Here is a 72,089-nt window from a genome sequence, read left to right as displayed (position 1 = left end):
AATAGACTATTAAGGGTATATTTTCTGGTGTTAGTTTATTAGTTGTCTATTACTAAATGTTTAGTTGAGGTTGATTTTAGTTGTTTTTTACAGTAAAAGTCTTAAAATATGAAATCTTGCTGAGTGATCCTTTGCAGTAGCCACTGGGAATTCAAACCTCTTTTTGAAAATTATCGGTCTCTATAGGGATCATAACAGTATTGTGATACATGATTGATAATGTGGAAGCAGGCTAACATCACGCTGTCTACTCGTTTGAATGATTGCTGCATTCAGCCAGTGCCAACTGTGCAGTTTATTGGTTGCACACATTGGAAGGGGGAACTTGCTAGCACCATTAAAGATAGCCTGCTCTTGTTGAAAAAAGGAGACATGTTTGCTGAAGCTTTTCATCCTGTACTCATCAGGACATTTCACAAGAATACAAATCCAAGGGAGACAAAAAATTTATACTGTATGTGAAAAGAGTGCTGATTGGTTGGCAACTGGACTCTGATTGGAAGGGGCGTTGCCATGGAGAATGCACCAGTTGATGGTGACTGACAGTTACTTGCCAAGCATTGTTTGAAATTTAAACCAGGCAGCTTGACTCTGATTGGTCAAGGCATTGTCCTGAAGAAGAACCAGCAAATGGCTGTCACTTATTTTGTTTAGCTGAAAGAGGCAGAAGAGCTGCAACCTGACCAGCCAGTGCAGGAACACTAAGAAGAGAATGATGATAAAGACACAACGCCGTCGCTTGATTTCACGCTCACAAACGCTTACTCAGACACTGACAATGTGCATAGCTTAGAGGGTAGGTTAGAGGTGAAACATGCATGTGGTAAGAAACCAGGCACAAGTGGGCTGCAACCAGGGCAGGCAGTAAGGATAGCGTAAGTGCTAGCTTGCTAGAGGGTAAGGTCACACCTAGGTTCCGCTGCAAAGGACTCATATAATGACTTTGGTGGGGCAGCCTTTCACAGAATTCTGATAGGTATGTAGAACAAAATGTTTGGTGCATTGGCAGACCTGCCAGAAAGCTTGTGTTCAATGTCAAGAGGCATGTAGGAGTCCAGCACTACGTTTGCAAAGGGCTTTGGAAAGAGCCTGGAGCCCACCCCTTACAGCGTGGAAGTGCTGACTAATACCATTCTCATACTCATAGCCTGTACTATGATGCAATATCTGATGACTGATATCAAAGCACTAGCAGCAAGAGCAGCAGTGGAGCTCAAACCATTGCCATGCAGTCTCAGAATGCTGCCATCATGGTTTGTGCTCAAATGGGCATGCAGGTTCTTACAGCAGTGCCTGTCCTCCAACAGATCACTTAGATTTCTGAGGCACCACCTTAGAGGAGTACAAGTAGCTCCATGAAACACAAACCTGCTGTCCTCTCTCAGGATTACAGCAGTCGTCCTCCCACTCCACCACTGCCCTTGCTGTTGCCTGTCAGCAGCCAGCCAAACTGCTGCCATCCATGCCGAGATGGTAGTTTTCAACCTGGCCTTAGGCCCAATGCTGCTTGAGGTAGCCCTCCAAGGCCATCTGCATTCTCCTCCACTGAAAGTCAGCAGCCTTCCACCAGCTATGTTGCAGTTACTAAGTAGCATTGCAATGGAGCACTAAAACAGGCAAAGTCAACTGCACTAAGGGAATGCACAAGGGTGATTAGATGACGTTTGTATGCAATATGGCATGATTTCATTTTTAAATTGGGTTTGAATGTTTATTTTGTGGTGGATTTAACTTTTGCCTTATGGATATGGTTAGTGACAGAGGGGAGGTAAAGTGTAGGGAATGAGTGGGGATTGGGGTTGCAGTTACTAGTATCATACTTGGATGAGTTTCGCATGGAGAGCCTGGGAAGGATGGAGTTGTAGGTTGCATAGAACATAGAAACATAGGAAATAGAAGCAGGAGTAGGTCATTCAGCCCATCAAGCCTGCTCTGTCATTCAATATGATCATGGCTGATCCTCTATCTCAACGCCATACTCTCATTCTCTCCCCATACCCTTGACGCCTTTAGAGTCTAGAAATCTATCTACTCCCTTCTTAAATATATTCAGAACATCCTTAATATCCTAACATCCTCCTCAATATTTACATTCCCACCTAGTTTTGTATCATCAGAAAAATTGGAAATATTACATTTGCTCCCTCATCCAAATCATAAATACACTGTGAATAACTGGGGCCCAAGCACTGATCTTTGTGGTACCCCACTAGTTACCACCCATTTGAAAAAGATCCATTTATTCTTACTTTCTGTTTCCTGTCTGCTAACCAATTTTCAATCCATATTACCCTCAATCCCATGTGCTTTAATTTTGCACACTAATCTCTTATTGGGACCTTATTAAAAGCTTTCTGAAAATCCAAATACATTACATCCACTGGTTCTCCCTTATCTATTCTGCTAGTTACGTCCACAATAAATTCCAGTAGGTTTGTCAAACATGATTTCCCTTTCATAAATCCATGTTGACTTTGTCCAATCCTGTTGATATTGACTTGGTCTAATCCTGTTGATATTTTCTAAGTGTCCGGTTATCACATCTTTTATAACAGACTCTAGCATTTTCCCTACCACTGATGTTAGGCTAAATGGTACTTTTTATTTTTTTCCTCCCTCCTTTTTTAAATAGTGGGGTTACATTTGCCACCCACCAATCTGCTGGGACTGTGCCAGAATTTACAGAATTTTGGAAGATGACAACCAACACATCCATGGCCATCTCCTTTAGTACCCTGGGACATAGGTGATCAGACCCTGGGGATTTATCAGCTTTCAGTCCCATTAATTTCTCCAGCAATATTTTTTAGTAGTACTAATTTCATTCAATCCCCCCTTCTGACTAGACCCCCAATTCCCTAGTATTTCTGAGAAATTATTTGTGTCTTCCTCTGTGGAGACAGGACTAAAGTAATTGTTTAATTGCCCTGCCATTTCCTTGTTCTCTATTATGTATTCTCCTATTTTGGACTATAAGGGACCTATATTTGTCTTCATCAATCTTTCTCTTATTTCATAGCTATAGAAGCTTTTACAGTCCTCTTTTGTGTTCCTTGCAAGTTTAATCCCATACTCTATTTTTCCCCTCTTAATCAACCTCTTGGTCCTCCTTTGCTGAATTCTAAACTGCTCCCAATCCTCAGGCTTGCTACTTTTTCTGGAAACTTTATATGACTCCTCTTTGGATCTGTTAATGTCCTTAATTTCTTTTGTTAGCCATGGTTGGGCTTTTGACCACTCTTCCTGTTGTGTTTTTGCACCAGAAAGGAATACAGAACTGTTGCAATGCATACATTTGTTTCTTAAATATTAGTCATTGCCTATCCACTTTCATGCCTTTTAATGAAGTTGACTAATCTGTCTTAGCCAACTCACGCCTCATACCTTCGTAGTTTCTTTTGTTTAGATTTAGGACCCTTGTTTCAGATTAGACTACTTCACTTTCCAAACTAAGGAAGAATTCTATCACGATATGGTTGCCTCCTCCCTTCCTCTATCTCCTCTTCACCTTCATGCAGTTGTGCCTCAACTGCTCGCTGTTTGGCTAATGGCAAAGGCTGCCCCCTCATGTTGGAGAGGTTATGCAACATACAACAGACAACAACAAAGCTTGTTACCTGCTCTGTTGAATACCGCGGGGCACCTCCAGAGTGCAGAAGACAATCTATATATTGTTTCATCATGAGAATGGTCTGCTCTTTCACATTTCATGTAGCAGCTTGGTTTTCATGTTATGCATGCTGCACACGTGAGTGTGGGCAGTGAACTATCAGACATGCCATCAGCAGACAGCCCTTGTCAGCCAGTAGCCAACCTTTGGCTTGTCTTGGTGGCTCAAATGCAACTGGTACAACTGCAGAATGAAGGCATTGGAACTGCTGCCAGGATGCCGGACATTGACCTGCATGATTCACAGACTATGGTCATACATCAGCAGCAGATGTTGCAAAGATCTCCAGCTCCAACCTGTGAGTAGCCAGACACATAACTGCTCTTGGCCATGGCCACTGGCAATGTGGTCCTTGTCCTACTCTGAACTTGGTGTGGCTGCAGCAGGTGGGAGATTTCAGTGAGGACATCCTACTGAAGTGTAGACACCTCATAACATTGTAGCCCATGGAGGTTCAGGTAAGAATATTACTATCTGAACAACCTGGAGAGATCTGACCTCTAGATCGTGATGAATTAAAAGCCCCTCAAAATGATAAGTGAACAAAAGTCTACAAAATAACTTCAATGTACTTCTTGAAAGGTTCTTTCAAGATTAAATCAGTAGGCGGAATTATCCCCGATTTGCACTAAGTGCGACAGTGGGCGGGTAAAATGCCATTTTACCCACTGGTCGCAATGGAGGCTTTTCACGCTGTACCATCCCAAATCCGCCACACGAATTATGCATTTCCGAAATGCACGCTGTTTCGATGGCGGGTTCACCTGCTATGCCGTCATCTCCGCTTCATCATGCCAGGCACCACATTTAAAGTGCAGCCACACTCAATGCTTCCAGCCCAGGACTGCAGCAAAGAAGACATGGCCCCAAAAAGCAAGAAGACTGCAGCCCTTGAGCAGCTTTTGGACGCCGTGGAGGCTCGCTGTGATGTCCACTACCTTTGTTCTGGCTGCAGGAGGGGCAACTACATTACCACACTGGCTTGGTAGGCAATGGCAGCGGTGATCAGTGCTAATGTTGCACAGGAGAGGGTGTCCATCCAATGCAGATAGAGGATGAATGATCTCACCCGTGAAGCCAGAGTATGGTAACCATCTCATCACTCCAAACTCACACGCTCAAGCCCATCACACATTCACTGGCATCTCACTCACTGCCAGCTAAAGGGACATTACCACCCATTCTCCATCACATGCCCTCACACCTCCATCTGGCCTCATCTCCTCCTCAGCCCTCACCACCTTGAGGCCACTTGCACAGATCAACATGTGCCCCACACACACCCTGGGATACCCTCCTTCCCCACTACAGCCCTCGTCCTGCAGCCTCTTCTCTTGCCTGAGGCCACTTCTCCCCCTTCCCCAAGCAAGACCTTGCCCTGCAGCCACTGACAAGCCACCCACATACGGCTGATCTGGTAGGTAGAGACCTGCCTGTGAGCCCCCCTTAAAGTGATGTGGTTCTGTCTGTGAAGCCTGGCACCGATGATACGAGTGCTGACCAAAGCAAGGTAGGCAAACAAATCTTGAAGTCCCGAGCAAAGTGCAGCCCGCCAAGTGCACGCCTTATATATAATATTGTGAAACACATCAGCATGGGGAGTGGAGGGTGATGAGTCTGGCTGTCTGGCCTTATAATGATGTGCTGATCTATTACATTGAGGTTCCCGATGACCGATGGCAGGGAACGCGGCCCACCATTGGCGGGCAGAGTGGACGATAGCGAAATTGTTTCACAACATCATGAAACCGATTTTTGGCCTTCTCACCGCATTGCGTGCTCACGCACACGACATCGGCGGGTATGGAAAATCCCGGCCAGTATCTGGAATACGACTTGGTAATAACTATAATGGAGAGTATTTTGTCTTTAAATGTAATGAAGTGTAGCAGATTGCATATTAAGCTTGTTCTTCAGTCCTAATAATCCCTGATCTTTTCAAAACAATTTTTAATGCTCCACTTAACAAATCAAGATGTATTAGGCCTATGTGTGTGCAACATTAATTGTAGTTCCTATTACAGAGCAGTTGCTGGATGGGTTATTGGACCTCTAGGAATTTATTTTGGACTGTAAGTCAGTGGCAAGCACCATCATTTGAATTGCAGCTGAGCAAAATAGTACAACCGGGGCTGTTAAATCAATGCTCCCCTTGTCATTCCAAATAATCTATAAATCCAAACTAATATTTCTAGAATTCCATGCACAATGGGTCCCCAATTATGTTCAGACATCAGGTTAATTTATCATCTGAGGTGCTCAATGGATGATTGTACAATGGATGTTATGCAGTTTGTGGAATTTGTGCAGATTTATGGCCTTGTATTGGAAACACAGCAGCCTTTACGAGTTTCATAAGTGACAAACAGCTTGAAATGTTAAGATTTTCTGACTTATTTTATTGATTAGCTTGGCAGCCATCACTCACAGAAACCCATCAACAGTTTTAAAAATCTTCACGACAAGCTGCAGAAAAATCCTTAGAAGAAGAATCTCAACTTGTCCTAATAAGGACTCTCCTCCTTTTGGGAAGCATCCAGCTCGCTTAGACTCAGAGAGTTTAGGCACCAAGCACCCAGACCGAGGCAACCCCTTGTGTGCATAGGAGTACAACAGTGCTTAACTGGGTTAGAAGTATATCTCACCAGCACCGAGCGCTGGTGAGATTCTGCTGTTTGTTCAACCAGGATCACCTGAGCTGTTAGACCTTTGGGTTTTCTGGGCTACCATTATCCAAATAGAAAGAGCTGCATCATTCAATGACTTTCGAGGTCTCATTAATGAGCTGGGCTGGTTCACTGAACATCAGTTGTACTCTGATGTATCGTGAACTTTCCTGACTCAGGTATCAGGTATCCATGTTGTGAATTAGCACTGCTGGCATGGAATGGAATGGAGAATCATGCAGAGCATGAATCCGGTATATTGAATTATACACTAAGTTGCTGATATATGCCACTATTACACAAATCTCTGTGGTAGGAATACTATAGAAAATTATTTTCTCTAAAATTGCTCAGGATAGACTTGGTTCCAAGCTCCTAAAGCCAAGCATATTATCTTGCAGCTAACTTGACATCCAAAAGTTCCTGCTTGCCTCTTCCTTTTTAATGAGGATAGTCAGTTGTTGATCACCATGGAAGCAGTAAAATACAATGTAGCAGAAGAAGATAGCTACAGGAAGGGTTTACAGGAGTGGTGAGAAATGATTATTGGAAACATTAAGATTGCAGTTACGATCAAAATTAAATCAAAATTCAGTCATAGTGGCACAGAGCCAAAAGCTCAGGAAGTGCTCATTCCCAATTTAGTTGAAGGAGAAAAGGATGGTAATGTTGTTCTACACTTCACAACGAACAAATGATATATTTATTCTGTTATGCCTTTACTTGCATTTTCATTATTCCCCTCTGACCAGTTCAGTCATCAAGTCACTGTATTAATTTAGATTGTAGTGAGTCTAGCCATATTTTTGTATTTTTATGTATCAGGTAAAAGCTAAGGCAAAAAGCTAAGGCAGGTGTTGTTCTGAACCAAGCAACCTTAAGACGGCCAAATGATTCCGGATTGTCTGGAAGCTTAACATTGCTCTTTTTGACATCGCAGACTGGTTTGATGCACCAATTCAGTCTGGAGGACCATATTCTAGAACAATACTGTTCTACGCACAATTCACTGTGAAACGAAACATTATGAGTGATACAAAAAAAAATCATTTTACGACAAATCTGCATTTTGATGGCTGCATTGAACTTGCTGATATTTCCAGGAAAACCGAAGAGGAAATGTGACATTTAAGCATCTGGTGGGGGAATTAAGGAAGAGAGAAAACAACACGGAAGAGATATGTGACATGGGATGCTCCTCGGAACTCTTCTGAAAATTAGTATTGGAAGGAAAGACAAAAGACTTTATGTATTCATGGCTCCAAAAGTAGACTTAAAAACTCTGGAAATTCAGAATAATATGTGTAAGAATTGTGTTATTCCATATGCATTTTTAATTTGTGATTTAACAAAAATGAATTTAATACCTTAATTTGGTACCTGAAAAAAGCTCAAGACTCCATGACCTGGAATTACTATAAGTGAAGTAAGATTGCAAGCCTTGCAATGGTTCTCAAACATTTTGGCTGAATTTCATTTTCAGATGGATTAATAATCATACATTTCTAAATTATACTACATAATACTCATAATATGAAAGTAATAATGGAAGTGGCAGCCTTCCATCTGATAAGACGATGGTTTATGCTGTGCTGGTCAACTCTGTTTCAGCATCACCTGGTGTGGCTCCGGAGCCCCACGCTGGCATGGCAAACTCTGCCATATATGCTGGAACGAAAGACAGTGAGCACAGAAGGTGCGTGATTCACTGGCCTCTGTTTTCTCTGGACCCTCTTCTCACCCAATTGAAGGTTTCATTTCTGCTCACCTCTTCCAAAGCCCTTCCAAACAGTCAGCCTCCAGAGTCATAGCCATCAGCGATTATCTCCCAGTTGCCAGTGTCAATATCTGCCATCTTCACATCTCACTTGCAGGTGTCCTTGTAAGCAGAGGTATGGATGTCTAGGAGGTCATGAAAAAGTGGCTAATTCACCAAGGTCTTTGGGCCATGATCACATCGTGAATGTGGCCAAGCCAATGCAGATGTCATTGGCTTAGCAATGAGTGTATGCCAATGGAATTAGCATACTCCAGGACTTTGTCTGCCAAGAGATGCCAAGGATATATCCGAGACAGCAAAGGTGGAAACATGTTCAGCCTTTTCTCCTGCCTAGCATATGTGGTCCAATCTCACCACTGTAGAGGAGTGCGTTGAGGACACAGGCTTGGTAGGCTCACAGTTTGGTGTTTTCGGTCAGCTTGCTGTTGCTCCACACTCTCTCAGCTGGGATATAACATCTGCAGCTTTTGTGATGCATGTGTCGATTTCAACGTCAACTGACAGATTGCTGGTGATTGTGGAGCCTAGATATGTGAGGCTATAGTTATGACCCCTAGCTGAGGTTACCACTGGACAAGCCCGATCCCAGTGTGGAACCCAGATAGATAGATCCTAACTTTTATTTGTTTGTTTAGATAGAGAGGGCTACTGAACAGAGTCACCGAGTCAGCTAATGAACTTTTAATAAAAGCATAAAACATTTATTAAACAAGAAAAGATGAACTATAATCATAATACTCCTTCACCCACAACTATACCTTTTCAGATCTATACAGATTTGTAAGGATAATGCAAGTTACAAAAACTATCTTATACTCTAATGTTCACAGTAAGTACACAGTCCATGCAAACCAATAGGCATCCTGTGGTCAGACACACCAAATTCTGAAACCAAGTGACAGATGCCACCTCAACCAGATGCAATGGATCTCTCCTCACCTCCCCTCCTCCCCCCTTCAGATGCTTGTTACACCATGAGCCAACTGGTCTCACCGAACTCCATCTTTCAAGCGAGGGATTCCAATCTCCACTCTCCAAGGACTCACTTTGGAATCTTCTCCTAAACCGATGCTTTCTCTCAGACACCTTTCACAAAGGATCATCTCCAGGATTTTGAACTCTCTTTCCAATGTTCCTTTCCCCTGGGTCACCATATGCATTCAAACTTTCTTCCACGCACTCTCTCTCACTGTCTCAGATGCCAACAGTACACCATTGCTTTACATACCCATAGCAAAGAGTTACAGATCTTCCGTTGTCTCTTTGGACCTTCTGACTTCTCAAGCCTTTATCTCTTTAAGCTTGAAGCTTTAAACTTGAAACTTGGAGCCTTTCTCTGTCCCTCACTCTTAACTTCACTTAACAGGACTTTTTCCCTGGTTCCTGTCCTTCCTTTGACTAGAAGGCCTGCTTGGGACTTTCCTCTGTTGCACTCCCTTAGATTCAGGAACTTATCTTTAGCTTGGGACTGGCTATCTGCCCCCTTTCCTCCAGTCTTTCCTGGCAGTTACTTTCAAAACCAAGTGAACTCAACAGCTTCCAAATCAAACTGGTGTTTCTAGTTTCTTCTGTGCATATCTGTGGGAGCAACCTGCCTCTCTGGACCCCTGTTGCTAGGCAACAGCCCAATTTCTCTACTCTTATTTGTTTAACTTAAATGCAACCATCGTAAAACTCTCAGAAGAAATACAGGCACCTTGTAAAGTCAAACTAAGACTTAAATTGACCTTTTCTGAACACACAGGTACAGAAATACAAATAAAACTTAAACATTAAAGCTAAAGCTCATTCCTAAGATCCACAAATACCAATATAATTTACTTAAATTATCTCTATTTCCTAATACTATAAACAATCTCCAGCAGCACATTGTCAGTGCTGATAAATAGTGGTATGGCAACATCCTGGACTACAACATTTGGCTTCCTGATATTGATGGTCAAACTAAACTCTTTACAGGCATCAGAAAAGTCTGTCTATTTGCTGCTGAAGGTGTTCCTTGGTATGGAATGCTAGTGCAGCGAGCAACTCTCTAATGAGACTTGGCACACCTTTGCCTTGGATCTCAAGCAAGAAAAGTTGAACAGCTTTCCATCAGTTCTGCTATGTGAGTAGATACCCTCTGTAAATGACCTGAATACTTTTAAGAAAACAAGCATTTACTTGCAGATGGGTGTGCCTGCTTCTCACTACACAGGAGGCAGTACTTAATTTTTTTTTTAAAACCCCCCTCATTTGGACAAGGCTAAACTCACCTGACACCCACAAGCCAGATCTACCTCCCAATCTTTATATTGCTCTCAGCTCTCCTCCATGCCTTCTCTACTCCACAACCCCACCCACCCCCCCAACCTTGGTAAGATAGCCAGCCCACTCTGCATTGCACATGTGGCAGTTGCTTTCCACCTGACCTCTCAGTTCACATCAAGTCAATCTCCAGCCACTGCCCAGTTATTTTGCAGACCCCTGGAAAGTCTCTACGCACCCTGGTTTGGGAACCATTGCCTTAGTAAGCTAAAATCCCTTTGACTCCCAAGAGCATGAGGTTTCCATTGGGGGAGAGACCTAAGGGGATAAGGTTTTGGAACTGCAGAGGATGCAAAGTCTGCTGACAGGGAGCGCAGCAAGCAAAGTGGGCTCATTAAAATAACAAAATGTTCAGCACTCCACACTCCTAAGTAGCAATGAAGAAGGAAAGTGCCCACAAAGATTTAGTAGTCTGTATGGTATCTATTTCCCGTAGTACAATGTCAATTTCATTTGGGTACAAGCTGCAGGAGGTTTCTGGCATCCAGCAACAGGGAAGTCATCAATCAGGCTGAGCAGCCAATCAGACTTAAAAATTCTCATGAACAGCAAATCAGGAATTATAAAGCACAGATTCCAATTCACTTTTTAATAATTTTACAGAAAGCAAAATAAAGATTGGGACATACACATGAGATTAACATAGGAACTTAAATGTCATAAACTAACTTTAAAAATGTTGTCATAGACCATTCATCCACAGCACTTTTGAGCATCCAATTTTTTTCTATTTAAATCAAATTCTATTTGCAGTGAGCAATCTGATGTACATAGCCAGAAACCTTTATTGAAATATGCTTTGTGAGTCTTTATTACTTTAACATATAAGCTTTCAAGTCAAATATGATTAATCTGAATGTGAGTCATATCAGTTAACTGCAAATCATTTTTCACATTGCAATTTGTTCCAAGTAGGACATACTTTGCATGATAGGCTCAAATTTTAGAATCTGCGTGTGTGGGATTTTACCCTTCAGGCAATTGTATGGTTACCTACCAAAATTAGCACACAGTTATCCAATGGTTAAAGAGGGCTTTCTTTAAATATATGAACTAAATTGCTTTTTAACCCTCCAGTGATGGCAAATAATATCATGTGCTTTCATGTCAGCACATGCATTACAGAGTAAATTTTCAACCATATACTTTGACACCTTAATTAATGTGCTCAGATGTGCCTGTGGAATTCCAGACATCAGAATGGAATGAGGAGTTGTTATTGTGTTGGGTTTTTTTTGTATTAGATGTATTCCTCAGACTCAGCACCATAGACCACTCCAGTAAGCAAGCCCCGTTGTCTATGATGTGAAGCATCACTTGAGCATGTCTTTACTTGTTCAATATTCAGGTAAAGGTTTCAAGCCAAGCACAAGCAGAGAATCCTCATTGCAAAAGTCAGAATTATTAGACATGCCATTTGCGCCCACATGGTTTCTTCATCTTGGATAAGTAAAAAATGAACATAATTTTGGCTATAAAGCGCACATCAAATTTATTGAATATTAAACAGACAAATGAGCAATATCAAAGACAAACTGTACATTGCAGACTTTAATTGCTCTTTGAAATATTGCAAACAAAAAAGGCCTTTCTCCTGCATTAGTGCACAATATAAAACTGAACCTTGAAACGTGGTCCTTAATTAGATGTCACAGAGTGTCTGACTTGCCTCTGTCTCTTACAACTACACACTGGCTGCAGATTTGGTATGAGTGAACACAGAGCATAACCACCAAGTTCCTCTTAAAAAAGGAAACAAAAACCGTTAAATAAATTAAGTCCAATTCAAATAGGGTTTCCAATCAAACACAGAATTTATAAAACATATACTTTATCCACATGGTGTCAAATGGAAATGATGCTTACTGGTTCGGTCGACTCCTGTGAAGCATAAACACTGACAATTTGGGCAAAGTGGCTTGACTTTGTCATCACTAGTAATGTCATTTCTGTGCTCTGTATCTTATCATCTATATTACCTGCATCCACTTAAGTTGCTACCTCTATGCTGCTGGAAGGGAGAAATCGAATGTGGATAGGCAGTCGCCAGTATTTGTCTGATTACACATCTCTGAAGAACCTTGGGACATTTTGCTATGTTAACATACATATGAACATACAAATTAGGAGCAGTAGTAGGCCATTTGGCCCCTCGAGCCTTCTCCACCATTCAATAACATGGCTGATCTGATTGTAACCTCAACCCCACATTCCTGCCTACCCCCGACAACCTTTCACCTCCTTGTTAATCAAGAATCTATCTAGGGGCAGAATTTTCCATGCCTGCCAGTGTCGGGTGTGTTCAGCGGCATAAGTGGACAATATGGCGCGATCGGTTTCACAACAACGTGAAAGGGGTTCGCGATTGTCTGCTCAGCCCACCGAGGGCAGGCCACCCGATGTTGGGAACCTCCCTATAATACATCAACATATCATCATCAGGCCAGCCTGCTGGAAGCGTCACTCTCCCCCCCGCACCCCCCACCCCTGCTGGATCGTCTGCCCAAGTCAGCGGGAAAGCACGCCGACATGTTTCACAACAGCACATAAAAGGCAGCATTGGAGGTCAGGGTTAAGGGCAGCCCAGCCATCAAGGTGACTTGTGAGGTGGGGTAGATAAGGGCAGCCTGGCCATTGAGGTGACCTGTGGTTGAGGGGGAAGGGTGGGGGGGGGGGGGGGGGGGGGGGGGGGGGGGGGGGGGGGGGCGCAAGGGCTGCCTTGCAGTTGAATATAGCACATAATCATTCGGGGTTGGGGGTGGACGAGGGAAGTGGCCACACATTCGGGAAACCTGTATAAAGTGACCATTCCTCTGCAACTGAGACAGTTCAGGTGCAGCCACATTGATATGACTGCAGTCAGGCCTCCAGTTTATCTGCCCACTCAAAAAGTGCAGAGGCATCAAAGTGCCACCAAGTGCTCCAAAGCTTTTCATCCAAAGCGCACTAATCTCTGGCCATCCAAGTGGGGGCCAGCACTCTCCGGGAAGCGTTCAGGGGACTACATACTTAACCAGAACAGGTTCTTAGTACACCCATGCTCACCAAGTCTCTCTCTTTCACCTTGCAGGAGGAGCACAACAGGGTCATGGAGCCTGGTGAACTAGCTGTATGCCTGATGGCCTACACAGAGCAAAGACGGCGGAGGAGAGAGTGACTGAGGCTCCTGGCTGTGCAGAGATAGGAGCAGCAAACTCAGGAAGAAGGGCCGGCTGGGGGGGGTCCTACATGCACCACAGAGAACCACCACTGGCCAGTGCCTACTGACACCCAGGATCTATAGATGCCGCCTTTCATTCCTGGAGATGACCGGCAATTAGTGTCGCTAAAGACTGCACATGTCTAGGGAACTGGTTGGTCAAATCTGCCAGCTATTGCATGATTTGGCACCATGGGGACATGGAGGACATCTACTGCTAGTGGCTGTGAAAGTGACTGTGGCACTCAATTTCTACACCAGTGACTCCATTCAGGGCTTCACAGATGACCTCTGTGGGATCTCAAAAGCCTCCACCCACAAATGTAACCATGAGGCCATGGATGCCAGCTTTGCTAGGGCACACAGCTTTGTGCATTTTGCCCTGGATCAGGAGAGCCAGGATGCAAGAGATTGGATTTGCCCAGATCTTAGGTACCCCACAGCTTCAGGGTGCAATGGACTGCACTCACATGGCGCTCAGATCTCCGTCGCAACACATGGTTGTGACTGCAAAGGGTTCCATTCGCTGAATGTGCAGCTGGTATGCGACCACCAGAAATGTATCCTGCAGGTGTGCGCACGGTTTCCAGGGAGTGTGCATGACTCCTACATTCTCAGTTGGTCACAGATCCCTGGAGTCTTCCAGGGCCCACAGAAGCTGCAGGGATGGCTCCTCAGGGACAAGGGTTACCCACAGAGGCAGTGGCCGATGACAGCCATGCGGCGGCCTCAGAGTGATGGTATAATGAGGCTCATGCTGCAGTTCACAACTTGGTGAAGCAGACCATGAGGGTGCTGAAGATGAGGTTCCGGTACCTGGACCGGTCTGGTGGATCCCTGCAATACAGACTGCAGAGGGTGTCACACATCATCGTGGTTGTCTGTAGCGCCCTCTACAACCTGGCACTGCAACGGGGAGAGAAGCTGGCTGAGGAGGAGATGGAGGAGCTGGAGGTCTTACCCGATGAAAATGTTCCTGTCGTGGAGATGCAGAGGAGGCCCTAACGTCGACTGCAGGAGGATGATAACAACATGCAGTGAGGACACTCCTTAGATCTTCACATAGTCTCTGAGAATGTCTGACTCCTGCCTGGCCGAGGGAAGCTCACTTGCGCTCTGTGATCAGGATCATATCATAGAGATGCAGCCATGAAAATTTAAAAGCATCTGATCCTTGGTCCACCTTCAGGAGCACAGCATCACTGGTCACGGATGCTGAAGAAATGGGGGGGCAGCCCCACCTTAAAGGTGCTGAGAGCACACAGAGAGAATGACAGAACTCTGTGACCCCTGCCCATGACATTCTTGCAGCAATGACCAGTACCGTCGAGGTGCAGGCATCAGTAATGAGTCCAGGGAGTGGTAGGCTGGACCATCACTTTGGTCTAAAAGCACAGGGAAGAGGCCCTAGACTCCTACCTTTATCTTGCGTAGGAAAGTTTCACAACTGAGTGACACGAACACTGCTTGTCAGAACAAGGAGCCACAGGCAGGGAGACATTCTTGGGACAAAAACAGAATTACCTGGAAAAACTCAGCAGGTCTGGCAGCATCGGCGGAGAAGAAAAGAGTTGACGTTTCGAGTCCTCATGACCCTTCGACAGAACTGTTCTGTCGAACTGTTCTGTTGAACTGTTCAAGTTCTGTCGAAGGGTCATGAGGATTCAAAATGTCAACTCTTTTCTTCTCCGCCGATGCTGCCAGACCTGCTGAGTTTTTTCAGCTAATTCTGTTTTTGTTTTGGATTTCCAGCATCCGCAGTTTTTTTGTTTTTATAGACATTCTTGGGAGTTTATTGACAATAGTGAACATTATGCACAAGTGATTAACACCCATGCCCAGGCTGTGCAACTACTTCTTCTTAACTGTCCTAACCCTGCCATTACAACTTGGTGCTCCCCGGACATCCATAGTGGAGGTGGAGGCAGCTTGCTGACTGGACGCCCTGTCTGTGATGACCTTGGCGGGCATCAAGGACCAAGACTTGGAGGGCCCCAGCCTGCTTTCGGGATCCTGCTGTGTGGCAGTAGCAACCTCCTCGGCCTGTGGAGCTGGAGCTGCTGAGGTCACAGGAAGAGCGATTTGGATGGGCCGGACACTCTCGGAGCTACCTGGTGGATGGCCCTGGAATGTGCACCTGCTGATCCTCCTTCCTGCCCAAGAGCCCCTGGCTGATTTCTTGAGGAGAAGGGGTAGCTGGAGGGAGGTAGAGCTGCCCTGCACCCTTCTCACATACACACTGTTGGAGGCCGGTTGTTGCATCAGCGATGGAGTTGAGCCCGCACAGCAGTGCAGGAGTGACGTTCTGGACCAAGGTCTCCATGGCGACTGCCATCCTACCAATGTTGACTTCAGTGCATTAGTATGCTGGTGCTATCACCTCAGCCTGAAGACGGACAGACTCCTCCATCATGCCTTGCAATCTGAAGAGTGCAGCTAACATCCCTTCCTGATATTCCCGAGCTTGCTTTTGCAGCTCCAGCAACTGGGACATGACCGAGTCCAGAGGTTCGTTATCTGATTTGGACTCAGCAGATTTCTGGCCTCCAGCAGTGCTCCGAGTGCCGGACACAATGAAGGACCCTGTGGCCGCCTGCTGTGTATCAGACAGTGTGATGTTCTCACCAGATTGTGGTCCTGAGGCTACTCTAAAGCTAGGTCCCAATGAGGTGTGTGTCTCTGCGCTGGTGGAGGGTGTGGGTGAGTGCTGTGACGGGACTTCAGGGAGGGTGCCTTCAGATTCCTCTTCAGAGGTTTCTTCGGGGCTTGATTGGAGGCTTTGGGTCATGGGCTCTCTTGGCTGTTTCCCAGATGTGCCTGCGGAAGCAAGGGAGATAATTAGTGCATGGCAATGGCCTGTGAAACAGGACACATCACTCACAGTAAGGTTGTCTGATGGATGTTGCACTGCTGGACCCTCGCTTGGTCGAGCACTGGCCAGCTGAATGGCTCTGTTTTCAAAGTCCATGAGGACCTTGATTTCAGACTTTCCTCCACCGGTCTGCGACCTCTCCCTCTTGTTGTAGGCCAGCTTGTCCTGCATGAAAAGAGATGTAGAAAGACTAGGCAGGACATCTGGCAGGCCAAATGATAAGTATGCTGGCCTGTGTGGGTGGTGAGTAGTCTCACAGACAGGATAAGGACAATGACATATGAGAGAGTGAATGGTGATGGCCCTTGAACCGGCAGAGAGTGAAGGCCCTCTGAACGTGTGATAGGTTTGTGAGTGTGAACTGAGAGTGATGAGATGTATAACTTACCCAGGTGGAATGGAGGAGGTCACTCAGCCTCTTGCAGCACTGTGTGGCCGACCTCTTTTGAAGGGCATTGGCGCTGACCACCACTGCCACCGAGCCGGGCTAATGCTTTGTTGCTGCCCATCCTGCGGCCAGAGCGGGGACAGAGGACATCCTTGCAGGACTCTATGGCATCCAAAAGGCATTCCAGTGATGCGTTGCTGCACCTGGGGGCTGCAATCTTTTTGCCTTTTGGAGCTTTGCCTTCCCTGCAGCATTTGTGGTCTGGAAGCACGGAGATGCATGCGTGTGGCTAGATTTTAAATATGGCGCCTGCCATTATGAAGTGGCAAAGTGATGGCGGACAGGCGAATGAGAGCTCACCTGGTATCGAAATAGCGTGTTTCCCAGGAATGCACAAACAATGTGAAGCTGTGATACAATTATGCAAACATTCACATACATGTCGCACACTGACTGTAAGAGTGTAGATTCCCATGCATGCTTTCTGAAGTCATAGGGCATTCTAACTGTGCAATGTTTACAGTGCATTGCCACATCAGGGCTTTTTGCCAGGTACGTGAAGGGCAGTTTGTTTAGCATTGGGTCTGGGGGAGACTGTAACTGTGTTCAACTTACTACAAAGTGTTGGTCACTGTAGTTGGGGTCATTCCCCCTTATTGTTAGTGAATGGATTACTCTTCTGGAGAGCATGCAGGCCCAGGGTCCTTGTGTTGAGTAGGTGTCCCTTGCATTTATGGGAGCTGGAGGCCTATTCTACTGCATTCTGCTGTTGTAGCAGAACTTGGAGATGCAAAGATATGCTAGTTCAGGTTGTGAAATAACTGGGCTGGTACCTCGATAAGACGAAGAGAAACATTCAACCCTTTCCTATTTTTACTTAGTTCTGTTGAAGGGTCATGAGGACTCGAAACGTCAACTGTACTCTTCTCCGCCGATGCTGCCAGACCTGCTGAGTTTTTCCAGGTATTTCTGTTTCGGCTTTTGTTTTGGATTTCCAGCATCCCCAGTTTTTTTGTTTTTAATTCATCCCTGCCTCCTCTATCGGGAATGTCTGCCCCTACCGCCCCCAAGCTTTCTCCATCTGAGCTAAGCCCTGGCCTCAGGTAGGGTGTAGCTGGAAGCACAGCCAACTGTTGCTACAGGGCATCAGGACTGAGGCTGTTTCTGTTCTCACCCCAAAGCCACTCACCGACATATTCCAGCAGGGGTCACTGGCTAGCGACCGGGAGCACAAACTTTCTCCGCCACGAACTTGCCTTTCATTTCGGTAACCAACAACACACGCAAACACAGGATTCATTTCCCACAATTTGACTTTCACTGACATCCACAATTTAAGACGTGAAACAAATGAAATCCCCAGCAGATATAAGGAAAACTAAATCCGATGTGATATATTACATGATGAAACACTTTCTGAAACTAAATCTACCATATTGAAAGTAAACTGTCGATTGTCGGATTACAGTGGGAGTGCAGTCTTATCGCGCGGTTAAAGCCATACTTATAAGTATTATTCAAACCCTCCAGTGTCATTTGCTAAACACTGGCTCTCGCTGTGAAGTTGGAATGCGAGTCTTTCAACATTAAGCCCTTCAACTGACGGTCTCAGGGGGGTTTTTTTTGGGTGGGGGAAGCAATATTTGTATTCGCATTGCTTGCTTTCCGCACTAATAACGTGACTTTGAAGAGTTGTGCTTCGAGAGGTTCTGGCCGAAACGCTTGTGTTGTTTTTGAAACAGATGGGAGGTTTTTAGGCGTGGGATTGTGCCAAACCACTCACTAGGCATCTCCGGCATTCCGAGGGTCACAATTAATGAGTAAACCATCAGTGGAATGGAATTTTTTATTTGGAAGAGGCTTTCCGGGAATGTTGGTTGCAGAAGTCGAACGCTCCCCGCTTGAAGGAATTACTAAAGTTAGCCGAAATTAGCAAGGTAAGGTTATCGTGTAGACTTGTCGGACTATGCGTGTAAATCTAAAGCTATTGACACTTAGATTTCAACGAGATCTCCAGCGCCAGCAAGAGTGGGGAGTTAGGAGATATTAAGTGTCCCAGCTATTACGGCTGTGTAATAGAAATAGCATTGCCAGTCTCATAGAGGAGAAAGGTATATTACCTGTACTTCATGAGATGGGTAACTATGGTCACCTCACTACGTTCTTTTTAACCAGGTTGGAATTTCAACCATTAATGTCTGAACACTTTCTAAAGTGTAGTGGAAAGTAATACTTCAGTCCCACTAGCCGTTACGTTGTAGTGAAGAGTGAAAAGTGTCAAAGAAACACGTTCTGTGCAACAGGATCATTGTAGGCTACAGCATGCGAACATACGAATTAGGAGCAGGAGAAGGCCATTCGTCCCCTCGAACATGCTCCACCATTCAGTAAGACTGATCTGAATGTAACCTCCCGCCTAACCCCGATAACCTTTCACCCCCTTGTTTATCCACCTCTGCCTTAAAGATATTCAAAGACTCTGCTTCCATTGCCTTTTGATGAAGGGAGTTCCAAAGATCTACTACCCTCTGAGAGAAAAAAGTTCTCCTCACCCCTGCCTTAAATGGATGACCCCCTATTTTTAAACGGTGACCTAGATTATCCCAAAAGAGGAAACATCCTCTCCACATCCAACCTGTCAAGACCCCTCAGGATCTTAAAGGTTTCAATCAAGTCACCTCTTAATCTCCTAAACTCCAGTGGACACAAGACTAACCTGTACAGCCTTTCCTCATAAGCCAACCCATTCCTGGTATTAGTCTAGTAAACCTTCTCTGAACTGCATCTAACACAAACGGTAATCCCTATAATCCGTGGGGTTTGTATTTGCAAAATCCCATGAAGTGAAGTTGGTTTGATAAATTGCTACATGCTCAGAAATTGCTGGGAAAATACTGGTGAATTCACGGTGCCAACAATTAGTGTGAAAGAAAAAAAGCAATTGGTGGCCAAGAGAAATGCCATGACTTTCGATTCACCACAATTTGCTGGACAGTTGCTTCGCTGCTAGTTTCCCCAAATCTGAATGAATGACCATCTCGCCATGAGCCTCACTGTGTACAAATTATTCTCAGTCATTTAGGGTTGGCAATTAATATCACAAGAATGTTGATGGTGATATGATTTATGGTCCTGGCAATGAAATTGCAAAGACTCACACTCACAGCTAGTAACTTGTTCCTAGAGGTGTTTTACAGTTTAAATTTTAAGCACTGGATTGTTTTTCTTACTTTTCCTTTCTGACTTTTTTTCTTGTTCATAATCGATTCTTTCTTTCCCTCGCTTCATTTCTCTATTTAACTTTTGACTTCAATTCACCTCAATTCCCTCTCTGCTGTTTGCTCTATTTCTTTCCCTATCCTTAAATTTCATTAAGGTCATTGGACCTGACATTCAGGAGGCCCTAGATGCCCCACTGGCAAGGCATTTCAATTCACATTTCCAGTAATTTGCAGTTCAAATTGGTAAGGATTAAAAAAAAACCTCCAATTCATGGTGTTGCTCATTCCAGCAATCTCTGGGCCATGATTTTCAGGGCTTTTGTTAAATTAATGTGTGTGTTCTTACAAAGTGAGAGAAGTGAAGGAACTCACTGGGGCAGGCACATCGATAGGTGTTCAACTTACTGAAATTATAAATATGTCTTTGAAAGGGTTTTATGCAACATTTTGTGCAAATGTTTTGCTGAATGTAGTATAAATTTGGTAACACCCAGACACCAGCTAAGAAACGAATGTAAGCCAGGGCTGGAAAATGTCTGTGTGTTGTCCCTGTCAACATGCAGGAAAAAGTGAATGCTTTGTTCTGGAATAAACTAAAATCTATGTACAGACTTATAAAAAAAAGCCAACCATTGTTAACACTACTGTTATAAAATAATGTCCCGTCTTTGCTGATCAAGGGCACAGGTTACCATTTGCTTTTACTACAACTCGCACGTCCCATTCCTGTTGCCATCTGTGAACATTTGCACAATTTAATGACAGAGCGTTTCTTTTTTGTTGAACATTCGAACAATGTTCAGAACTATATGAACATTTAATGGCATGTTTGCCCTGCAGTTTCAGCTTCTATAAAGCAAAACAATATCTACATTGAGCTGACGCTAAAATGTCAGTATAATATTTGGAGCCAGGGGTTAATCAGAGGTGACCCATTCCTCCGTGAATCCTAGCATCTGCCTACTAACTCTGCCTAATAAAACCATGGTACCTGAGGTACCATAAAATAGGCATACCCCCATGTCAGGACATCACAACAGTCACCTACACCATCTGGATTGCAGCAATTCATGAAGGCAGCTCACCACCACCTTCTCAAGGGCAATTAGGGATAGACAATAAATGCTGGTCTAACCAGCCATGCCCACATCCTGTGAATGAATGAAAAAATATATAATCGTGTCCCATATGCTGATCTCACCAGTGGATGACATTGTGGCATGTGCAGCTTCTGCCGCCCTTTATAATGCCCCTTTACTGCTGATTCATAGAGAGACCAATATCAGAAATTCAATTGAGTGCTCTTAGATATTTCCTAAACCATGGCCTATAATGGTAAAAGCCGTTGCAGTGCCGAATAATTTTCAGCTCTTTCCAATCTTTTGAGATGTCTGTCATGGTTCATAGTGGTAGCACGCTTGCTTCTGTATTAGAAGGCTCTAAGTCCACTCATTGGAGCAGAGAATGTATGCTGATGCTTCAGTTCCATACTGAAGAAATGCTGTACTGCCAGAGGTGTTGTCTTTCCAATGAGATACTAAACCAAGGCCCGATTTGTACTCTTAAGGTGGACATAATAGATACCATGACAATATTTTGAAGGATAGCAGCAGAGTTCTTCCCACTTCCTGGCCAATATTTATCACTCAAACAACAGTACTAAAACAGATTATCTGGTCATTACTGCTTGCGAGATCTTGCTCTGTGCAATTAGCATCCATATTTACTACGTTACGACAGTGACTCGAATTCAGAACTACTTAATTTCCTGTAAAGCAGTTTGAAGCATCCTGAGGTTGTGAAAAGTGCTGTATAAATGCACACTATTTCGTTCTTTCTTTTAAATCCATTCCCTGCTGCTAAACCAATGAGTAACTTCTCACTGCATTTTGGCCAGAATTATCTGGCCCCTCCCACTGGCAGGATCTCCTGATCCCACTGAAGTCACCAGACATTTGAATGGTTTTGCTACATCTACCATGGGGGAACCTGCTGTGGCGCGGATGGGGGTGGGGAACGGCCTGCAAATTTCAACTGTTTTCCTGTCCTCCATTTTTTTGTTTTGGTCAGTCCTAGAAAGAGTCTCCACTGCCTCCCTTTTCTGGTTCTGAACTGTTAAATAGCTTCTCTTTTTTTTTTATATTCATTCATGGGATGTGGGCTTTGCTGGCTGGGCCAGCATTTATTGCCCATCCCTGATTGCCCTTGAGAAGGTGGTGGTGAGCTGCCTTCTTGAACCGCTGCAGTCCATGTGGTGTAGGTACACCCACAGTGCTGTTAGGAAGGGAGTTCCAGGATTTTGACCCAGCGACAGTGAAGGAACGACGATATATTTCCAAGGCAGGATGGTGAGTGACTTGAAGGGGAATCTCCAGGTGGTGGTGTTCCCATGTATCTTCTGCCCTTGTCCTTCTAGATGGTAGTGGTTGTGGGTTTGGAAGGTGCTGCCTAAGGAGCCTTGGTGAATTCCTGTAATCCATCTTGTAGATGGTAAATACTGCTGCTACTGTGCATTGGTGGTGGAGGGAGTGAGTGTTTGTGGATGTGGTGCCAATCAAATGGGCTGCTTTGTCGTGGACAGTGTCAAGCTTCTTGAGTGTTGTGGGAGCTGCACTCATCCAGGCAAGTGGGGAATATTCCATCACACACCTGACTTGTGCCTTGTAGATGGTGGACAGGCTTTGGGGAGTCAGGAGGTGAGTTACTCGTCACAGGATTCCTAGCCTCTGACCTGCTTTTGTAGCCACAGTATTTATATGGCTAGCCCAGTTCAATGATGACCCCCAGGAAGTTGATAGTGGGGTATTCAGTGATGGTAATGCCAATAAACGTCAAGGGGTGATGATTAGATTCTCTCTTGTTGGAGATGGTCATTGCCTGGCACTTGTGTGGCATGAATGTTGCTTGCCACTTGTCAGCCCAAGCCTGGATATTGTCCAGGTCTTGCAGCGTTTGCACATGGACTGCTTCAGTATCTGAGGAGTTGTGAATGGTGCTGAACATTGTGCAATTATCAGCGAACATCTCCACTTCTGACCACATGATGGAAGGAAGATCATTGATGATGCAACTGAAGATGGTTGGGCCTAGGATATTACCCTGAGGAACTCCTGCAGTGATGTCCTGGAGCTGAGATGACTGACCTCCAATAACCACAACCATCTTCCTTTGTGCTAGGTATGACTCCAACCAGTGGAGCGTTTTCCCCCTGATTCCCATTGACTCCAGTTTTGCTAGGAAACATTGATGTCAAGGGAAGCATAGATGTGCATTGGCTTGCAGTTTAATTTAATGTTTTTATTTCAGATTTTCAGCACTACTGCTTCTTCTTCTTTTCACATTTGCAACTTTTGTTATATTTTCTAACTTTTAAGAATCTCCACTGCTGTCAAATCATTATCTTTGAATTAATTACAAGATTTCAGAGGAGAAATTCAGCTGGGCACTGCTTTTGTGTGCAGGATCAGTTCAGGTCAGGCAATGCACACCCCACCCAATAGGTTCGAAGTCATCCAAAAATTAGGCCTGGGCCTTCTGTCAGAAATTGAGACAAACCAACAGTGCTTGTCACATCTCTAGAGGCTGCTCCGCTATTTGAAGATATAAATACCAGGCTGCTTGCCATGCCAGCAATGGTCTGAAGGTAAAGCACGGGGTTGGGAGGGGTAGTGGAGTGACAGTATATGGTGGCCGATCATGGATGTTGAGGAAGAGTGGTCACCCCTCCTACTTCACAGCAATTATTAATAATATTTCTTGTGGGAAAAAAACATTACTTGCACTTTGTTGGCCACTAACGAATCCAAAATGGAGCAGACCCTGGCACTTGCTGCAATGGTTGCCAACCGATTTCAGCAAGAGGACCAAAACAGATTTTAAGTCCTGTGAAGGAGGATAGGAATATGGGCTACGGGGAGGGAGATTGCAACCATTATGGAGTCAGGAGAGCACTCTGCTTCCCCTGGAGTTACAAACGAAACAATGAACAATTTAAGGGTTTCATTGGAGTTGGCAGGTGCAGAGGCTGCTGAAGAATCCTGATTGAGGCAGATCCATCGTCTGCTCATTGCTGACAAATTTCCCAATGGGGTCTTATGACAAGTATTAGGCCCCTAACTAACAAAGGTCTGATACCAGCTTTAAATATTCACCTGGGACAACTTTAAAAATGGCCCCACAAATTTAGCAGTGAGATCAACACTTGTTAGACAGCTCCATTGTTCTCACCCTCAATAGTTCCCTGAATAAAAAAACAGAAAGCAAAATAACATATACAACATAAAAACCAATTTTAAAAATCAATAATCGAAGAGCTGTTTGTGTGATGATGACCATGAAACTATTGCTGCAAAAACACATCTAGTTCACTAATGCCTTTTAGGGAAGGACCTGAGACCTTACCTGGTCCAGCCTGCATATGACTCCAGACCCACAGCAATGTGGTTGACCCTGAACAAGGGCAATCAGGGATGAGCAATAAATGCTACCCTAGCTAGCAACACCCACGTCCCGTGAACAAATATTTTTTTAAAAGACTTTTCTCCAGGCAGGCAGAATGTACGGTATAGACTTATATAATTCTGGTCTAGCTGACTGTGCTTCAATACTTTATGATTTTACATCGAAGAATTGATATAAGTGAGCAAACACTCTGTGGGGAGAATTTTCCCCCCGTCGGGAGTGGGGGTTGTGTGGGAGCAGGTCCGTACCGCCATTTTACGTAGGCAGGCCAATTAAGGAGCGCTGAGTGCTCCCTGTGCAGATGGTGGGGGGGGGGGAATTCCCTGAGTCGGGGCCTGCGTTCTTTCGCACGTGCGCGCAAAAGAGCGCAGTAATCTCCCAGAGGCACGGAGGTGCCTCAGAAAAATTAGTTTAAGTTTTAAAAATTTATATAAAGAAAAGAAAAAATTTTAAGACATGTCACCTCATGTGACAATGTCACATGAGCTGGTACGTGTCAATGAACATTAATGGAAAAATTTAATTTATAAACCCTTCATGAAACCTCATCCCGCCCATGGATAAGGTTCCATGAAAAATGCAAAGGCCGCCTGGGCTCTTTGCCTGCCCCCCAACCTTAAGCTTGGATTGGCAGCTCAGTTTATTAGCTTAATTGATATTTAAATGGCCTTAATAGGCTCTTGAGAGTTCGGCAGGCGCGTAGCCGAGTCTGGTGCACGCCCGCTGAACTGAAAATCAACATGACGCGTGGTGACGTTGGGACGTCCACCTGACATCACCACGCATCATTTTACGCGTCAGCGAGGGAGCCCAACCCCCGCTCGCCTACCTGAAAATTCTGGCCTATGAAACACTATAAGTAGCTTATAGGCCAGTTATACACAGCAGAGTTATGTTTACAGTGTTGTAAATGCCTGTAAATATTTTTCCAGAGAGGCTGATTCCTTTGTTGGCTTCAGTTATTGAGCTGGGCTTTGTTCATTTTATTTTTCAGCAAATGCTTTTGTTCCTCCCAACTGGCTACAGTCCATATAAATCATGACAGCTCCTTCCTTTCTTAGCTTTGGCTCCACCCAGGGCTAAACTTTCCTCTGTTTCCAGGCTGCTCCAATACGTCCGGAGTTATTCCCAGCCAGCTCTGACCCACCTGTACTGTACTGTACTTCCAAAGCTATTTCCAGCCTACTCCAATCCACCCTGAGTTGTTCTGAATCCACCCTGAGTTGTTCTGAATCCACCCTGAGTTGTTTCCATCCTGTTTCAATCTGTCATGAATCATTCCCAGCTCGAAAACCCTGATCCCTTCAGAGTCATTTCCTGCCTAAGTCCTTTTCACTTAACAGTTTTCTCATCACGGTTGCAATTCTTGACTCTTCTCCTATAATTTCTAGCTGTGCTTGTGAAACAAAATAACTAAAGCAAGCAAGCATGAAGGAAGAGAGAGGCAAATAGCCTGAGAGCAAATGTCAGAAGTAGCAAGAAAAGCAATGGCACAGACAGAAAAAGAGGGCTAAAAGCAGAAGGGCAACAGAGGACAGATGATTAGAAGTGTGGAAAGATATAGATGAAGAGTAGAACAAGAAGAAGAGTAAAATAGGCGAAAGAGGGACAAAAAAATGTTGTTCTACTGTTGCCCAACAAAGAGGCAAAATACTGTGTGACTTTTCAGTCAGGCTCAGTCGAAGGTAGATTGAGAACTATGTAATTAGATAAGTTTCGATGATATTTATTGTCGGGATTTGACATGATGCTCGAAATAGCTCCAAAGGGGATATGGGGAGATTTTTTTTTTACACAGTGAGTTGTTATGATCTGGGACTGACTGAAAGGGTGATGGATATCTGTCAGCAGGCAATTGAATATATACTTGAAAAGGAAAAATTTCCAGTGTTATAACCTCCTCCAGTTCTACAAGGAAGGGCTTGTGACAAATTGGGCATCTCTTTCAAAGAGCCAGCACAGACATGATGGGCCAAATGGCTTCCTTATCTGCTATAAGCTTCTATGAGAAAAGTGTGTGTAAAATGTTTTGTTCAGGAATTTTCTACCCACAGCCTCTTCTAAGAGATGCAATGATCATAATTTTATCATATTCTCTCCCCTCTAGCATGTCTGGCCAGTTCACCATCTAAAAGCATCTTTTCAGTCTTTTCAGCTGCATCATTGTTACTTTATCTCTTGACCATGGCTCTCATGGAGCCTTTGCTTTGTTCTAAGCTAGTGCTTCTATTCCCATGTTTGACCATTCCCGGACCTCGGCTAATGCTTGGGCCCGAGACCAAAACTTACATCATGTGCCCATGACTTCTTCCAGTCACATACTCTCAGTTCTTTTAATACCATTACCATCCTCAGTGGCTCTAACTTAGCTTACCTTCAGTGCTCCTATAAGCCAAAACATCTCGATTTCCCATTGTGCTCCTGAACTTCCTGAGTATCTGCAGACCCCATTTTCCTCTGAGTGCTGCACAACCCAGTACCCTCCAGCACAGTATCTGAATATGTCTATATTCAAATTCATTCCACTCCTCCCTTATTATACTAGACCAATGTTTTTTCAGTCTCCAGTAGTCCCAGTGTTCTCAGCCCTCACCTTACAGCCTTCACCATTTCAAAGAACTAAAGTCTCTCCCTGACTTGACTGTCCTCAGACTCTAGCAACCACTCCTCCTCCCCAGTTTTATTTGACACCGACTCCTGATCTCCAGTTTCCCCCTTGTCTGTCCCTATAAATCCCTGCCACCTACCTTTCTCGGGTGTGACAAACAACACACCCCATTTTCCCAGTATTCCAACCCCTCTACCAGTACTGCCATGCCCCTGCTCTCCCCCTGCCCAGGGCTATTACCAGAACCTAGTCACTCTCAAAGCTCTCCCAGGACGCAGAGTGAATTCCAATGAATGTTGCCAAACCTCAACACCGCCCTATGCTCCAATTTTCAGTAAATCAGTCAATCCTGCTCAGGCCAAAGCCCCTTCAGTTTGCTCCTTCCCAAGCTCAGTTGTAGGCTTTGCTTCATCATAATCTGATATGCAACCTTATCTTCTCTTTCAATTGCTTGGGTTTGGAATTCTCATATAAAACCATAAGCAAAAGGAATAGGAGTAGGCTGTTTAATCCTTTGAGCCTGCTCTGTCATTCAGTAAGATCATGGCTTATCTTCTATCTCAACTTCACCTTCCCACACCATAAGACCTTACGATGTAGGCCATTTGGCCCATCGAGTCTGCTCTGCTGTTCAGTGAGATCATGGTTGATCTGATAATAATAAACTCCACTTTCCTGCCTTTTCCCCATAACCCAATCAAGGGTTACTGATTAAAAATCTGTCTATCTCAGCCTTGAGTATACTTAATGACCCAGCCTCTACAGCCCTCCATGGTAAAGAATTCCACAGATTCACTACCCTCTGAGAGAAGAAATTCCTCCTCATCTCTGTCTTAAATTATCGACCTGTTACACTGAGATTATGCCCTCTGGGTCTAGACTCTCCCACAAGGGGAATCAATCTTTCAGCATCTACTCTGTCAAGCCCCCTAAGAATCTTATATGTTCCAGTGAAGTCGTCTATCATTCTTCTAAACTCCAATGAGTAGAGGACCAATCTACTCAACCTCTCCTCATAAGAAAATCCCTCCATACCCTGGATCAACCTAGTGAATCTTCTCGGACTGCCTCCAATGCCAGCATAGCTTTCCTTAGATAAGGGGAGCAAATTGTTCACAGTATACTAGGCGTGGTCTAACAAGTGCCTTGTATAATTTTAGAAAGACTTCCCTATTTTTATACTCCATTCCCTTTGAAATAAAGGCCAACATGCCATTTGCCTTCCCTATTACGTGCTGAACCTGTATACTAGCTTTATGTGAGTCATGCACGAGGACCCCCAAATCCCTCTGTGCTGCAGCTTTCTGCAGTCGCCTCCATTTAAATAATATTCAACTCCTCTATTCTTCCTACCAAAGTGCATAACCTCACATTTTCCCCCATTATATTCCATCTGCCATGTTTTTGCTCACTCACTTAACCTGTCTATATCTTTTTGTATCATCCTCACCACTTGCCTTCCCACGTATTTTTGTGTCATCTGCAAACTTGGTGATAGTACATTCACTTCCCTCATCCAAGTCATTAATATATATTATAAATAATTGTGGGCCCAGTACTGATCCCTGTGGCACTCTACGAGTTGTTACAGGTTGCCACCGTGAAAATGTCCCCCTTATCCCAACTCTCTGGGCTGAATCTTCTGGCTGACGCGTGGGTGGTGGAGTCCGCACATCAGTGCTTAAAATGTTGTGCGCTGATGTCGACGTCAGCGTGCGGCATCGCGATGTTTCAGTCGGTGGGCATACTATGCAGCGCGATGCGCGACCGCCATTAAGTAAGGACCTCGTTAAGGTCATTAAGTGACCAATTGACCAATATTTTGAGGGGCACGTGGGAACTTTGGGTCCGCGCACAGGCCCAACGGGCAGGTGGGTAAGTGATTTTTTTCACCAACTTCATCCAGTGGCGGGACGAGGTTTGATTTCGGTTTTAAAAAAGTTGACTAAATTGTTTGTGTACTTTATTACATCTCGTGTGACATTTTCACATGAGGGGGACATGTTTATGATTTTTAAATTTTTCTATTTTCAATGTCTCACAGACTTTCAGCGATCTCCCTGAGGCAGCACTTTGCCTCAGGGAGATGTGCGCGTGAAAGAGCGCACTTACACTGTTGGGGAATTCCCCCCCATCCCACCCCCCTGCCCGTTGGGTGGGCCTTAATTGGCCTGCCCATGTAAAATGGCGGCAGGGCCCGTTTCCACGGCAGCGATCGGCTGCCTGTCCACTGCCGAGTCGGTTGGGCCTGCCTGCCCATCGAGGGCTAAATTCTGCCCTCTGTCTTCTATTAGTTAGCCAATCCTCTATCCATGCAAATCCCCAACACCATGGGCACTTACCTTATTAAGTAGCCTTATGTGCGGTACCTTATCGAATGTGTTTTTGAAATCCAAATATATTACGTCTACTGGTTCTGCTTTATCTATCCTGCTTGTTACCTCTTCAATGAATTATAATAAATTTGTCAGGCATGATTTCTTCTTTATGAAGCCGTGCTGACCCTGCTTGATATATTATAAAAACAAAAAAACTGCGGATGCTGGAAATCCAAAACAGAATTACCTGGAAAAACTCAGCAGGTTTGGCAGCATCGGCAGACAAGAAAAGAGTTGACGTTTCGAGTCCTCATGACCCTTTGACAGAACTGGAGTTCGAGTCCAAGAAAGAGTTGAAATATAAGCTGGTTTAAGGTGTGTGCTGGGGGGCGAAGAGAGAGAGAGAGAGAGAAGTGGAGGGGGTTGGTGTGGTTGTAGGGACAAACAAGCAGTGATAGAAGCAGATCATCAAAAGATGTCACAAACAACAGAACAAAAGAACAAATAGGTGTTAAAGTTGGTGATATTATCTAAGCGAATGTGCTAATTAAGAATGGATGGTAGGGCACTCAAGGTATAGCTCTAGTGGGGGTGGGGAGAGCATAAAAGATTTAAAAATATTTAAAAATAATGGAAATAGGTGGGAAAAGAAAAATCTATATAATTTATTGGAAAAAAACAAAAGGAAGGGGGAAACAGAAAGGGGGTGGGGATGGGGGAGGGAGCTCAAGACCTAAAGTTGTTGAATTCAATATTCAGTCCGGAAGGCTGTAAAGTGCCTAGTCGGAAGATGAGGTGTTGTTCCTCCAGTTTGCGTTGGGCTTCACTGGAACAATGCAGCAAGCCAAGGACAGACATGTGGGCAAGAGAGCAGGGTGGAGTGTTTAAATGGCAAGCGACAGGGAGGTTTGGGTCATTCTTGCGGACAGACCGCAGGTGTTCTGCAAAGCGGTCGCCCAGTTTACGTTTGGTCTCTCCAATATAGAGGAGACCACATTGGGAGCAACGAATGCATACACTGTCCACCAATATCCATTACAAACCCACCGACTCCCACAGCTACCTCGACTACAGCTCCTCACACCCCGCTTCCTGTAAGGACTCCATCCCATTCTCTCAGTTCCTTCGCCTCCGTCGCATCTGTTCCGATGATGCTACCTTCAAAAACAGTTCCTCTGACATGTCCTCCTTCTTCCTTAACCGAGGTTTTCCACCCACGGTCGTTGACAGGGCCCTCAACCGTGTCCGGCCCATCTCCCGCGCATCCGCCCTCACGCTTTCTCCTCCCTCCCAGAAACATGATAGGGTCCCCCTTGTCCTCACTTATTACCCCCCCCAGCCTCCACTTCAAAGGATCATCCTCCGCCATTTCCGCCAACTCCAGCATGATGCCACCACCAAACACATTTTCCCTTCACCCCCCCTATCGGCATTCCATAGGGATCACTCCCTCCGGGACACCCTGGTCCACTCCTCCATCACCCCCTACTCCTAAACCCCCTCCTATGGCACCGCCCCATGCCCACACAAAAGATGCAACACCTGCCCCTTCACTTCCTCTCTCCTCACTGTCCAAGGGCCCAAACACTCCTTTCAAGTGAAGCAGCATTTCACTTGCATTTCCCCCAACTTAGTCTAATGCATTCGTTGCTCCCAATGTGGTCTCCTCTACATTGGAGAGACCAAACGTAAACTGGGTGACCGCTTTGCAGAACACCTGCGGTCTGTCCGCAAGAATGACCCAAACCTCCCTGTCACTTGCCATTTTAACACTCCACCCTGCTCTCTTGCCCACATGTCTGTCCTTGGCTTGCTGCATTGTTCCAATGAAGCCCAACGCAAACTGGAGGAACAACACCTCATCTTCCGACTAGGCACTTTACAGCCTTCCGGACTGAATATTGAATTCAACAACTTTAGGTCTTGAGCTCCCTCCTCCATCCCCACCCCCTTTCTGTTTTCCCCTTCCTTTTGTTTTTTTCCAATAAATTATATAGATTTTTCTTTTCCCACCTATTTCCATTATTTTAAAATATTTTTAAATCTATTATGCTCTCCCCACCCCCACTAGAGCTATACCTTGAATGCCCTACCATCCATTCTTAATTAGCACATTCGCTTAGATAATATCACCAACTTTAACACCTATGTGTGCTTTTGTTCTGTTGTTTGTGACATCTTTTGATGATCTGCTTCTATCACTGCTTGTTTGTCCCTACAACCACACCAACCCCCTCCACTTCTCTCTCTCTCTCCCCCCCACCCCCCACCCCCCACACACCTTAAACCAGCTTATATTTCAACTCTTTCTTGGACTCGAACTCAAGTTCTGTCGAAGGGTCATGAGGACTCGAAGCGTCAACTCTTTTCTGCCGATGCTGCCAGACCTGCTGAGTTTTTCCAGGTAATTCTGTTTTTGTTCTGCTTGATATATTATTCATCTCTAAATGTTTTCCAATACATTCTTTGTAATAGACTCTAATATTTTCCCAATAACGGATATTAAGTTAACTGGCCTTTAGTTAGCTGTTTTTTTGTCTCCCTCCCTTTTTGAATAAGGGTGTTACATTGGCAGGTTTCCAATCTTCTGGGACTTTTCTAGAATCTAAGGATTCTTGGCAAATTATTATCAGTGCATCCACTATCTTTGTAGCTACTTCCTTTGATACCCTAGGATGCAGGGGACTTATCGGCCTTTAGCCGATATTAGCTTCCCTAATACGTTTTCTCTGGTGATAGTTATTGTTTTTATTTCCTCCCGTACCCCACCTTTTGCCCCTTGATTTTTTAGTATTTTTTGAATGCTATTAGTGTCTTCTACTGTGAAGAATGATGCAAAGTATTTATTCAACTCCACTGCCACTGCCTGGTTCACCATTATTAGTTCCCCAGCTTCGTTCTCTAAGGGGCCTATGTTCACTTTGGCCTCTCTCTTCCTTTTTTATATTTAAAGAAGCTCTTATTGTCTGTTTTTATATTACTTGCTAATTTACCCTCAAAGGGTAGAGTCTTCGGCTCGGCAAGCGGTGGCAGGGCCTGCTCGCCGAGGCGTAAAATGACGTGGGGTGATGTTGGGCGTGCATCCCGATGTCACGGCGTGTCATTTAGGTTTTCAGTTTGGCGGGCGGGCAGCCAACTCAGCTGCGTGCCCGCCGAACTGTCAAAGGCCTATTAAGGCCATTTAACTAACAATTAAAATAATTAACAGGGCTGCCCGTCCACCTTAAAGTAGGCTGGCAGGCAAAGAGCCCAGGCGGCCTTCACATTTTTCATGGAACCTCATCCACGGGCAGGATGAGGTTCCATGAATGATTTTAAACTTTCTCAAAATTTTTTATTGAAATTAATACACATGTCCCAGCTCATGTGACAGTTTCACATGAGGGAACATGTCATAAAAATTTTTTTCAACATTTGTTGAACTGTTAAAACTTAAAACTAATCTCTGTGCCTCAGGGAGATTTCTGCGTTCCTTTGCGCGCTTGTGCAAAAGAGCGCACTCCTGACTCGGAACCCCCCACCCACACAGGTAGCGCACAGCACTTCCGGGTGTGCATCACACTGGGCGGGCCTTAATTAGCCCGCCCACGTAAAATGGCAGCGCGGACCCGATCGGGGACGCCGATCAGGTCCGTGCCTGCCCCCGGACAAGCCGCCCGATGGGGGGAAAATTCTACCCAAAGTTTATTTTCTTCCGCTTTATTATTTTTTGGTCATCTTTTGTTGGTTTTTAAAACTTTCCCAATCCTCTGGCTTACCACTAATCTTTACCATGTTGTTTGTTTTTTTCTTTCAATTTGGTACTATCCTTAACTCCCTTGGTTAACCATGTTTGGTTTATCCCCTTCCTAGAATCCTTCTTCCTCACTGGGGTATATTTTTGTTGTGAACTATTTTCGTAAATGCCTGCCATTGTTCATCAACCGTCTTTTCTGCTAAATTCCTTTCCCAGTCCACTCCAGCCAACTCTGCCCTCATTTTTTTTGTAATTACCCTTATTTAAATTTAGCGCAGTTGTTTCCGACCCAGGTTTCTCATTCTCAAACTGAATGCTAAATCCTACCATGTTATGGTCACTGTTTCCTAGGAGATCTTTTATCCTGAAATTATTCATTAAACCTGCCTCATTACACATTACTAGATCTAAAATAGCCTGAACCCTGGATCTAGGGGTCATTTTGTTCTAGGAAACTGTCCCAAATACAGTGATGAATTCTTGTTCATGGCTTCCTTTGCCAATTTAATTTTCCCAATCTACATAAAGAATAAAGTCACCCATGATTAATGTACTTTTTTACATGCCCTCATTATCTCCTGATTCTGTCCTACAGTATAGCTACTGTTAGGAGATCTATAGACTACTACCACCAGTGTCTTCTTCGCCTTGTTATTTCTTAGCTCCACCCATATGATTCTTCATCTACCAATCCAAGATAATTTCTTGCTATCGTACTTATTCCATCTCATACTAACAAAGCTACCCCACTACCCTTTCCTTCCAGCCTGTCCTTTTGAAAAGTCACATAACCTTGAATATTTAGTTCCCAGCTTTGATCTCCTTGTAAGCTTGTCTCTGTAATGGCTGTAAGTTCATGTCCATTAATCTCTATTTATGCCATTAATTCATTAATTTTGTTCCGAATGGTATATGCATTTAAGTAAGGAGCCATTAATTTTGCCTTTTTACCATTTTTTCCCCCTTTGACCCTATTTGCTGCTATTTTTTATGTTTATACACTCTGGGCATCATTACCTAAATAGCTGCCCTGCAATGCTGCCATACCCTTTTGCTTTGTAAAGCTATGTATCCCCTCTCTAGAGCCCCATCCCCACCTCCTCTCTATTTAGTTTGAAGCCCTCTCTACGACCCTAATTATTCAATTCGCCAGGACACTGGGTCCCAGCGTGGTTCAAGTGAAGCCTGTCTCACTGGAACAGCTCCTTTCTATATCAGTAACTGGCGCCACTGTACCATGAACTGAAACCCTTTCCTCTTTGAGTCTTGCATTTAACTCCTTGACTTTATTTACCCTATCCCTATCTGCCAGTGGCTCAGGCTGTAATACCAAGATCATATCGTTGGAGGTTCTGCTTTCTAATTTAGCTCCTAACTGTTCAAATTCTTTCATCATAACCTCCTTTCTAGTCCTATCAATGTCGTTGGTACCAAGACGGAACCTGACAACTGGATCCCTCCCCTCCCACTCCAAGTTCCTCTCCAGCCCTGAGGAGATGTCCTTAGCCCTGACACGGGGCAGGGGGCAACACAGCCTTCTGGATTCGCGCACACGGCTGCAGAGAATAGTATCTATCACTCTAATTATACAGTCCCCCACCTACTTTCCTATTTCCTCCCCCAACTTGAATGTCTCCCTGCACCATGGCAGTCAGTTCACTCATTCTCCCTGCAGTCTCTGCTCTCGTCCACACAGCTTGTAAGAATCTCGTAACTGTTGGACAGTTGCAGGGGCCAAGACTCCTCGAATGCTATCCTCTGGGTCCACATATCTGCCTCACCTACAGTCACACCCCCCTGTCCCTAATCACAGACCAAATTGGAATTACCTAATCTGAGAGATGTGACCACCTCCTGGAGCAAAGTGTCCATTATCCCCATATTTCTTAATTCCCTTAGTACGTAAAAACCTACTGATCTCTGTCTTGAATACATTCAATGTCTGAGCATCCACAACTCTCTGCCATGCAGAATCCCAAAGATTCACAACCCTTTGAGTGAAGACATTTCTCCTCTTCTCAGTCCTTTATGGTTGGCCCCTTATTTTAATGGAGCATAAGCAACATCATAAAATTAAAAGAGGGTAGTAGGGGCGCAACAGGTCCTCACACTTCAATTCCCTGTCAGAATATTATTTGAAATAGTGCCCAGAAGAAGTGGAACGCCTAGATCTCGACTCCCCAGCCAGGGGAAATCTTCTCTGAGCATCTACCCTCACTAGTGATCTCTCCCAACCAGGGAGTATATTTTGTTGTATGATCTACCTGTGTACTTTAGGGCTTAAACAAGGTGGATATTGAGTACTTCATCAAAGAAACATGTGTGCGATCCATATGAGCGCACTGAAGAGATGAAAAAGAGAGAAAAATTACAGAAGAGGTCAGAAACAATTAAAAAGAATCTCACCATGTCACAGACATCACAATGAGAAAGCTTTATGAGAGGGGAGCAAGAGGAAGGGGGGGTATCACCACTGTCAACACCTCTTTGTCCTTTTGTTTATGACAATCTCCACCTATCACTGGCCCTCTATCCAGCTCTACTTGTCCCAACCCCCCACCCCTTAAACCAGCTTATATTTCACCTCTCTTCTTTCCCTTAGTTTTGTTGAAGAGTCACATGGACTTGAAACGTTAACTGTGTTCCTCTCCGCAGATGCTGTCAGACCTGCTGAGTTTTTCCAGGTATTTTTATTTTTGTTTTTGTCATGAGAGAAAGGGGAGTAAAGAGAGAGAGGGAGGGAAAAAGTGCTGGCAAACACAGAAGCATGACACAAATAGGATTGGAGATTTGAAAACAAGCAGAGTGCAGTCATTGAATTCGGGTGAGGGTTCAGGTTTAGGTTCCGCAGAGAGATATTAGGACTGATATTTCTCTCTCACTCCTCCCCCTGTTATATAACCTGTGTCCATCTCTACTTTGGAATTCAGGGGGCAGGGTTTTTCAGATAGTGGGGTTTGTCGCTCCACCACACGAAGATTCAGTGAGAAATGCATCCCCACTAATCAAGACAGCTCCACAGTCATTTAACACTCCGAAGAGCAGTCCCAGATTCCAAGCTTGAGTCCAGGACCAGGTAAATGCAGGGAGTCCGGAGCAGGGAGGGGAGGTGAGGCATAGGGGTCTTGATGGAGAGGCTAGGGAGGGAGCACCTGCAGGGCAGATCTTGAGGTTGGTGCCACCTCCTTTCCACCCGAAGTCCAAGCAACATGACCTCCTGGGCTTCCCTGAACTCCTCAAAATTGAGGCTGGCCAGGAAGCGGCCCTTAACTTAAGGGCCTTATTTGGGGTGAGGGCGGGCAGGATGCCCTAAGCCTCACTCACTCCACATAAAATTGCAGACGAGAGTCGGACGGGTAGGCCACCCAGAGAGGTTTACGGGCCCCAGCCCTCACCCTGCCTGCAAACCCACCGGCAGGGAAACCATACGGTTCTGCCTCAGGTTATTAAAGTCAGCCAAATGACCCCCTGGCGTTGGTGCCCAGTGCCTGGAAATGGGAAATGAGAATCAGCCAATAATAAAGGCTGCCAGCTGTGGCAGGCTGCTGAGCAAGAACAGAAGTCAGAAAGCCACAGCCCCGATCCTTTTCTTCCTTGTGAAAACGTGTACTGGCATTCTGCAATGATTGGCACCCAGGCCCCACTCAGATCCTCCAAGAATACGTAAAAGCAAAATATTGCGGATCTGGAGATCTGAAATAAAAACAAATAGTGCTGGAAAAGCTCAGCAGGTCTGGCAGCATCATTGGAAAAAGAAATAGAGTTAACATTCCAAGTCCAATAGGATTCTTCTTCGGAACTGAAGCGAGGTAGAAATGTGATTGGTTTTATGCTGTTGAGAAAGGGATTGGGTTAGTTGGAGCTAAAAGGGGAGGTCAGGGATAGGTTGTGGGGGCAGGGAGATTAAGTTACAAAGATGCCATGGAACAAAAGGCAAGGAGAGTGGGAATGGTAGCAGTAAAGGAACAAAGCATTGGTTCAGAGTAGGTGTTAATAGCAGAATAAAGGTCAATGCTGTCAGGCAAAACATGGGAACAAGATGGAGACTAGCACTAGTGAAAAAAATACAAAATGGAGGACAGACTTCTCCAGTTTTGGAGTAGTTTTACTCTAAAAATATATGGCTGTGCACAAAGTGTAAGGCCTACCTTTTCTGGGTATCATTTTAAATACTTAAATGCTTGCCCACCTGGTATTCAAACAGGAAAATGTGGCATGAAGACCTGCTCTCCCTCTCCTACCACATTTTCATTTCATGATATTGCTTAAGCTTCACTCCCATCCCTTGGAAGATTACCAGGAAATTGTAGGACAATGAGATCCAATATGTTAGATTTCTATTTTTTTCACTCCGTTCTGCACCCTGACTATAGCTTTCTGACTTCTGCTCTTGCCCAGCAGCCTGCCACAGTTGACAGCCATTGTTATTGGCTGACTTTAGTTTCCCACTTCCAGGCACCTGGGCAGGCTAATGCTGGTGGATCATTTGGCTGACATTATTAACCTGACACAGAGGCTCTCTGGTACCTCACCAACAGGTTTGCAGGCGGGGGAGGGGGGGGTGGGTGGTGGTGGTTGGGGGGGTGGGGGGGGTGGGGGGGGCCATGAAGTTTCCTGGGTGGCCTCCCTGCCCACACCCCCAGCTGCAGTCTTACTTGGGGTGGGCAAGGCTTAGGGTGGCCTGCCCACCCCTCCCCAGTTGAGGCCGTTATTTTATGGGCCGCTTCCCAATCAGTCTCAATTTTGAGGCTAGCCGGAGGAGTTCCGGAGCAGGGGTGAATTGCAAAAGGCTGCTTGGGCCTGGCGCAGAAAGATGGTGGCATTTCCTTCCAGGGCCTCCTCTTCACATCGGGTCCCCCCCCCCGCTTCCCATCCCCGTCACCCCATAAGATCTGCCCTTGCGGGTGCTCCCTCCCTGACCTCTCCGTCAAGAGCCCCATAGTTCTCGGGCCTCACCTTTCCCAGATACATGACAGAAGAATATCAGCCGTTTTGTTGCTAATATACGTTGCCACAGGTGATCGATGCTATAATGCATCATATGTTACATGATATAATGTTCATGTCATTCTGAATCCTCCAACTCATTGTGAGCTATGACATGGGAGATCAGCAAACCTCTTTAATGGTTTTAGGACCGTACTGCAGGCAGCATACTTGAAAGTGTCAAAGCCAGATTTTAAAAAAAAGACTCCTGACCCATAGCTGCACCTGCCAATTTGGAAACTTGCCCCATTAAAAAGCTATTAAATTCTGATTGACGTCAGGACATAGTTAGGACACTTCCTCATAGGAAGTATATGAACTTACAAATGTAAAAAAAAGGGAGGATAAGGAAGTGGTGCAGCTATGAACATGCCAAGCCTCCCTCCCACCCCCAGCCACAGAATTCCCCTGGGGAGGTGAAAACGAAGGGAAAAGAAAGTTCTGGTCAATTTAAGAAAAGCTCCGAAAAATTTTCACCAACTTTGTGAAGCAACCAGAAATGCTCCAGGGCACCATAATCATTCACTGTTTCCAGCAACCCTGCAACTTACTTTTACAGCAAAATGTACTCTCTCATGAGCTCCTTCTGAAGAATTCTGCATCAATACATACAGAAAAGCACTGCACTTTGACAGGAAAATAGCAACTAAACTGCAACTGTGTTGACATATTTATTCACTTTTTTTTCGAAGATGTTAGTGAACATGGGAATGGGAACACAGTAACAAGGGTAGGCCATTCAGCCCTTTGAGCCTGTTCCACCATTCAGTTAGATCATGATGTATCTGTATCCCAGCAATTGCAGCATTTAATGCTGCTACTGATATCTGAAACACTTTTGGGGAACAATAACTTGTAATTCCTAACGTGATTTAGTTAGTTTTTTAGTTTTATGCTAGCATTTTCCAGTAATGTCATATTACTGCATTATCAAAACTACTTACAATAACACATCTGACTATTATTAATACCTGCTACAAATCTTCTTTATTCCAATAGAATAGAAACTGAGTTCTTAGAGTCTCTGATCTGAAGTTAAAGCTTTAGGTTCTGAAGTTGTTCTTTTTGTTCAACTCTCACCAATAAACCAATATGCTTTTGAAGGTAGGTTGACCAAAGTAACAGAAAATACTTTAGAAGCGGCCTTACCAATTGATTATATAAAGTTGAAGTCTTACAGTCTAAATGATCAGTTCCTTTGAGATCAATCTTAGCACTTGATTGATGTTGTTGATAACAAAGTCACATTTCCAATGCCATCTCCAACTTTCTTCCACCTCACCACACATATAACTAGAAAAAAAATTCAGTAATGAGTAATTGGAGAACCTATTCTTTATATAATTTCATCCATTTAATATGTTGGCTGACTTACATATAGAACACACTTAGGCCTTGTCAGGATCACAGATCCTATCCCCAAATTACTTATGGACATATTGAACTTTTAAGTAAGACAAGTGTTTTTTTTAAAAAAGGACATACACGCAAAAGCTGGCTGAGACTGTAAGGTAACCACTTGCCACAAAATTCCTATGTGGACTACTTGAACAACTAGCTCAGAGATAATGGAAGGTCACACCTAAAAAGCTTGTCACAGCCAACTTCAGACAGAGGCACTTCAAAGAAACAGATACAATGCGAACTGAACTGTAATCTCTTGTGATTGTGGGGAAAACAATTAACATCTCAGCTGAAACAACCTCCGGTTGAGTTATATCCCAGACTATGAATATGAACTGAGTTGAAAAGAAAACAGATCTGGGCGATAGACATGTTTGTTTCTTCCCTTCCAGGAATACACAAGGAAAGGGGTTAAAAAAGCCAACTGCAACCCTAGATCTTTGGGCTAGTCTGGTGTTCTGTCCTGATGTGTGTGTGTGTGCTGTGAAGGTCACAGCTGAAGAACACCAACTGGGTATTCCTGTGTTTGCAGGTAAAAAAAAAAACCTCTCTCTTTGATTGCTAAAAACAAGTCACAAATCAGCAAAGCCACAGTCGAAAAGGAAACAGGACAACTTATTTCAGCTAACCTGCATAACCAAGAATCTCCAACCCAACCGTTCAACCGCCAAACTCAGCACTATTGGAATCACCCCAACTTAATGGCCACAACATTTCATCATCTACTCCTCACGGACGAGCCAAAGGACTGATTCGTATATCTTTTTTAACTTTTATTTTTAGACTCACTTTCTTATTTCTCATCTGTGTGTATGTGTGTTGCATTTTTATTATTTTTCCTCGCGTTTAGTAATTACTAAACTCACTTTTTCTTTGACTCATGCCAGCCTGGTTAAATTGTCTCCTTTTAAAACATGAATACGTTTGGACTGGGAAAAGGTATCCACAGGGGAAGAGATCCTTTTTAAGGCAACATTGTTGCGACCAACCGAGGAGGTTGAATAAACAAAGGGAGCCAGGTCATCCTTCCTCGCCCGGGAGTATAACAATTTGGGGTACCTCATCCAGGATCATAACAAAATGGGGGAACCTCGCCAGTGGACCGGTTGTAACAAACTTAATCACTGATCACTTTAAAATGATCAAGGTAGTAAAATCTTTGAAACTCAGAAGCAAAAAAAAATTATCTAAATCATCCCTTTGTTGGCCTGCAAAGTTGAACTAAAGGATTATCTCAATGCCTCCATCTCATTTCCTACTACATACACTAATTTTAACATTCCTTTTAAGCAACTAAGGTCAAGCACAGCAGTACATTGTGAAATGTCATTTTTATTTATAGTCCATTCAAATAATAACATGGCATTCTCAATGTTCTAAGAATCCATTGTTCTAATCTAATCTGTTGAAATGTAACTTTGAAGGTTTGGAATGTACTGTATCTAAATCAGGATTGTATTTATTAGCTAATAAAAAAAACTAAGTTGTAAATGCTGAAAATACCTGGAATGCATTTTCTTCAAGGTTTAATCTATCAAAGTAAATATATTCATAAATAATCATTCCATTTCTTAAACACTTCCAAATACCGTAGAATGTTTTTAAAGAAATTCTAATGGGAAACGTTAAACCTGTGCAATGAAATCCAAAATAAACATATAATTTACCTGAAGGATGTATCATGGAATGTTAAACAAAATGTTTTGTAAAGCATATTGCCTTTATCACAACAAAGCAAAGTTTATAATTATAAGTCAGGAAGGCACATTTTTAACAAGCATCTGTGTGTATAGATGATATACCTTGATGTATAATGAATTGTTTTGTGATTCACAATATAAAATTTCCTGAAATTCCGAGAGGTCCAATATCAGACAACATGTGTAACATATTAAGTTATTGTCTTGTATTCTACTAGGCGTTATGTCACCACTGTATATCTTGTGAGGTCTTGCATCACACAGGTCTTACTTTAAGTAATTTGCAATGTCTAAATATGCAACCTGCATGTCCCTTTAATATAATCGTCATATTGCTGAAAAAAGAGACACACTATCCGACCTTTTCGTCTTGCATCCATCAGGACAGCTCAGAAGATAAACCAACATTAAAAGGAGCAACAATTTATAAAGCATGAGAAGAAATTGCTGATTGGTTGGCAAGTGGACTCTGATTGGTAGAGGTGTTGTCATGGGCAATGCAGCAGAGAACAGTTACTGCCAAGCTTTTGTTCAAGTTCTCTTTTTTCAACAATACTCAAGTTCTATGCTACTAAGCAACTGTAATTGCCATAACTTTGTTCTATTCAACAACTTAGGCCAGAATTTTAGAATACATAGAAAATTCAAGAATTGTAGGTGTAGGGAAAGGAGGAAAGTCAATGTGAAATATATGAAGATTGTTCAGGATTGATAGTTATGGGAGAATTTTGAAGTAGATAAGAGAACAACTGATTGTTTTTCAGTATTATGATGCCAGGTGTATTATTGGCTAGTGTCTGTTGTCCATCAAAATATTGTTGAGACCAAATTCCTTCATTCTGCTCGCAAGCAATGAAGCAGAAATCTTCATTTAACTCATTCTTCGGACATGGGTGTTACTGGCATTTATTGCCCATACACATTGCACTTGAGAAGGTAGCGATAACTGCCATCTTTAACTCCCAGCAGCCCATAGTGCTGTTAGGTAGGAAGTTCCAGAATTTGACCTAGCAATGTGCCAACTGATCTCTGCTCCTGATCCCACTAGAGTACCCAGGATCAGGACAAGGTCAGATAATTTTGATATTCTAATGAGCATGCACACTAATATGGCCAATCTTGGATGCCCAGCACATAAGGAAAGGAAAATGCAGAGCCACATGGGAGTGCTACCATGCTAAATGTCTGCACAGAATAAGCATTGTTTAGAAGATGACTGATGTATTAAAAAGTAGCATCAATTTGAGGTCTTCCAGGGCATGACACCAGATTGGAGATCACTGGGGGCTTAATTTGTGCTCCTCTATGGACTTCTTTATTAGCATCTTTCCAGAACCCATGTCACTGGGCACAGGGAAGTAGATCTGCTGGGAATTTTAGTAGTAGATGTCATCCTTTCAACCCTGCCACCTTCCTTAAGAGCGAAACTTCACTGTAGTTGTTCCTTAGGCAGGCCATCCCACACTTCCAGGCCCCATCCAATTTGTTACTCCCACTGTGCTTATTCCAGTTACCTCAGAATTAAGACCATAAGACATAGGAACAGAAGTAGGCCATTCAGCCCATTGAGTCTGCTCCACCTTTCAATGAAATCATGGCTCATCTGATAATCCTCAACTCCACTTTCCTGCCTTTTCCCCATAGCCCTTGATTCAATTACTGATTAAAAATGTGTCTATCTCAGCCTTGAATATACTTAATGACCCAGCCTCTACTGCCCTCTGCAATAAAGACTATCCACTGAGAGAAGAAATTCCTCCTCATCTCTATCATAAATGGGTGACACCTTACTCTGAGATTATGCCCTCTGGTCCTAGACTCTCCCACAAGGGGAAACAACCTCTCAGCATCTACCCTGTCAAGGCCCTTAAGAATCTTATATGTTTCAATAAGGTCTTCGCTTGTTCTTCTAAACTCTAATGAGTAGAGGCCCAACCTACTCAATCTCTTCTCATAAAAAAATCCCTCCATACCTGGGATCAACCTAATAAACCTTCTCTGGACTGCATCCAATGCCAGTATGTCTTTCCTTAGGTAAGGGGACCAAAACTGTTCACAGAATTCTAGGTGTGGTCTAACTAGTGCCTGTATAGTTGTAGCAAGACTTCCCTATTTTTATACTCCATTCCCTTTGAAATGAAGGCTAACATTCCATTTGCCTTCCCTATTACCTGCTGAACTTGCATGTTAGTTTTTTTGGGATTCATGCACAAGGACCCCCAAATCCCTCTGTGCTGCAGCCTTCTGCAGTCTTGCTCCATTTAAATAAATTCAGCTCCTCTATTCTTCCTGCCAAAGTGTATAACCTCACATTTTCCCACATCATATTCCATCTGCCAAGTTTTTTCCCACTCACTTAGCCTGTCTGTATTCCTCTATAGACTCATTGTGTCATCCTCACCACTTGCCTTCCCACCTATTTTTGTGTCATCTGCAAACTTGGCAAGCTTCACTTCCCTCATCCAAATCATTAATATATATTGTAAATCATTGTGGGCCCACCACTGATCCCTGTGGCACTCCACTAGTTACAGGTTGCCATCCTGAAAATGCCCCCCTTATCCCAACTCTCTGTCTTCTGTTAGTCAATCCTCTATCCGTGCTAAAATACTACTCCTGACACCAAGGGCTCTTACCTTATTAGGTAGCCTTATGTGAGGAACCTTATCGAACGCCTTTTGGAAATTCAAATATATTAGATCTACTGGTCCCCCTTTATCTATTATGCATGTTACCTCCTCAAAAAATTCTAACAAATTCATCAGACGCGATTTCCCCATCAAGAAACCATGCTGACTTATTGATTATATTATGCATTTCTAAATGCTTTGCTATTACATCCTTTGTAATAGACTCTAACATTTTCAAATGATGGATGTTAAACTAACTGGCCTATAGTTAGCTGTTTTTTCTCTCCCTTTTTGAATAAGGGTGTTACATTGGCAATTTTCCAATCTTCTGGGACTTTTCCAGAATCTAAGGATTCCTGGAAGATTACTACCAGTGCATCCACTATCTGTGTAGCTACTTCCTTTAATATCCTTGGATGCAACCCATCAGGTCCAAGGGGCTTATCAGCCTTTAGCTCCATTAGTTTCCCTGGTACCTTTTCTATATTGAAAGTTATTGTTTTTATTTCCTCCTTGCCTTTTGCCCCTTGATTATTTAGTATTTTTGGAATGTTATTAGTGTCTTCTACTGTGAAGACTGATGCAATGTATTTATTCAATTCCTCTACCATTTCCTGGTTCCCCTTTATTATTTCCCCAGCCTTGTTCCCTAAGGGGCCTATGTTCATTTTGGCCTCTCTCTTCCTTTCTATATATTTAAAGAAGCTCTTAATGTTTGTTTTATATTGCTTGCTATTACCCTCAAAGTTTATTTTCTCCCTCTTCTTTATTTTTTGGTCATCTTTTGTTGGTTTTTAAAACTTTACCAATCCTCTGGCTCACCCACTAATCATTGCCACATTTTTCTTTCAATTTGATACTATCATTAACTTTCTTGGTTAACCATGGTTGGCTTATTCCCTTCCTAGAATCCTACTTCCTCACTGGGATATCTCTTTGTTGTGAGTCATGAACTATTTTTTTAAATGTCTGCCATTGTTCATCAACCATCTTTTCTGCTGAACTCCTTTCCCAGTCAACTCCAGCCAACTCTGACCTCATTCCTTTGTAATTACCCTTATTTAAGTTTAGCACAGTTGTTTCTGACCCAAGTTTCTCACTCTCAAACTGAATGCTAAATTCCACCTTTTTATGGTCACTGTTTCCTAGGGGATCTTTTATACTGAGATCATTTATTAAACCTGCATTACCAGATCTAAAATAGCTTGATCCCTGGTTGGATCCACAACACAGTGTTCTAGGAAACAGTCCCAAATACACTCTATGGATAGAATTGTGCCCTTATTGGGCGGGCTTGGTGGGGGTGGGCGGACGTGGTGGGAACTGATCCCCACCCGCAATTGAGGCCGGGAGGCGATTTCATGTTGGTGGGCCAATTAAGGTCTGCCCACCCAGCATGAAATGCAAATGGCAGCACCTAGCATTCCCTGTGCGGGTGGGAGGGGACTGCGAATGGGGCGAGGACGAACTTCATGCATGCGGCGAGTGGGCACTTGATAATCTCCCTGAGGCACAGATCTGACTCAGGAAGATGAAAGTTGTTAAAAAAAATTAATATAGAAATGAAAAATGTAATAAGGCATGTCCTCATGTAACTCTGTGGTCTGTGGGGTGTGTGTGAGTGTGTGTGTGTGTGACTCTGTCACATGAGCAGGGACATGTTATTAATTAAATTTAAAAATTTTTATTTTATTTTTATTTGCTTTAAGAAACCTCATCCCGTGGATAATGTTTCCTAAAAAGTGCAAAGGCCACTTGGCCTTTTTGCCTGCCTGTAAAGTTGGGCGGGCAGCATAAATTTTCATTCAATTATCTTTTTAATGGCTTTAACGGGCTTTTTAATTGTCAGCGGGCATACTGTCTACTTTGGCGCATGCCCACTGAATGAAATATTGCGCGACTGCCCGTTGACATCGGGACACTGGCTCGATGTCAACACACGTCATTTTACGCTCGAACAGGTTGGGCATGTGCCCGTCTGATGAGCTAACAAATTTGCCCTATGATTTTTTGCTCATGGCTACCTCTGCCAATTTGATTTTGAATTAAGCATATGTATCACCTCTCCAGAACACTCCCCTTTCCTCTACTTAGTTTCTACAGCCCTAGTTATTCGGTTCCCGGGGCACTGGTCCCAGCACAGTTCAAATGAAGCCTGTCCCACCGGAGCAACATCTTTCTACCCAAGTGCAGGTGCCAGTGCTCCCTGAACTGAAACCCATTCCTTCCACACTAATCTTTGAGCCATGTATTTAACTCTTTGACTTTATATACCCTATGCCAGTTTGCCCATGGCTCAGGTAGTAATCCTGAAATTATTATGTTGGAGGTTCTGCTTTTTAATTTAGCTCCTAACTGTCAAATTCTTTCATGGGAACATCCTTTTTAGTCCTATCAATGTCGTCGGTACCAACATGGATGATGGCAGCTGGATCCCTCCCCTCCCACTCCAAGTTCCTCTCTAGCCCTGAGGAGGTGTCCTTAACCCTGGCATCGGGCTGGCAACACAGTCTTCAGGACTCATGCTCACGGCTGCAGTGAACAGTATCTATCCCCTTGGACCTTAAGGAAATATGGGCCCTGTTCCTGCTTAAATGTTAGCGAGGATCAGGACCAGTGATCATAATGAAGGCATTTGTTGTAAAGTTATATTTGAGGCATTTGCTTCTATATACATTGAAGAATTGAATGCTATGATACCATAGTAAAATAATTCAGTTGTGTAAACAACTTACTGGATACATGCATAGCAACAACTTGTATTTAAAAGTGCCTTAAGGTAGTAAAACATCCCATGGTGCTCCATAAAAATTGTTATCACTGTTGTCACTGAACCAAATGAGATTTTAAGACAGGTGGCCAAATGTTTAGTCAAACTGATGAATTTTAAGAAATGTGTTGAAGGAGGTGGGAGAGTTGGAGAGGTCTAGGAAGAGAATTCCACAATTTCAGTCTCGGCTAAAGGCATGGTCGCTGATGGAGGGGCGAGAAAAGTCTGGAAATTAACTATTAACCCATAGCAAGTTCAGATTATTATGTAGAAACAACTAAAATTTAAAACAGTAAAAATAGAAATGAAGAAGAAAAGGGAGCTAGAGTCTCCAGTAATTTCAATTGGTCAACGTGACCTCTGGTTGGAGGTAGGCAAAATCTGAGCTCCTACTCCTAGACTTACCCGGTAACCCATGCTAAAAATTGCCCCAGTTTTGATACTAGATGCTGTTTAGTTGTAATGCTTCACTCATAGGTAAATAGTTTACCAAAATTCATTACCAATATTCACAGCTAAGAGTGGCCATGCTTGTGGAACAGTTTCCCATTGGGAATCAGACCTTTGGGCAAAGCAAGGAAGTAAGTTAGAAAACAGGGGGAAAGGTAATTTCAAAATAGTGTAAACTATAAAGGCAACATTTGTCATATGCTTTCAAAGAATACTGACAGTACGAATTAAATACAACTTTTATTTAAGTCAAGGCTACATGTTCATACTTTTGGGCCAGAATCTAATAAGTAAAATGACATCCTTTAGAATTTTTGCTGCACTAAAATGTTCTGCTTTTCCTTGACTTTCTGGGGTTTGTGAAGTCCCAAACAGTACCATGCTAATTTGTCTACTTCAAGCAGCATTGTACAGGCAGATCCCTGGTTAACTAGATTTTCAAAGCGTTACTGATGCCATAAAGTTTTAAGAAGCAGATGCAGCCAAGAAGTGAAAAAAAATACCAACTGAGGGGAACATTTTCTAGTTCAACACTCAAGATAGCTCCGAGCTGACTCCGTCTGTGTGTTATTTCAAAGTTTGCCCAAAAAAATGTAAATATTCTAAACAGAAACGATATTTTGGGGAATGAAGTGAAAGGAGTTAAGTGACGGCAGCACTTTGATTTGAGAGACTGTTTTGTGGGGACAGACAGGTTAATAATCTTTCAGGTTAAACCAATTAAACCAAATCAACAAAATTGGGATAAATCAGGCACAGCCCCTAATTCAGGTCAGCTGTAAAACAGACTGGTTAATGGGGAACAGAGGCAATGCTGTAATCTTTAGCCTGAGGTGGAGCAGTTTGGAGTGGCAATTAAAGAGGTGTTTTGGTTAAAGAGGCAATATTCTCAAAAGTTTGAATAAAAAGATCGTTCCCTACCTCCACAAGAGGTGGAATAAAGAAGTTTCCATCAACTCAGGATGAGATGGATTAAGGAAAGGTTAGACAACAGTTTGAGATGAGCAGAAAGGACCTGAACTGCTTTCTGAGGGCAAATTAAGCACCTATAATTAAAGAAATCTCTAACTAAAAAAAATATTCTCAAAAAAAAACCCAATGTAGTACAGGAGGAAAGTTTGCCCGCAGGGAGTTGGGGAGCTTGTACCTGCAGCCACGTGATCGCGTTAACTTGCAGTTCCACTCAGTCAAGTTTATGCTTTTCAGGAGAAGTGCAGGAACTTTCATGTGTCCTAATCGAGCTGGCCTCTTTGCTCTTTCCAGATCTCCCCCCACCCCGAGTGCGACTATGGCTTCCCCGGAGGGCGCCGAGATCTCGGTGTGGGTGTGCCAGGAGGAGAAGGTGGTGTGCGGGCTGACCAAGCGTACCAGCTGTGCCCAGGTGGTGAGAGCCCTGCTGAAGGATCATCTCGCCAACGCCGGCGACGCCAGGCTGCTGCACGCGCCGCCCAGGGACTACTGCATCGTGGAGAAGTGGAGGGGCTTCGAGAGGTTCCTGCCGCCGCCCACCAAGCTGCTGAGGCTCTGGGCGTCCTGGGGCGAGGAGCAGCCCAACGTGCACTTCGTCCTGGTCAAGTGGGGCGCCTCTCTCCCGGTGCCGGGGCTCAGGGCAGCCGAGGCGAAGGTGGTCCAGAACACCGAGGGCCAGAGGGACCTGAGCCCTGCCCAGTACATCAAGAACCTGCCGGCGGACAAGCAGAAGAGGATGGTGAGGAAGGCCTTCAAGAAACTGGCGAGGATGAAGAAGCTGAGGCAGGGGAGGGAGGGGATAGAGACCCTGGTCCACCTGATTGTCTCCCAGGACCACACCATCCGCCAGCAGCTGCAGAGGATGAAGGAGCTGGACGAAGGCATCGACAGGTTCGAGTCCCGCCTGCACTTGGAGCGGATACAGAACGAGGGAGAAAATTATGTCCAAGAAACCTATTTGCTGGAGAGCGGGGAGAGCGGGCGCCTGGCATGTGGCTCGGCCCGGCTGCAGGAATACCTCAACAGGAGGGAGGAGGTTCTGCAGCTGGAGGTGGACGTGCAGCAGCGCCGGGAGACCATCGAGAAACTGAACCAGGACATCGAACGGGAGCTGTGGAGAGCGTGGGGGGTCAGTGCCCAGGAGAAGGGGCAAAGCGACCCCCAGCCCCTGTGCCAGGACCAGCAGAGTTGGCGGGCAGAGGCTGAGAGAGTGCACAGCGAGTTGGAGAGGGGCATGTGCAACGCCTTCCAACTCCGGAAAAACTTACTGGATGTCCAGGAGAAAGTGGAACAGCAGGAAGCCTTACTGAGCGAGAAGACGGAGGAATGGGACCGCTTAGTCCAGCAGCTGGAGTCACTGAACCTTACGGAGGAAGCCGAGAGTGAAGCCCCGCTGACTGGAGTCTGCAAGGACTTAGCCCAGTGCAGTTTGCCGCGAAACACTGTCAAGAATCCATGCGGGAGCCGCTCAGCGTCTCTCTCCCCGTCCGATGTGAACGATACCGACTCCGACACGGGGATCAGCTCCACGCACAGCCAGGACTCGGAGCCGCCTTGTGTCGAAGTGTTTTCCACTTCGCAAAATTACCTTTAGTAAATCAGTCCTTGTGTGAGGACACGACGTTTGAAAGCTCCTTCATACCGATGGATATTAGGCGTGTCTTTTTTTTAAAAAACCAAGTGCCCGGAATGTGTGACTTTAAATTAAATGCATCTTCCCGCAAAGTCAGTGTTGAAAGAGATTTATCGGAGTCAAAATCTGTCCCGTTGTCCAGCTGTTAGCCGTTAAATAGAAGTTTTGGAATTTGATTATTTAAACTAATGTAATTCATACATGGTCCGGAGTTTTCAGGTCACACGCCCGAGACAGAGATTAGACAAATTATTTTATAAATAACACTTTCTGACATTGCAATAAAAAGCCACTCCTGAAGAAAGACAAAATGGATAGTAGAGGAGACAGACCTCAAGCTAATGGTTTAAAGTCTTTCGCCGACACAATGGCAACATCAGTGTGGAACAAGTGCAGGAAACTAGCTATCCATTCTAGCTATCCATTCTAACAGCCTAGCTGTGTGGCAGACTACAGTAAGATAGCCTCTGATCGCACCTTTCCTTAAGTAAATATATAAAGCATGGATAATACAGATCAAGGAATCTGCAGTATGTTGCGGTGGTTTGCCTTCATCAAGGAATCTGTGGTCGTTTAGGGTGATTTAGTTTGAAAATTAACTTACATACAGCAAGTTCCTCACTGTAGTTTCTTCAACATAATCTCGGGCATACCCACTAAGGAGTGAATGTAAGTTCACTGTAATACAAAATATATAATTTAACCAATGAGTAAAATGAACAAAAGTTAACTATAATAGGTTTCATAGTCACAATAAAATAAATGATATATATTAAAATGCTGACATATTTTTGGCTAGATGCCAAAAATGAATAATAGGTTGTTAAGACTCGTTTTTCTAAACAATTAACAGATTGGCATTTACAAAAGTCAGAATAGAGTGATTATTTTGCACTGTGTATATTGACTGTAATATCATACATTGCTTTTCCAGATCAAAAAAATGTTATTTCTGTACAAAATGGATTGCATGTTAACATGTCAGAAAGTGAAATAGATTGCAGAACTTATTATAACACACCAGCAAAAGCCTATTGGTTTAAATGTGACTATTTTCTACTTTACAATATTAACATCCTGGAATAGATTTGCACCTTTTTCACCTGAACATAAAGCAGCAGTTGGGCAGAGAGCAGAAAGGAAAATCTGTTGGGGAGAATTCACGGCAGGAACAGAACCTAGCTAAGTTCCCTTTCATTGAAATAAGCAGAAGACAAGTCCTTTGTTGCTGTGTCATGCAATCCTGTCAGCCAGATTTTGCCTTCTGCATCCCACCCAGGTGATGCTTAACAGGCTGTAAAGAAAGAAATCTCCATTTTCATCTTTACCTTATTTGATTTCAGGATTTTAGAATGAATGTTTAACATTCTAATTGCAAGCCTATTCATTGTGTGCTGCCCTAGAGTCAGCCCTAACTAAAGCCATGCACATGAGATTGTTCAGCCACTTACCAGCTCAGGTTTTTTTTCCCTATTGCATTCATTTTTCTAGATGGACTGCAACCCAAACTAAAGAGTTCCTTTTATAAGGCTGTGGGGCAACCACACACATTGGACTCAAACATCCTGGTTGGGCATCAGACAGAGTTTGCAGAGTTTCAGTACTCCACTAAACAAGGTTGGATGAAATGGGGCATGAGCCCAACCTTCTGACTTAGAGGGAGGGATACTACCACTGTACCAGTGAATCTGGATGCAAGCACCCTGCTGGATGTTACCTTTCTATTTAGAGATTATATTCTAGCCTCCATTCACCAGGGCTGTTTTTAGTGGTGCTCAAGCCCATAGTTGGAGGGGGGTGGGGGGGTGGGGGAATGTTCCTAGTAATCAGAGGCTCAATTCCCCTAATTTTGAGTATTGGTTTATATATATATTATATATATACTGGTATATATGTGTATATATATATTCATTCAAGAGATGTCAGCATCACTACCAAAGACAACATTTATTGCCCATCCCTAATTGCCCGTGAGGAGGTGACAGTAAGCCACCTTCATGACAATGGCTTCCCAGGCCATTTTAGAGGGCAATGCAGAGCCAACCACATTGCTGTGATTCAGGAGTCATATATAGGCCAATTCAGGTAAGGACAACAGACTTCCTTCCCTAAAGAGCATTAGTAAACCACTGGGTTCCTATGCCAATCTATTTTCTGAAAATATCATTCCATTCTAGATTTATTTCATTAACTGAATTTAAATTCCCCAGCTGCACATATAGCTGTGCTTGGGTTGGCTTTAATCAAGCTGTCAAACTACTTCCTGATATGCTTACGAATGCTAATTTCCTGACACTTATGGTTTCAGCCAAAAGATTGATGGCTCAACAATAGTAAGGTATGCAATGTTCTTCAGTGGATGTGCAAGGATGGCATTGTATTATATGCAGTATTAGCTTTAAGTGTAGTTAACACCATAAATCAACAAGCATGTGGAGTCTGTTTCACTTGCCTAATTTCCTCTTGTAATCTCCAGACTTTAAAAGCTTAAGTTCGGCATCACCTGTTCATTACTTGCCTTACCTTTTTAAATGTTGTTGGTGTCCTGCACTATGACATTTGATTTTCACTTAGATTTCTCAATTTAAAACAAAACAGCTACACCAGCAGTCTATGGAACTTTTGACTATGTCATTACTGCACTAAAAGTCACCTTATTATCTTGTCGAAAATGTACAGGTTAGAATAGGAATGTGATCAAGGCAGGTCTCCTTTGACAGTGGCTGGTTGACATTTTTCTTGAAAACTATTTTCACCTCTACAACCAATACTAGTTCAGTAAGCAGAATGTTGTATGTGTGTTGTTGGAAAATGCAACAAGGAAAATAGCAAATTATAGGAAACATTCTTTACAGAGTGTTGTCAATGTTCATAGCTGCATGTATTGAATCGTCATGTTGCTCCACAGCTGTTTAGTGCTTACAACAGGAAGAATGCACTGAATATTGTTCAGTGGCCCTTGTGGTCTACATCCAAATAATTGTGCATGACGTATTCCAAATAATTGCAAGGGCACTTATATTGAATCCCCTGGTGATGCAACAGTTGAGTCCATATTGTTTGTTTTTGGTATTAGAGACTATAAAACATTTCCACAACAATACATTTCAATCTGAGTTATTTCTCCTGATTCCTCACAGATTTATGGAGATGAAACTGTGCAACTATTACACAATAATCCTGGATCATGAAAATACTCAATGAAACAATTAACATAGTGTTTCTGGTTTCACACACTGACTTTATTGCCAGATTGTAAATAAGTTAATTCATAGACAACATGACAAAAATGGCGGCACCCCATGCATGGACGCAAGGTTAAAATGAACTTCATATGCAATGGACTTCGAAGGGATTGAATGTGCATTGTGCCTGACAAAAAGGGAAGGTGCTGTTCCATTTCTTTAGTTAGAAATGCTGGACATTGCAATAACGTCACAAAGGGCAAATGAGAAAATTCAATAATCTCTATTGCACTAGCTTGTCACTAGTTCCTAGTGTGTGTTCCTCCAGCTGAAATGAAATTTGCACTTCAAATGTATATTTGAAATTTTCTACAATGTACAGTTGAGTGCACCAACACTTTGAGCACAGAATTATCCATTAAATGTAAAATAACCATTGCTTGATTTTTTTTCAAATTTAAGAACAAGTTATTATGCTAAACCCAAAAGTTTCTGCAGCAAATTTCCACTTTACCTTAACAACTCCCTGCACCCAGTAAACTTGTTCATGGCATGCTCCAGATAAATTATATAATTGAAGCAAAATTGAAGACCTTGTTATATATTCTGCGCCAACAACAGGGTAATAAAATGAAATGGTTATGATGTTGTTGATAACATGCCTCTTTCAAAGCTTCCTTGGCATGTTTTCATGTTACACCCTGTGAAGAAACCAATTATGATAATTGTGACTTTGTTGTAAAAGTTAGGCGAACTTTTGTTTGTATTTTATTTGTATTTTTTGGAAAGTTTACCTTCTTTCATACTTTTGTGATCAGTTTATTAAGCTTTTCTTTATATACTTTTCATGCAATTATGTTGCTGATTGAACAAAATAAAAACATTCAAATATATAAAGAATGATTTCTAACCTATCTTCAATAATGTAGGACACAATGGTACTATTGTTATTTTTCATTGATTCACACCTTATTACAAAAATGATCACTCACATTTCCATTTATACTAAATTGTGAAACGGCAGCTGAATAAACCATTATTTATGGAAAGATTCATTTTGATCCTGCTATCCTTGAGCTACTTCTCAGGAGAACTCTGCATAATGAGAAATATGAAACAAGCAGTAAATATAAAAACAAAAAAACTGCTGATGCTGGAAATCCAAAACAAAAACAGAATTACCTGGAAAAACTCAGCAGGTCTGGCAGCCTCGGCGGAGAAGAAAAGAGTTGACGTTTCGAGTCCTCATGACCCTTCGACAGAACTTGAGTTTGAGTCCAAGAAAGAGTTGAAATATAAGCTGGTTTAAGGTGTGTGTGTGGGGGGTGGAGAGATAGAGAGAGAGAGGTGGGGGTGTGGTTGTAGGGACAAACAAGCAGTGATAGAAGCAGATCATCAAAAGATGTCAGTGACAATAGTACAATAGAACACATAGGTGTTAAAGTTAAAGTTGGTGATATTATCTAAACGAATGTGCTAATTAAGAATGGATGGTAGGGCACTCAAGGTATAGCTCTAGTGGGTTTTTTTTTATACAATGGAAATAGGTGGGAAAAGGAAAATCTTTATAATTTATTGGAAAAAAAAGGAAGGGGGAAACAGAAAGGGGGTGGGGATGGGGGAGGGAGCTCACGACCTAGGGTCATGAGGACTCGAAACGTCAAATCTTTTCTTCTCCGCCGATGCTGCCAGACCTGCTGAGTTTTTCCAAGCAGTAAATATACTTGACAAGAGAACAAATTGCTGATTGAGCTTTCCTCCTTGCTGAAGTCACAAATTCTCTTAAATTTATCCTCAATGGCCCACGGCCTTTACTTTTGTCACAAAAAATTATAGCTTGCAACTAAATATATAAAATCTAAAATAAACTAATCTGGTCAATTATTTAATTGCTGCTTGTCGGGCCATGCTTTATGCAAATCAGCTGTCATATTTCCAACATTACAACAGTGACTACAGTGGGAAAAATCAATCCCACAATCACTAAATTAAATGAAAGCATTTTTTTGAATGAATTGGAATAAAAAAAGTTTCATATTACTAATTTTATAAACAATTTCAAACTTTGTACATTTTTAAACAGCAACGAACACTTCTTATGCCCACATTATTAATTTTAAAGTGCACTACTATCTCTCAAGATTGCAACGTCAAGATTTAGTATGTTGAAACCATGGCTTTGTCACTGCTAAATGTGATTGCTTTATGATTTTTGAGATGATTGATTTATGGTCACACAATGAAACTTAATGAGCACAGCGATTTCAGAATGTGGCTGTTTTTTATAGGTGTGCATGTAAAAACTAGAAGCAAAACAACTCAAAAGGTGTGGCCCCCATTTTTAGTTAGCTCCCTATTGCTTTGTTCACTTACAGCAAACAGAAATTGGAGAATACCTTTGACTTACATTGAACAAATTTTTCAATATTCCATTTGGAGACCCCCGATTATCTTTCAGTGCCTTATTACATGAAACTTGTTCACTCATTTTGCATTAAAACTTTAAAACTTACAACTGATTTCACTTGGTTTATGACAGAATAGTTGCTTGACACTTTCCAGAGCAATGAACATTTTGATAAACATATTTGATTGCTAAATGGGAAATTTTAAGCAGAGCAAAACTCTGTCGTGTATAAGTAGCTTTACTTCTTTCAGCATTGGAAAAAAAAAACATTTGCATGATGAACTGCCTGATACACATTTTCAGCAAAAGCCTTATGAAAGGTATATATTTAGCACATCAATGTAAATAGACTTGTACTCAAAAATGGTGTTTACAGTGAAGATGAAATTGAAAAACATAAGAGCAGGCAGTTATTAAGCTATCAATATGTTCAGTTATGATCTAAGATAAACATTGCCAATTTTCCAATGTGGAACCAGAATTATGAAGTGTCACACTTCACAATGTTTCATTCTGTCACACCTCAAGTTGTGTTTTATTCCAAATGAGGAACTGGATGAGCAGAAATTTCTTCCAATTAAATGTTGGGAAGACCTAAGCCATTATCTTTGGTCCCTATTGCAAAATCCATTCCCTAACTAGTGAATCTGTTCCTCTCCCTGCAACCAGACTGTTCACAACTTTGATGTTATATTTGGCCCCAAGCTGGGCTTCCAAATACACATCCACGCCATCCCTAAATGGCCTATTTCTATCGCTTTATCTGTTTCTGTCTTGGCTCATCCTCTGTTGAAGACCTCACACCCCCTTGCCTTTCTTACCTCTATATTTGACTATTTCAATGCAATCCTGACAGGCCTCCCCCACTCTTCCTTTCAGAAATTTGAGATCGCCCAAAACTTCTGTTGCCTATGACCTCAATTGTATCAAGTCCATTTCACCGCTCATCACTCTGCCTGCTGACCTACATTGACTCCCAGTAAAGTCACACCTCAGTTTTAAAATTCTCATTGTTGTTTTCAAATATGTCCATGGCCTTGCCCTTCCCTATCTTTTTTGTTTCCTCTAGCCCTAGGCTCCTCCAAGACATATGCACTCCTCATTCTCTAATCTCTTGAGAATCCCCGATTTTAATCTAGGCCCTATGCTCTGGAATTTCTTCCATAAACCATTTTGCCCCAGTATCTCTTACCCTCCTTTAAGGCACTCCTTAAGACATTCCTCTTTGACCAATTTTGCAGAAGTTGGAAAGGGTAGATAGCCATCAGGCTCATTAACAACCTAATCGAGGCTAATTAAAGGAGGCTGACTGGAATTTTCCCAGATGCCCCTCAGGTTCCTGTCGGCCAGCATCCTAAGTAACCACATTTCTAAAGATTTGACTTAAAGGTTGGAATGCCTGTCTTGCAACATAATATTTCTTTCACTATTGAAAATATTGTGATATTTTATTTGATTGTCAGTAATTTTGGTTTTCAATAAAAGACATTCACTTTTAAACAAAATATGCTTTCACGGCGCCCATTTTAACGCTCTCTGCTGAGCAGGATTGGGGCTAGTGAGTGGTTAAAATGGCAGGTTCCTGTTGTGCTTCCAATGCATTCATTGGCATTTTAGCCATATCGTTTTCAGTTGTAGACAGGGCACCTGCCATTGAGACAAGCTGGCCTAACCAAGGTTTGATATAAGTTTATTCTAACTCCTCTGCTTTTCAGTTGCACCCTGCTTGAAGTGAACTTCAGTGTTTTTTTTTGTGGCCTTATTAACTTATGTCACTACTTCTAGTGCTCAGAGCTAGTACTATTCTGCTCTTGCTCTGGTTTATTGTCCTTCTCGTTCACTAATAAATTTGTACAAACATAACACAATATCTTGCAATGCAAGCTCTATTTCAAAATAAAGTTTGAGGCCAACAGTGTAATAATTATTCCTTTTTTTATTATGTTAGGTCTGGAAGGTGTCGGGGTGGGCATCTGCTGGCCAAGTTAGTTGCCAAGAGTAAGCCAACTCTTCACAGAACCCTACAAGCACCAGCACGGTTACATGCATCCCACAGGCAGCAAAGGAGTAGCACATTGAGTTACTGTGCATGGGTGGGAAGGAACAAATAGTCTATCCTAAGGAGAGCAATTTGACACCAAGTAAACCACAATGACCTCCTACTTTGGAAAATGCAGCAGTGCATTGAAATTAGGAGGTCATATTAAATTCATGCTGTTATGCAATGCAAAAGGAGGTAAAAGTGTTGACCATCATTTCCAAGGTAACCGACACCTATCTGACACATATATCAGCAAAACATTGACTTACATTATGGGTGATCCCTATGTCAGTCTGAAAGGAGTCAGAAGCACAACGGCTGAAGGCATTAATGATGTTGAATGCCTTTGCTAGATAGGCTGCAAGTACCCTTGAAGCATGAGTTACAAACCTTACAACTGTCTTCACGATGACCTGGGGGAGAATGTTCGGCTCAGCGAGTGGGGGGCGGGGCAGGCTCGCCGAGGTGTAAAATGATGCGGGGTGAGGTCGGGCGTGCGTCCCGACATCACCGCGCGTCATTTAGATTTTCAGTTTGGCACGGCTGTGCGCCCACCAAACTGTCAACAGTCTATTAAGGCCATTTAACTAACAATTAAAACAATAAACAGGCCTGCCCGTCCAACCTTAAGGTTGGCGGGCAGGCGAAGAGCCCAGGCGGCCTTCGCATTTTTCATGGAAGCTCATCCAAAGGCTGGGTGAGGTTTCATGAATGATTTTAAATTTTCTCAAAAATTTTTATTGAAATTAATGCACGTGTCCCAGCTCTTGTGACAGTTTCACATGAGGGGGCATGTCATAAAAATTTTTTCAACACTTTATTTAACTGTTAAAACGTAAAACTAATCTCTGTGCCTCAGGGAGATATCTGCGCTGAAGAGTGCACTCCCTACTCAGAGAAGCACCCCGCCCCACCGCCTGCACAGGGAGCGCTCAGTGCTTCTGGGCGCGCGTCACGCTGGGTGGGCCTTAATTGGCCCGTCCACGTAAAATAGTGGTGCGGACCTGATAGGAGTCGCCGATCGGGTCCATGCCCACTCTTGTCCACCCCCGCATAACACTCCCCCTCCCCCAAGGAGGGGAAATTTTACCCTTGAATGTTTTAGAGGTAATTCCCCTCTAAACCTGCTTCGCCTGAGGATTACACTTGCCCATAAATCATTGTGTTCAATGTCATAGGTGACTGAGTAGTAATTTATTAAAAGTCTTGCATATGGAACATATATACTGCTCACAATAATCTGACTTTTTAAGTCACAACATTGAAATGCAGTTCAAATGTCAACATTTATAATGGGAAAACCCTTTACCAGCCTATTAATATGTTATAATAGCAAAATGTTGTCAACGTTTTTAATGGAAAAATTCTATGTCAACTTTGCCAGTCAAGCTGTAATTATGGACCTTCCACCACTAGGGCACAGTGTTTCACTGCTTTCTCCCATTTCCCACATCTTCTACATGGCCTGCTCTCTATCACATTGATTGAGTCACACTGCCCCGTTTCCAGCTCCTCTCTTTAAATAGCTGCTTCTCCACAACAGCTGAAAGTCTTCTCTGGTCTGAACATTTCCCCCAATGAGTTTGGCTCCATGATAGTTTTCTAGTTTAGTTCATTGCAATTGACCGTTGTTCTAGGGTGTCCTGTCTTCATATTATTTGGTAAGATCAAATAAATTTTTTCAATAGTGTACGCATTTGAACTCCCCTATCTATAAGTGTTGCATATAGCACACATGTTCTGTTAGTGCTACATTTGTTTCCTGCAAACTTTTCCCATTGCACTTTCTTTGTCACACTTTGTAGGTAAGTGAATAAAGTTAAACTTATTCTCTTACCCTAAATTGGAGACCCTAGTGACCATATATGGATGGTCTTGTGGTGCAGTGGGTAGCATCCTGCTTCTGAGCCAGAAGCTCCAGGTTCATACGAGCATACATGTAAACTTACGAACTAGGAGCAGGAGTAGGCCATTCGGCCCTTCTATCATGCTCCACCATCTGATAAGATCATGGCTGATCTGATAGTGGCCTCAGTTCCACTTTCCTTACTCTCCCTCATAACCCTTTGACTCCCTCATCAGTCAAGAATCTATCTAACTCAGCCTTAACCCAGCCTCCACTGCTCTCTGAAGAAGAGAATTCCAACGACCCTCTGAGAGAAAAATAATTCTCATCATCTCCACCTTAAATGAGATACCTCTTTTTTTTAAACTGTGTCCCCTAGTTCTAGTCACTCCCATTCTCTCAAATCCACCGTGCAAATTCCCCTCACGATCTTACATGTTTCAGTAACACCACTTCTCATTCTTCCAAGCTCTAAAAGATAGAGGCCTAACCTGTCCAACCTTTCCTCATAAGATAACCTATTCATCCCAGGAATCAGTCAAGTGAACCTTCTCTGAACTGCTTCTAATGCCATTATATCCTTTCTCAAGGAAGGAGACCAAAACTGTCCACATTACCCCAGATGTGGTCTCACCAACACCCTATACAACTGTAGCAAAACTTCCCTATTTTTATATTTCATCCCCCTTGCAATAAATCACAACATTCCATTTGTCTTTCTAATCACTTACTGTACCTGCATGCTAACTTTTTGTGATTCACGTACCAGGACTCCCAGATCCCTCTGTTCAGCAGAGTTTTGCAATATATTTCTCCATTTAAATGATATTCTGCTTTTCTGATCTTCATGCCAAAGTGGGTGAGTTCACATTGCCCCACATACTCAATTGCCAAATTTTTGCCCACTCACTTAACCTATCTAAATCCCTTTGTGAACTCTTTATATTCCTCTCACAATTTACTGTCATACCTATCTTTGTGTTATCAGCAAATTTAGCAACTATACATTTGGTTCCTTCTTTCAAGTCATTGATAGAGATCATAAATAACTGAGGCCCCAGCACTAATCCGTATGGCACTCCGGTGGTTACAGCTTGCCAGCCCATAAATTACCTATTTATCCCTACTTTCTGCTTCCTGTTAGCCAACCAATCCTCTATCCATGATAATATGTTTCCGCCTACGCCATTAGCTCTTATTTTGTGTAGTAACCTTAGTTGTGGCATCTTATCAAATGTCTTTTAGAAGTCCAAGCACACAACAGACAGAAATTTTTGCTTGGTGGGTAGGCACGAGCCCGACCCGCTCGAGTGTGAAGTAACGTATATTGACATCAGCCAAGCGCGCTGACTTCAACGCACAGTCACGCGATAGTTCGGTCGGCGGGCGTATGCTGGAGCCGGCAGCATGCTTGCCAGCAATTAAAAGGCCTTAAAAGGCCTGCCCAGCCTAACGGTTGGTGGGCAGGCGAAAAGGCCAAGCGTTGGAAACCTCATCCATGGGCGGGATGAGGTTTCCAAAAGGAAATAAAAATAAAAAAAAATTTAGCTTTTCATTAACAACATATCCTTGCTCATGTGACAGAGTCACTTGAGGGGAACATGTTTCATTACATTTTTTAAATTTTTTTTTTCCATACTTCTTCATTCCCCTGAGGCAGCTCTGTGCCTCAGGGAGATTATGAAGCGTTCACTCGCGCGCATGCGCAATGTTCGCATTCGGCCCGCTCGCCCTCCTCCACCCCCCCACCCGGGCACAGGCAGCTCTGAGCGCTGCCGCTTGCGTTTCACGCTGGGAAGGCCTTAATTGGCCCGTCAGTGTGAAATCGCGGTCTGATTGTGGGTGACGGTTGGCTTCCCGACAGCTCCCGCCCAACCCCACCGAGCACCCCCGCCAAGGGCAAAATTCTGTCCCACATCTACAAGTTCCCTTTATCTATGTTACTTGTTACTTCCTCAAAGAACTCTAATAAATTAGTCAAGCATGATTTCCCTTTTACAAAACCTTGTTGACTCTGCTTAATTGCATTGAGATTTTCTCTGTGCCCTACTATAACCTCCTTAATGTTGGATTCTAACGTTTTCCCTCTGACAGTTATTAAGCTAACTGTCCTGTTGTTACCTGTTTTTTGTCTCTTTCCTTTCTTGAATGGAGGAGTTACATTCACTATCTTCTAATGTGATGGGAACTTTCTAGAATCCAGGGAATTTTGGAAAATTAAAACCAATGCATCAACTCTCTGCAGCCACATCTTTTAGGACCTTAAGATGAAGCCCATTAGGTCCTGGCGGCTTGTCAGCCTTTAGTTCTAAACATTTTCTCAGTACCCTTTCCCTGGTGATTGCAATTGTTTTAGGTTCCTCCCTTTCACCTCTTCATTTGCAAGTATTTCTGGGATGTTATTTTTATCTTCTACAGTGAAGACAAACACAAATTATCTGTTCAATGTTTGTGTTATTTCCTTATTTTATGGGAACATAGGACTTAGGAGCAAGAGTAGGCCATTTAGTCACTCAAGCCTGCTCTGCCATTCAATAAGATTATGGTTGTGATTTGAACTCTACTTTCTGGTCTGCCCTGATAACCCTTGACTCACTTGTCTATAAGAATCAGTCTAACTCTGCTGTGAGTAAATTCAATGACTCAGCCTCTGCTGCTCTCTGGGGAAGAGAATTCCACACACTAACAACCCTCTGAGAGAAAAAAAAATTCTCTTAATCTCTGTCTTAACTGGTAGACCTCTTATTCTTAGCTGTGTCCCCTGGTTCTAGTCTCTCCCATAAGTAGAAACATCCTCCGAGTGTCTACCCTATCAAATTGCCTCAGGATCTTATATGTTTCAATAAGACCTCTCATTCTTCTAAACTCCAATGGGTATAGGCCCAGCCTGTTCAACCTTTCTTCATAAGGTAAGCTCCTCATCCCAGGAATGAGTTGACCCCTCAGACTCACTCTCTAGAGGACCCACACTCAATTTAGTTACTCTGTAGCTATGTTTTACCTTGAATCCCCCTAGGAATTGATGACCAAGGAATGTCCATTCATAACATGGCCAAAGAGGATGACTATCAACCTACAAATCCTCCCAACTCACAACAATGGCAGGCAGTAAGAGCAGGAGAGACTCTCTGTCAGTCATGTGATGAATAAAGAATTAGACCCTCCACCATCACTATCCGTAGCCCCAGACTACAATATGCATGCAAAAAATGAATGTTGCCACAGCAGCTCGGACTCCCTGAGTGAACTGTAACACACCACCACCAGTAATCATATATCCTGTGTCACATAGCATAACACCTTATTGTTATAAAATATCTTCCAACTCAACATGAGCAATTTATCAAGAAATGGAGCTCTGTTTGCACTTGGTTTAATAAACATGTGACATTGTTAGACCAAGTTTTTCCCACATCTCAGTAATATTGGTTTACCACCTACACAAAAGCTTTTTAATTCCCACCATGGTTATTTTTCACTGCCACTTCATAATAATGTTTTTGTCAGTAGTAATCAGCCATTTTAATAATCAAATGAAGAATGCTGAGAGGTGAAGATTATAACTATTTGAAACAATCCTTTGCATGCATTAAATTTATCTCTAATAATTTGTTGACATTCAATGTTTTGACAGTAGATAATTAATTAAGTATAATTAACAGCATAGTTTCTGTCATGTCAACCTTACCTGAGCAACGTGGAAGAATTTTTAACAAATGATGTTCAATTTAACACTTAATCCAGGAGTGATCCTTTGTATCTGTGATAGCCTTCTAGCCTCTGAGTCAAAAGATGAAGGGTTCGTCGTTGCACTCCAAGCAGCAAATAGTGATGAGAAGAGGCTAAATACTTCAGCCTAAATACTACTACTACTAAATGCTTCTGTTTCTGCTTTAGTTGTGCCAGCGTCACAGACTAATATCCATTTTCCACCAAGATTTAGATGGGTAGTGCTAGCTAAACCAGGCATGATGTACTGAGATGGTAGTCCTGATAATGAAATATTTTTAATGGCAATAATCTAAAGATGGGTCATGAAGATTTTGAATGATGGACTGTGCCTGTTTCCTTTGGCAGCTTGTTCCATTGTGGGATTGCCCTTGTGAAGAAACGTTGTTGATACGCTGCCTTGGAAACAAATGGTCTTTGTAGTTTGTGTGGATGGCTGCTGTGTGTTTTATCATTGCTGCTGGAGAGCACCAGATACTTGTTTCTGTCAATTCCCATCAGCTGATTCCATATTTTATAGAACATGGTCAGTGTACTTGTCCATTCCTTTGCTGTAGTGATTTCCATTCCAAATCTTTGATCGAGGATGTGACACTGGTATATTTCTCATACTAATTTGTACAGAACTTGGATCACTTCAATCTTATTTATATCTATTGCCATATAAGGAAACTTGTATACTCTAGGATACTGTGTTTGCATCTGGTGGTACATGGGTGCAGATGGGGTAAGCACTGGTCCAATGTTAGTATTCATAGAATTCTGATCATTGCATATTTATGAAGACCTCAGATGTTTGCAGGAACTCTTGTGATGGAGTGGGTAGTGTCACTGTCTTTAATCCAGAAGCTCCATGTTTGAGTCCCACTCCAGGACTCGATGGCCAAGGAAGGTGTGTTTGTAATAGCTGGTTATCAACCTGCAAATCCTTCCAACACATGTCAACGGCAGGCAGTAAGAGTAGGGGAGATTCCTGGTCAGCTATTTGATGGAAAGAAAGTTGGAGCCTCTACCATCACTATCCATAGCTCCAGACTGCAACATGTAAGTGCACATTGCTAAAGCAATGCAGACTTCCTAAGTGATCTATGATACACCATCTGATCCTTTGATACCTCCTGAAAATTGGGAGTTCAACTGACAGCAGGTTTGAATCTGGTTCAAAGTGGGTGAGGGTGCCGGTTAAATACACTGCCCTTATTATAATCTCCAACAGGCCCCATTCTCATTGGGCTTGGGTCAAAGAATCAATCTTATACTTTGTTAGCCCGATCTCTAACTTGCATCCTGCAGGAGTGTGGCTCCTCACTGAGGCCATAGGATTTACCAGATAAACTAAATTCTTTGTTATTGCAGATTTCGAGAACTTCCATTTGTAACTTGTAAAATAGAATAGAATATCTGAAAATTAAAATTTATAGCCATCCACTTATATAGAGACAAAGTTAAAAGGAAAATAAATACAGGTAGAGTGCCTCAAAACCGGCAGTCTCGGGATCAAGTCTGTGCTAGATTTTGGATCTTGCTTGTTTTAAGAAAAATGTCCTGAAGTATTTCACAGAACCTATAGTGTAATGAGATAAAGATTGACATTGATCAAGGCAGCTACACTGAAGCTGGATTGCACTAAGGCCACGGCTTATAAACTGTGTTCACTTAAGAAACTCTCAAGGTGGAAGCTGTGCAGAGAAGTGCAGCTATCCAAATATTTCCCTGCTGGGTGGGGTGGGGTCAAGGGTTGATCTGATGTGGGAAAAGGCAGGCACACAAAGTGGACAATTACTCGGCACGCCACCGCACTGATACAGCATCTCCCCAAACAAGCCAGTAGGTATTTTCATTCATTTAATAACACTTAAAATTCTTGAATAGCCCACTTAAAAAAAAGTCCTGTTTTTGGACAGCACCGGCTTTGGATAGCCAGATTTGAGGTACTGCATCCATGCAAAAAACATTTAATCCACCTCTACGAAAAAATGAGCATAAAACATACTAGGGAATGTGTTAGTGAGTATCAAGGACCTCAACTTAATATTCAGCATAGCAGTAAGAAAATTGAGCTGCAAGAACTCAGGTTATTTATAGCTTTCAACTTCTGCAAATGTACTTAAACCCAAAAGCTTTATAGTCCTGTCTTAGCATAACCTAGCTACCATGGGGTTATAGACCTGTTATAGATGCCTGGGAAATATTTAGGAGGCTGAAGACTGCCACAGAATCCTTTTTATTACATGCCAAATTTGTGAAACTGGAAGACTGAAACTGTCGTGGACCAGAAAAGATTTATTGTACTTTAGCGAAGTTTGCTCAATACGCCCATAACCATTTGATGTTCAGCCAAAAACATTCAACCTGATTGAGTCTGAATTTCCATCACAACTCGTAGCTATAAGTACCATCAACAACTTCATGCAATAGCATTCCTTTACAATGTTACAGCAAATCTCAATGTGCTACGATTAACATTTCAAAGAATACCAAATGGGATGCCACAGTGGGACACACATTAGCTGTGCTTCAGTTGTAGGTTTCATTTCTTGTAGTATTGCTCATGATAGGGAAGTGTAGGCAAGCAGCAAGGCAGGCTGAAGAAATGGCAAAGGCGATCAATTTTCACCTAATTATCCAACGGGAGCTGAATGGTTGGAAGTTAAAAATGAACAGGTGACTTTTCCACTTGAAACTCAACCCTTTCCCACCATTTTTAATTGAATCCCCAGTGCTCTGCAGATGGATGAGGGGTCCTCCTAAATTAGGTAGGGATTGAGGTTTTGTCATGAGTTCGTGCCAACAGGCATTCATTACATCAATAGCATCTTGCTGGCAGTTTAAATGGGGCCTAGTGAGCAGGAGAGGTGCCGTGGTTTTCCTACCAGCTCGAAGCAGGTTTGCAGCAGCTGCACATCAAAGAGTCACATTCAAGGTAACCAGATAATTTTCCTTTTTGAGGCCAATTGGAACAGAAGAGCTCCCCTGGGCCCCACAAGGAAAGTCATGGTCTTTCCTCTTCTGGACTCTGTACTCCTCCCTCCAGTGAGACTATGCCAAAAATTCCTTTGCACTATTTACAGAAAAACAGCAGGCAACAAAGTTTTGCCCAATCTTTCCCTGTTGGCAGGTGCTCTAGACCCTCTTCTGACTTAGACAGGTGGGAAGGGGGCTGGCAGCAACAAAGACCAGGTGTAAAAAGACTTGGGCTTAACATGTAGGCTTACAAGTGTTTTGCACACTCACCCCTCCACCTGCCTGCCTGAAAACTGCTTGGGACTACAATCAATCTGAAGGACTGGGCACAAAGAGGTGGTCAGATGGGCAGAGATTAGTTTGAATTGCATATTCTTCTGGAATTTAATTTTGTCTGTGATTAGTTCATGTTAACTACATGACTGAAAGTGCAAAAACACTGAAGGCTTTTTACAATCACATGCTCGCCTGCAATCATGGAATCTTATAGTAGGTCTGGTAGCAACTGTGGAGAGAGAAACAGTCAATGTCTCGAGTTGAATATGACTCTTCTTCTTCTTCCTCTTCTTCTTCAGTTCCAAACAAGAGTTTCTGTCTCCACAGATGCTGCCTAACCTGCAGAGTTTTTCCAGCACTTTCTGTTTTATTTCTGATTTCCAACATCTGCGGTACTTTGCTTTTATTATATGAGACAAGAATCTTGTCATGTGAGATATCAAATAATAACCCACTACATATAGTTCATGATGGAGAATGTTAAATCTCCACCAAATTGCAACACCTGGCCACCCAAATGTCAACTTCTTGTCTGCGAAAAGCTCAATTGTTTTCGATACTTACCGAAAGAAGAATTTAACTTTATTCAACATCATTCTTTATCCAGAATATGAAATGACCAAAAATAAATTTCTTCCATTCCATGCTTGCATCTTGCTAATCAGATTTACACCCCCTAATCAGAGTGGAGGCGTATGGTAGTGGCATTGTCACTGGAAGAGAATTTCAGGGGGACCTGGGTTCGAATTTGAATTCAATAAAAATCTCCAATTAAAAGGCCATTGCCAATTGTTGTAAAAACCCAGCTGGTTCACTAATGTCCTTTAGGGAAGGAAATCTGCTGTCCTCACCTGGTCTTGCCTACATGTGACTCCAGACCCATAGCAATGTGGCTGACTCTTAAATGCCCTTTGACCAAGGGCATTTAGGGATAGGCAACAAATGCTGGCCTAGCCAATGATGACCCCATCCCACGAACAAGTTAAAAAAATCTGCCCCTGTGATTGTGACTATGGTGCATGATCATTCCTCAACCTTCTCCACCTCTCAACAGGCTTTCATGTGCTTTAAAGCATCCTATTCCAATACCTCTTCTTTGTTGTCAGGCCGAGTAGGTTTGGTCTCGCTTGTACCATTCTTACATATCGAATCATAGCCAGACTACTTGCAGCAATGGCTTATCTTCCTGCTTACATAATTCTACTTCTGGAGTCACCCAAGAATTTATCCTTGGCCCCTTTCTCTTATTCACATACATGCTGCCCCTCAGTGACGTGGCAAATGGATCCACATCTACATTGCTAATACACAGCTCTACCACTTCAGCACTTGTCTTGACCTTATGCATTTGATTCCAACCCTTCCCAACCCTGACACTCAAATTGAAGCTAACTGTTTGCAATCCCAATGTTCTTTTTAACCTTGAGCTAAGCTTCCAACCCATATCTTCTCATCACAAAGACTGCTTACTTTTACCTCAGTAACATTCCCCCTCTCCTCCCCTGCTTTAGTCCACCTATTGTCAAAGCCCAAAACAACATCATTGTCATCACTAGTCTGACAACGTTCACTCGGCCAGCCTTCAATTCTACAATCTCAGTTACCTTAAGCTCATCCAAAACTTTCCTTACTCTTCCCAAGTCCTGCTTCTCCATCACCCCTGCACACATTGTCTCCTGAACCCCCAATACCTCCAGCTGAAAATTCTTATCCTCATTTATATACATTCATGTCCTTACCTCTTCCTACCTCTACAATGTGCCCCAAGCCCTACAACTCTCTGAGAAATCAGTTTTGCCTCAGCTCTGGGTACTTGTGCACTCCCTTCACTCCATTGTTAGCAGCTATGCCTTCAGTCAAGTAGATCTTAATTTCTGCAAATCCCTTCAGAAAGTTCCCTGTCTCTCTCTTCCTTAAAGATCATCAAACCTATACGTTTCATCAAGATTTAATCACTCCTCCATTTGCCTTCTTTGATAATTTTTGCCTGATTATGTATTTGTGAAACACCTTGGGATGTTTCTTTGACTTTAAACACATTATATATATGTTTTTTAATCCACTAGCTCTGAGATTTATCTGTATTTTCTGTGGCTTATCTCTACTACTATTTTTTGTTGCAGATGCCTGGCCAAATTTTACTCCCTAATCTAATAACACTGATGCCAATTGTGGTGACTCTGCACAACTAGCTTAACTCCTTTAGCTAACGCAACAGAGACTATCAGATTTGTGGCGTTTCACCTTATTGGTTACTTATCCTATGGTTACCTTCCAGAGCTAACAACAACTCTCAAGGAGAATTAATAATGCCTGAGGTCCTTCCGTTCACAAATAGATGTGTCTCAGTTTAACATTTGACCCAAATGACAGCATCTCCAGGAATGCAATGCTCCCTCAAAACAGAACAGGCAGCCTGGTTTATGTGCTCAGGTTCTGGAGTAGGATTTTTTATGAATGATCTTACCTCGCTACTATCTATACCAATGCTTTTTCTCCTGGAAATTCCATCCTACCCCCAGAATTTATGGCTACAGTCAGCATGACAACTGTCAATCCCGTCTAGAATTTCACATTCACAAAATTTCTCTTAAATTGCCCTAATTAATATTGGGCAAATTCTTAAAAGAACAAATTTAAGGGGTCAAAGTATTCCATATTATATTCGGAAAAATAATAACCCATTAATTTATCTCATGGTTTTTATACAAAATAATTTATTTTTCTTTCCCAATTTTCTCTCCTTTCCCAAAGGTGCTAATCACTTGATGGGGTGCAGTTCTGCACACTCTGAATCATTCCCCCTATAGGTATTATTCATCTATGAATCTTGAAAGCAGCAAGCTATTCAGCTACTTGGGTCATCACAAGCAAATCTGCTGGTGTTTTTATCTAACCTGCACAAAAACATATTTCCAGCAGGCACAGGTAAATGAACATGAATTCTGGCTGACAGCCACCCTCCCGATGCTAATTGCAGTGACTCACGGCTGTCATAGGAGCAAGTAATTAATTCAAGAATTGAGTATTGCTGAAAAAGAGAGACATGTCAAAGCTTTTCATCTGGCACCCATCTGCTGTCCTTACCCGATCTGGCTTCCATGTGTCTCCATACCTACAGCAATGTGGTTGACTCGTAAATGCCCTCTGAAATGCCTAGCAAGCCACTCAGTTGTATCAAACTGCTAAAAAGTCTCAAAAAAGGAATGAAACTGGACGGACCACCCGGCATCGACCTAGACACCAGAAATGACAACAGCAAACTCAGCCCACTCAACCCTGCAAAGTCTTCCTTACTAGCATCTGGGGGCTAGTGCCAAAATTGGGAGAGCTGTCTCAAAGTTTAGTCCAGCAGCAACCTGGCCTGGTCATCCTCACGGAATCATACCTTACAGACAATGTCCCAGACACTGCCATCACCACCAGCAAGATAGACCCAGCAGAGGTGGTGACACAGTGGTACACAGTCAGGAGGGAGTTACCCTGGGAGTCCTTAACACCTACTCTGGACCCCATGAAGTCCCAAAGCATCAGGTCAAACATGGGCAAGGAAACCTCCAGCTGATTACCACGTACCACCCTCCTATAACTGATGAATCAGTGCTCCTCCAATGTTGAACACCACTTGGAGGAAGCACTGAGGGTGGCAAGGGTGCTTTGGGTGGGGGACTTCAATGTCCATCTAAGAGTATCTCGGTAGCACCACTACTGAGCAAGCTAGCCTAGTCCTAAATGACACAGCTGCTAAACTAGGCCTGTAGTAGATGGTGAGGGAGCCATGTACTTGATCCTCACCAACCTGTCTGCCGCAGATGTATCTGCCCATGACAGTATTGGTAGGAGTGACTATCACACTGTTGTTGTAAGTCCCGTCTTCACAATGAGGATACCCTCCATCGTGTTGTGTGGCACTGCCACCATGCTAAATAGGATAGATTTTGAACACATCAGGCAACTCAAGATTGGGCATCCAAGAGATGTTGTGGGCCATCAGCACAATGGAATTGTATTCCAACACAATCTATAACCTCAAGGCCCAGCATATCCTCCACTCTGCCATTACCATCAAGACAGGGATCAACACCGATTCAATGAAGAGTGCAGGGGGTCATGTCAAGAGCAGCACCAGGCATACCTAAAACTGAGGTATCAAACTGGTGAAGCTACAATACGAGACTACTTCTGTTCCAAACAGCATAAGCAGCAAGTGATAGACAGAACTAAGCGATTCCACAATCAAAGGATCAGATCTAAGCCCAGCAGTCCTGCCACATTCAGTGGTGAATGCTGGCAGACAATTAAACAACTCATCAGAAGAGGAGGCTCCACAAATATCCCCATTCTCACTGATGGAGGAGCCCAGCATGTCAGTGCAAAAGATAAGGCTGAAGCATTTGCTACAATCTTCAGCCAGAAGTGTCGAGTGGATGATCCTCCTAGATCCCCAGCACCACAGATGCCAGTCTTCAGCTGATTCGATTCACTCCATGAAATCAAGAAATGGTTGAAGGTACTGGATAGTACAAAGGCTATGGGCCCTGACAATATTCTGGCAATAGCACTGAAGACTTCTGCTCCAGAACTTGCTGCCAAGTACAGCTGCAACACTGGCATCTACCCGGCTGTGTGGAAAATTGCCCAGGCATGTCCTGTACACAAAAAGCAGGACAAAGATGATTGTGGTTATTAGAGGTCAGTCATTTCAGCTCCAGGAGTTCCTCAGGGTCATGTCCTAGGCGCAACCATCTTAACTGCTTTGTCAGTGACCTTCCTTCCATCGTAAGGTGAGAAGTGGTGATGGTCACTGAATGTTCAGCACCATTAGCGATTGCTCTAATGCTGAAGCAGTCCATGTACAAATGCAGCAAGATCTGGACAATATCCAAGCTTGGGCTAACAAGTGGCAAATAACATTTGCGCTACACAAGTGCCAGGTAATGATCATCTCCAACAAGAGAGAATCTAGCCATCACCCCTTGGTGTTTAGTGGCATTACCACCATTGAATCTCCCACTATCAACTTCCCAGGGGTTACCATTGGCCAGAAACTGAACTGGACTAGCCATATAAATACTGTGGCTACGACAGCAGGTCAGAGACTAGGAATCCTGCGACAAGTAACTCACCTCCTGACTCCCTAAAGCCTGTCCACCAATTACAAGGCACAAGTCAGGAGTGTGATGGAATACTCCCCACTTACCTGGATCAATGTAGCTCCCACAACACTCAAGAAGCTTGACACCGTCCAGGACAAAGCAGCCCACTTGATTGGCACTACATCCACAAACATTCACTCCCTCCACCACCAACACAGTAGCAGCAGCATGTTCCATCTACAAGACGCACTGCAGGAATTCAGCAAAGCTCCTTAGACAGCACCTTCCAAACCCACATTCACTACTATCTAGGACAAGGGCAGCAGATAAATGGGAACACCACAACCTGGAAGTTACCCTCCAAGGCACTCACCATCCTAACTTGGAAATATATTACCATTCCTTCATTGTCACTGGGTCAAAATCCTGGAACTCCCTTCCTAACAGCACTGTGGGTGTACCTACACCACATGGACTGAAGCAGTTCAAGAAAGCACCTCAACACCACCTTCTCAAGGGCAACTAGGGATGGGTAATAAATGCTGGCCTAGCCAGCGAAGTCAACTTTCCATGAATAAATGAATAAAAAACAGTAGACTCTGATTGGTAGAGGCTCGCCATGGAATATGCATCAGCTGCTGAGTTCATAAGCTCAATTAATACAGATTTACGCAATGGTGGCAGGTCTAGGTTGCCATGATATAGTGCTGCAATGCAAATATCCATGGCTTCCTTTAGTGGAACATTGGTGAATAAGCTAGCAATGTCAAATGAGTG

At 43.2% G+C, this 72,089-nt stretch overlaps 1 protein-coding gene across 3 annotated transcripts; it reads left to right on the top strand.

Moving 5' to 3' along the window:
* Window positions 1-18,444: 18,444 nt before the first annotated feature.
* LOC121292912 (ras association domain-containing protein 9-like) lies at window positions 18,445-50,570 on the top strand. Of its 3 annotated transcripts, none has more exons than XR_005946372.1 (2): window positions 18,445-18,819; window positions 40,009-41,106. XR_005946372.1 is itself a non-coding variant. In XM_041215381.1 (2 exons), exon 2 carries the CDS (start codon window positions 48,455-48,457, stop codon window positions 49,727-49,729), a length of 1,275 nt encoding a protein of 424 aa, XP_041071315.1. In that variant the 5' UTR covers window positions 18,445-18,819; window positions 48,430-48,454; the 3' UTR covers window positions 49,730-50,570. The 3 variants fall into 3 exon arrangements, 1 of the variants encoding a protein (XP_041071315.1); XR_005946373.1 differs by having other exon boundaries at window positions 39,691-41,106; XM_041215381.1 differs by lacking the exon at window positions 40,009-41,106 and adding an exon at window positions 48,430-50,570.
* Window positions 50,571-72,089: the final 21,519 nt, after the last annotated feature.

This window comes from Carcharodon carcharias, chromosome 21 (genome assembly GCF_017639515.1).
Source record: "Carcharodon carcharias isolate sCarCar2 chromosome 21, sCarCar2.pri, whole genome shotgun sequence".
Classification (NCBI taxonomy): Eukaryota; Metazoa; Chordata; class Chondrichthyes; order Lamniformes; family Lamnidae; genus Carcharodon; species Carcharodon carcharias.
This window is presented reverse-complemented; position numbering and strand designations above follow the sequence as displayed.

What these genes read in the sequence shown, in the direction of transcription:
- LOC121292912 (XM_041215381.1), top strand. Translation starts at nt 48,455, where the DNA reads ATGGCTTCCCCGGAGGGCGCCGAGATCTCGGTGTGGGTGTGCCAGGAG.